The sequence below is a fragment of the Falco peregrinus genome, chromosome 5, assembly GCF_023634155.1.
Source record: "Falco peregrinus isolate bFalPer1 chromosome 5, bFalPer1.pri, whole genome shotgun sequence".
In the NCBI taxonomy this organism is placed as follows: Eukaryota; Metazoa; Chordata; class Aves; order Falconiformes; family Falconidae; genus Falco; species Falco peregrinus.
The window spans coordinates 90557951-90629631 of record NC_073725.1 but is presented as its reverse complement, the minus strand read 5'-3'; the positions used below and the strand labels follow the sequence as shown (position 1 = coordinate 90629631).

Sequence of the window (71681 nt, the reverse complement as noted above, 5' to 3'; positions counted from 1 at the left end):
CAATAGGAACAGCAGTCTTTCCATTTGTTTAGCAGTCCTGGTGCCGGTGGAAGGTCTTGAGTCTGACAGCTGTAGCCAGTATATAGGTGATCAATGCAGAGAGTCAGGACAGTTGTCTTCAGCCTCTCTTGAGCCTGAGGAGATACCTCCAGTCAGCTCTCCATATTAGAGGTGTGTTTGGAGCTGTAATTTTTCATGACATTTCATGCATTTCCTGTAGGCTGCCGAACAGTCATTAGGTAGTAACGACGTTGCTTGCTGCTGATCTGGGTTGGATTTCACCCTACAACTGAAAGGCGCTACACATCATTATCAGACCCTTGAGCCATGTAGTCCTTTATAAGCATATATTTCTGCTCTATGGTCAAGCTTATGTGCAGCAATAAAATCTATTTGCTAGGCAATGTGTATCTCCCTCAGCCATAGGTATATATAGTTACATACAGTTGGTTGGGTTCAGGAAGACTGAGTTGTAGCACTTCCTTATAATGGTTAATTGTTTCTGGAAACCAGATGTGAATCTCCACTAGGCTATAAAAACAAAATGCAGTGGAGCTGTTTCAAACATTCCTGTTCCTGTTGACATGGAGAGCTGTGGGACTGTGCATTGTAATGTGGATGTCATTGATTCGTTGTTACAAACATTAACAAGAAGGTTTTGAAAAGGTAAATGAACTTAAACTCATTTCCTGCTGGACAACAAATAATGATGACATATCTCCAGTGGTCTCACACAGGATCATGAGTTTCACAATCAGTTACAGATCAATGCAGCAGACCAGGTAATCAAGTACAGATTATGTCTATGGCTGTACCAGAAATAACCAACAAAATGAATAACATTAATGTAATAACTTAAGATAACTGCACGCTCTAGTTTTAGTTCTACCCTGGCTGGAAGCACAAGGGTTTTAAATTCCAGATCAAGGCATGGTACATGGTATGCAGCCCTTGTAGTATTGGTTTACATTTTGCAGCCTGATTTGTCCTGTGCATCTCCAAGTAGTCTGTACTGGAACAGTTTTGAAGTGGGTTTTGAACCTGGAATTACGAACAGGTGAGGCACGTTGCTCATATGTGGTTAGGTTTTCATCATCAGCATTAAGAGATGCAGAGGGCAATAGGCTCTGGGTTCCTAATGTGAACTCTGAGGGACGAGGTCTGCCCCCCAAAGAGGAGGTACTTTCCCACCAGGCAGAGATGCACTTTTATCACAGAAATGCCTTACACCACCACCACATCCCTTGTGAAGAGCCACCATAGAGTGAAAAGTAACATCTCTGAATATTCATGGACAGTAGATTTGTCAAGACAGGTAAATATACAGAAGTACTTTGATTGGAAGTATTTCAGTTGGTTGGGGGTGAGGCAAACAAGATGCAAACTGACAGCACTGGACAGCCTATGGTCACCTCCAGCCCCCAGCACCGCTTAACAGTTGAGTTAATTGTCCCCCTGCAGAAGAATATAACATAACAGCATTTACAGCAACAGGTTTCAGCAGCAATGAATCATTTCCCTTGTAACTTCTAGGAAGCCAGGAACAAGAAAGGGGGATAAATCCTCAAGTAGTGAGATGGATTAATATACCAGTCAATCATGAAAATGTTTGGAGAAAGAGATACAGTTCTTCTGCTGTCCCTTGTCTTTCTAGTCTATTTGCTGGCTTGGACACAGTTACAGTATCATTAAAAACAATCAGAAATAGGCCAAATCCAAGCAGCGTTTGGATCTAGAGACTTGACGTTCTGATATCTATCAGGACATGTATGTTAGTGATACAGGACGCCATTCTATGTATGTCTACATTTATGTGTATAGGAGGCAAGTGTATTTAAGTGTTGTATTTCTCCCTGTCTACTTGTATTTAAAAATCCATGTACCTGCTGTCTGCAGAAGCAGCTGCTACTCCCAGGAATGGAGCTATTGTGACGTTTTACACGGGACCTGTGCAAACTATGCACAATGAAGACTTTAACTGCTTTCTCTCCAGCCCTTTGTGTTACTTGAAATGGAAGTATGCAATCTGAAATTATGTGCCAGCTCTTTGGGAGAAAACACATTGATTGCTGGGCCAAAGCAGATAACCATATCAGCATGGAAGCATCTAGAATCCATGCCTGAAGGAAGCAAAAAACCTCCCACTTCCAGTTTTGCATGGAGACCTGTTTAGTAGAGATCCTTCACTGGTCCTGGATCTCTAGCCCTAATTGCCAACAGACCTTCAGCATAACCATATAAACACTATCAAGTAACCAGCCTTAAAAAAAATAATTGGTGTCAGCTGGAAGTACCATTCCAGAATCAGACTCTTGAGGGTATTAAGAAAACATATCTATTAATCTGTTCTCCTTGTTTCTGTAGCCTGTAATTTTCACTTTACACTGAACTCCTCCCTAGAACTGTAAAATTTCACTTGGCTTTAAACATTGCCTTTTCCTCAGCACAGTACAGTTGAAGTGAAGTCTGTAAAAAAAATCAAGATTTACTAGCCTTTCTCAGTTGTCCCCAAGACTTGAGAGGGAAGATTTTTGGAGTTACCACATCAGATAGTCAATGTACTTGCAAAAGTCATAAAACTTATATGTGGTTGAGTAGGGGGCCTGGCGGCAGACAGTTTCTTCTAGTGCTGTAGTAAAATCTGAAGATACTGGTTTCCTTTACGGTGTTTTGTTTCCAACCGTGTGAGATAAAACTATAGAGCTAAAGCAAATATTGGTGTGTGTGTGGGGGTGGAGTGGGGTTGGGGGGTGCGGGGGAGAAGAAAAAAGAAGAAATATTGATGACAGAGCTTCTCATGTAGCAAAACACTGAACACAAGTGTTTAGCCTGGGACAGTGAACGTTCCTGTCACAGTGAAGGGGCTGCAGAGCAGGGTAATAGGACAGGCCTCCAGCTGTGCTCACTGCTGGACAAAAAAGGATTCTCTTGCACATGAGATTCATGGAAAAGGTTTTGAGAGTTCTTTTCTAGATGCAGAAGTCAAGGCAGACATGATGACAGATGTATGTGATGTGAGCATGATCCTTATGTCTTGCCCATGCTGTAAATTAATTTATATTGAGCCAAATTAAAGCATTGTAAACAAGTAGAACCTCCTTCCACATGGGTGGATCTGCAGCTGCTTTCCACTGGTCAGCATTTGATCAGCCAATAAGACCTAACACTCAGCACCACCATTTTCTTGGGTGTCTGCTCAGGATTGCACTTATCCTAACCTTTCAAACACCATTGAGAAGGAGTGGAGAAATAGCTAATCATTAAAGGGCAGGCTGAGCCATAGCTGGATTTAGAACAGCTCCAAGTGGGAGTCAGACCACAAATGGTCCAAAAAGGAAATTCCTGCAATGCATGGTTTGATGAAGAGTGGTTTCTAGCTTTAGCTAACAACAGCCATAAGGCCATTCAGACTTAGGGGACTAGAGAACAAAGTCTTTTGATTTTGGTGTGGAGTGTCTCAGTGAATGCAGAGCTACTGGACAGTAATGTCCACACCAGTGGAAAAAAAACTTTGGTTGAGGACCTGGCAACTGTGAATGCTTTGGACCATGCAAACTAGTGGCACGGTCATATAAGACCAGGCAATGTAGATACCTTGTGATACTTTAAAAGACCATAGTAAAGATAGAGCAGAATGCTCTGCCTGCTTCTTCAGAGATACCATGCAGCCATAAACTCAGCTTAACTAGCCAGGTCAATGGATTTTGTCATTATGCTTGATAGTAAAAGAACAGCATACAGCAAAAGGAGTATCGCTGAGTTTGAAACTCAAGTCAGGAGAAGCTAGAACCCTTTCTTCTAAACCCAACCATCTCTTACAAACATGTTGCTGTAGCATTACCTTGACAAACTGATGAGTTTGTGCAGATGTATGATTGTATACCTGTATCCACAGACACTCTGCAATCATTCATGTACTGCTACTGAGGGACCTCTTCTAGGGTATAGATGGTCTTTGACTAGAATACAGCCGAACTGTATTCTAGAATAGCCACAGTATTTGTCACTTCCCTGAAGTTTCAGGATGTTGCTTACAGTGCAGTACAAGTCACAGGTATTTTTTGTTGTGCCCCATGTCACTACAGGATAGCAGGTGCAGATGTAATCCCAGGTAGTTGCCATTAACAAAGCTGAAGACTCCGGGGAAAGTGCGGTAAAGTTTTGTATGGTTATACTGGTGAGGTTGATTGGGGTGGAGTTGACATGCACTCTGAGTCAGGAACTGACTCATCTCACTCATCACTCTGTTACTAAAACAAGAACTGAAAAAAGCCCAGCTGCTCTAGCATTGACCAAGATGACCAGCATCCATCCAGCAGCCTCATCAGCTCTCTTCCTTCTTTCTTGGGGAGGTTCTACCTCATCCATGGCATTGGGACTCCTGCTTTCTCCTCCAGTGTGTTTTTCCCATCTTCTTGCACCACACCATTTTAAAATGGACCAGAGAAAGTATTTAAGAGGGACTATGACATATGGTGCCATTGCTGAATCTTGAGATTGCTTCCTGGCCTCATCTCTGCAGCTGTTCTCTGCTCCAGACATTTCAGATGAAGACTGCATCTTGCACCACTGAGTATGGAAAAGGCTTCCAGAAATACCTCCTATTTTAGCATATTCTAGGGTTTTTGTGGCTGTATTTAAAATCTATGTAACACTGGGACAATAGCTCATTCTTTTCCTTTGTCAGCATTTAGTTGATAATACCTCTTGGAAACTGTTTTGGGGCCTATGAACTACATTATTAATAGGTATACAGGTACCTCTATAGATGAGGGGAGATGACCTTGTTGCTCCAAATCTGAGCCAAGGCTTGTCACTAAGAGTCATATCTATACAATGATGAAGGCACTGTTGGTGCAACGGCTAGTTTCTGAAGTTGCGTCCATCTTCCAGTTCTCCTAGCACAAGCCTACCATGGGCTTATTGATCCTTCCGTATCTCCCATTTCTTCATGCAGCAGCAGCCACCTTCTCCACCCCCCTTCTCCCCGCAGTGACGGGCCTGGCTCCTCTGGCTGCCCAGTAGCCTCGAGACCTTCATCCCAGACCTATCCCCATTCCCTGGCAATCCTGGTCCTTACCCTTCTGTGGAAAAAAATGCCTCTTGCCTGTGCTAGAGCCACCTTTTGCTGAATCACTTTTGCTATTCTCATTTTGTAAGCAATGACAAAACCTCATTTTTCCACTATTCCTGGAAAACACTAATGCTAAATAAGAAAAAGGCACAAAGCTGAGATAGAAATCACAACAGGAAAACAAAACTTAATCAATGCCACCAAGAAAGCCTCCTTAATTAGATATTTCATAATTTGAAAATGCTGCTTTCATTCTGACAGCAAGAAGCAGTCAGACCTCTTGCAACTCCTCGGATACCTTGCAATAATCCAGAGGAAATGACTGCTGAAATCCCAGATCCTGCTGTATGAAGCTAGCAGGAGCTTTTCCAGTGTTTGCTTTGTTGGAAGGAAAAACAAAATGAATGTTTCCATAATAAAGAAAAACAGGTAACATTTTTAACATAATGTGATAATCATTGTTTACTCCTCTGGTATATTCATTACACCTGATGAAGTCCTGTCATCATAATGTAGGTGCCAGGAGTTGATCTATTAGATTTACACTGTAATTCAGTGTTCATTAGCAGCATCATTACTTTCAAGTGTTTATAGAAATGGGGTGTCAGATTTACATTCTATTTTTTCAGGTTTGCCCACCCCCCTTTTTTTTTTTCTTTTAAAGCAACACTGTCAATTTACAAGCTGTGTAACAAATATCTTTCTGTGTTTAGCCAACTGCACAATTTTTGAAATCTAATTTTGTATGCACAGTCAGTGTGTGCTGTTTTCTTTGCCTGCCTCTGCAAAGGGAAAGCAAGACAGCCAGCTTCATTTTGTTTTATAGCCCATTTCACTTTCAGGTTCATGATGCTGAAAAAATGTGGAGTAAGTGGAGTGGGAGGATGATAAAAAGCTGTTTCAAAGCAACTGTTTTGGTTTAAATGAAAACAAACAAAAAAATGCTGCTCAATGGTTCTGATGCATTACATGTATAGGCTTACTTATTGAGTATTAGAAAATTCCATGTGTGTTGAGAATTCCTAAATTACCTTCCCTGGCATGAATACAGTATTTTCACCATTCTTGGCTTATGGCTGATTTCTTTTGATAGCATACTTTAGAAATTCCTTTACGTGCTGATTCACTGAAAGATTTGTAAACAACACAGAGTTTAGATAATTTTATTCCAGCTGTGAGAGAGTAGGTAGGCAACACCAGAACCAACATTAAAGCTGTTCAGAATATGTTGTTTCAGGCTGGCGCAGCATATTGGCTAGGTGACTGTAGTGGTTGTCATCCAGCTCTTTGAAGTGGGAGGGGTCTAAAATGGTTTACTGTATGGTCACATTGGGACTTGGGATGACATTGGCAGGACAGTGTCTGCAGTTTACATGTATACCCTTTAAACCTGCCAGTTTGGGACCTAGGTCTGGCTCATGTTTAACAGACTAGTTGAGGGTGGTAAGTGCAATCCTGTTGCACTTGCTGCCCCTTCTGCCCTTACCCATGTGTCTCCACTCTTCTCCTTGGTATCTGCCTCTCAAAGTGAAATGGTGGTTTCATCTCCATGGTCTGGTTGGTCTTTTGCATCTTACCCAAAGTGCATGCTCCTAATCACAACAATGGCCTTTGGGGTAACATAATGATCTATAAATTCTTACAGATAGCATGCTATATGGCTGCTGAGAGAACCATGTCTCTGTGATTAATGAATCTTCTTTAACTGCCCACTCCCCAGCCTTATTACAGCCAGTAAATCTGGATGCATATTTTTAATCCAGGTTCCCATTTTTTGACTAGTGCTATCTTAGCATATATAAGTAAATCTGCTTTTCCCTTTTCCATCAATTTTCCCCTTCTTTTTCACTGGCTATCTGATTCTTCAAACCAAGAAAAGTTTTGCTAGATATCACCATCCTCCTGGATCAGTGTCTCAGGTCTGGCTCAGATCATCACATCATCAACTAGGTATCATTGTCCTTGAATTATTGTGTTACTTCCTTTCTCTCTACAGTATACCCGAATGGCTTTGGTCAGTCCTCTCTAAGATGTTACTTTGTTCTACATGCTAATTCGATCTTAAACTCCATGTGTAAGCCTCTTAACAGCAATGCATACAGCAGTCCCTTAACAGAGTTTTCCTAGCTGTGCAGGATTTTGGCCTGTACATTACCCTGTGACTCGTCACTTTGGCCCTAAAAGCTGTTATTGGTGGTTTCCTGGCGTGGCCATCATGTTGTGGTAGCAACTGATGAGATTTTGTTGGCTCACCTGGGGCAGTGAGCAAGCACCCCAGTGGCAGGACAGGGGCAGATCTGAGACCTGAGCTGTAGTGAGGTTGGGAAGACCTGTGCCTTGCTTGGGCTAAGGCGGTCTGCACAAGGCAGGCTGCTTTTGAATGTGCATCAGGGCATTCTCCAGTGGGACACAGGTATATGTAGTGCATCATAACATAGACACTATCCCAAAGGTGCAAGGGCTGAGAAGGACACGAGCCCTAGCTATCTCTGGGTCCTTTAGAGTAGACTAGAAGATCATAAGGGAAGTAAGAAGAGCGAGCATGGGCTCAGAATAGGAGCTGTTCAGAGCTTTGCCCCCTTGCCTGGCACCTGGGGCAAAGCCTTCTCTCCTGTGTCTCCAGGTGGGCTGGATCAGAAGGTACTTTCCTCCACAGAAGGGAGAGAGGTGCTTTTCATTCCCACAGTGCCTCTCATTGGCAGCCTTCAGTACCCAGAAAAACTGTTGACCGTGTTGGCAGCTGCTCTCATCCTGTCCCTTTTGAAAGAGACTGGTAAGAGCGGCTGAGGGTCATGTCAGTGGAGGGTCTGTTCCTGTATCCATGTACTTCAGAACTCTATGCAGGCGCTATTTATGCCTGCAGCTCTGCAGCTGTTCCTTAGTTGTCATAATTGCATGTTGGTTTGCCATGAGCACAGATGTGAAAGATCAGGCTTAGCTCTCATGGATCGTCATCTTTCACTGTAATCAGTAGATCCTGCTGGCCTAAGTTCTCCCACTTTGACAGGCCATAGACTAAGCTCTTTAAAAGATACTGACTTTCACATCATGATACTAAATGGAAGCTTAAATGTGTTTTACACCAAAATTTTTCAGGATAAATAATCCATGCTGCCTGCAGAACATATGGTCCTGAAGTGTTCCAGATGGGTTTGAGCTGCTGAGGTTGTAAATTACATTTTCACAGCTGGAATTGGGTCCCATTATGCGAATGTGTTCCTGACTCCCAAATTGTCAGCCTGTCTCTGTTACATGAAAGTGATGAAGGTATCTCCATTGCAGCTGCTGTGTCCATTTCCTCAAGGCAGCATCCCATGACAGGCCTAAGAAAACCCTTGTTTTGGTCCATGGGATGCAGGACACTATTAGCAGCCTCTACAGAGGCAGAGGTGACTTTTCTTGACAGGAGAGCTGATTCTACAGAACAGTATTGCTGGTGCAAAAACTGCTTTTACTTTAGTTCTCATGCTTGGAAGCAAGTCCAGTCCTAGTTGGAGTGTCCTCCAGCTAGAGGAGAATGAAGAAGGCAAGCCAAAAGAGTGAGGATTACATGGCAATGACCTGTTTACCAAGGGCTTTTCCTTGCCCTCCAGTGCATTAGAGGACACCTTGCCCTCTGTGACTGGGCCAGCCATGGTGGGTTGTTGGGGCCACGGAGAGGCACAAAATGCCTGTAGCCTGTATCTGGCCAGATGTTCCCACGGCGAAGGACCATGCTGGTTATTGTTGTCTGTGACCTTGCAGGACCATCCTGCTTGGTGTATGCCACTCTTCTGGAGTCTCTCAGGATTTTCATCCAGTGCCTAAGGAGGTAAGTGCAGCCATGCAGGTCAGACCAAAAGTCTGCCCAATCCAGCATTCTGTATCCTGGAGCAGCAAATACAGATGCCCTAATAGTGTAAGTAGGTAATGATCACTCTCCAGGCTAATTTCCCATTCTCCAGACCTCTATGGCTCCAGGATTTCCTAGAGTCAGAGGAGTTTTCTTTCTATTTAGACTTCTATTCCAATTTGAGATTTGCTTAAACTACCGGCATCCACCCACCTGGTGGCAAGGAGCTCCATGATTTCATTATGCAAGCTGCACAGAACCACCTCCTTTCGGCTGCTTGGACTTTGCAAAGAGAACTGATAATAGTTAACTCTCAGGACACTAAATCTTTGATAAATCCTTGTGCTATGGTGCTTATGTCTGAGGCAGAGTCCTTTTTTTCCACCACTGCAGAACTGTACTCCATCACAGGAGTTGTATCTATTTGCACCCTCACAGATGATGTCTGGCTTCAGGCCTATTAATTTTACAGTCAATGCTTTAACAAGGTTAGGTCTTAGGGCAGTATAACAGAAATCCAACATTTTGCATGCAATGAGGGGAGAGAGGGAGATGCCTTTGTATTGCCCACTGCAATTGCAGTGCCTGGCTCCCATGGGAAGGGAGATGTTCTTAGGAAATGAAAATGGATTGTCCTCTCCTGATCTTAGAAGTCCGTGAGGATCTCTTCCTGTTTTCTCTTTCTCTCCCATTCTTCTCCTCCCACCCTGCAGGTTTATATAGTTGAGCAAAATCATGCAGCATCTCTTAGATAATGAAAATGAGCCTGCATGGGGAATAGCTAGACCTCCACACCAATAAAATGTTGGTTTAATGATGGCATTTTTCTGGCCCGTATTAATTTATCACACTCTCCAGAGAGCACTTTGTTAAAAAGACACCCTGTCAAATGCTTTGCCAGCTTTACTGAATGGTAAAGAGCAAAAAAGCTCCCAGATCTGGCAAAAAATGTCATCATTGTCCTCAGAATCTGTGTGACTTGCTGTCTTTATTGAGCATGTACATTATACATAGTATAGTTTTCTTTTATATTGCAGTTTCTCTCTGAGAATCTCTGCATCCCCAGAACTTTTGGAATTTAATAGAATAAATATTCTATATGAAAAATCATTAAAGATCATCCTTAGAAGCATCAAAAGGATTAATTTAGTCCATGGAAAAAGGCTCGCAAAATCATTTATTCTGTGACCTTTAGCTTCCTAAAAGGGCTCAGGAGCTAAGCAAGCTGAAGAAGAGAACTTTGCCCACTGTCATTCTCTCCATTTGCAAACTTGGACCTCACTGATGTAATTCTTCTCCCTGAAAGCATGTCCCCGATCCTGTCCCTGCCATGTCCACCTCTCATGCTCTGGCTGCAGGACCTTGATGATGTGTTTCTCAGTGCATGTTGGAACCAAGGTCCCACATGACTAGCCTGAGAGAAACGGGAATGAAACCCTTGTGGAAATAAGAGTGATGTAGCTCCACAGTGCTTAAGTATTTTCCTGTGCAGGTAACACAGCCCTGTAATGATGGTGCTAGACGCCCGGTACAGAAGCTAATCTTTGCCGGCATCCTTGCCACCCATACAGTGAAAGACTAGTACTGCTACCCATCTCAGTCTGCTGGTCTCCCTTTCAATGTGCACAAGCTCTAAGTGTGATGAACTACATAACTTTAGCTCAAAGCCATTTAAGGCACACTCCTTTGGGTGAAAAATATGTATTTTTTAAGATCTAGTTAAAAGTCCATTAAGATAGGCACTTACAGTGCAAATATATGCAGTGTTTCCCTGGATAACCTTCTTCTCCTTGAGCAAAATGGTTGTCAGACCCCTGGCAGAGCCAACTTACTAGAAACCTGCTCTCCAGTTCTTGATGCAGTGCGAGGCATTCTCAGATAAGGGCAGGGCACATTTAATTAGTCACAGCTGACTCTGAAGCCTATACATGTCTCAGTTGGAGTCATAACTCAGCAGGCAAGTGTCACAAGCAGAGACATGAAATGGTGAGACAAACTGACCACAGCACATCCTGACCTACAACAAACTGCAAGCCTCGCTGAGTGACTGCCTTTGCTTGTGGCCAGTGAATTCTTTATGATGAGTTCCTCTGTCATCATCTGCACCTGGTTCATGAGACCATGCACTGCAAAGGTGACACTGCTCTGTCAGATTTCTCTTTTGTGTGTCTAGGGGCCTGTCTGAGGACTTGCGGAAAAAAACCAACAGCTGATTGCACTGCTGCTATCACTCAGGCCTGAGGTCTTAACCCAACTGTGAAAGGGAGGGAAAAGAAAGTGGTAGAGGAAGTCGTCACGCCAGGTCAGTATGCTTTCCCAAAACATCACCACTGAGCAGGAGCCAGGTTTGGAGACTGCCTTTGACCTTGGTGATATCTTAACCGATGCATTACTTAGTTCCTCTAGCTGTGAAATGGGGTTAATAATTTGTCTCAACTGCACTATAGTACTGCAAAATACTATACATTAAAAAATAGTTTTTTGCAATCAGGCAGGCCTCACAGCCCTGCTACTCATCATGCAGTGCTGATGGCAAATCAACATTTAAAAGGTCAGCACTTTAAATCCACAATTTCTAGCACTACAGCTTGTGCTGCACTGTGCCATTTCAACAAGCATGTTTCTCATGGCAGGTATTTATTGGTGTGCCCTTCATTCTATTTAAAGATTCCTGGTTTACTCCGTAAGGAGCAAAAAGAAATAAAAAAGGGAGAGGTAGGGAAAAAAATAATAAAGGGATAAAAGTCACAGCCTATTTTAGACAATTGCTTATTACATTGCAATCCCTTGACCATCTGCATTCTCACTCCCCACAGGACATATGGAGCAGCTGGATAATAATTGAGAATTATAGCTTGGAAGGCAACTTATAATCTGATGGATAGTTTATGGCACTGATTTTTTTCCTTGAAAATTCTTACAAAACATGACAGGGAAAATAATCAGATGAAGCCAAGAATAAAATCAGCACAACGAGCTGCCAGCAGGAGCCTCTCCTCAGCCCTATGCCCTCCTTCAGTTACTAAAACATAGAGGTGTTCCCTATAAACACTAGGACAGGCCTCATGCTGCAAAATGCTGAGTGTTTCCCAAGAAGTCCTGAGCATTCAAAGTTTTCCTTGGGCTACTGTGGATGTTCAGCACCTTTATGGAGGAGTTGAGTATCCCCAAGGATGGGGCTTTTGCAGGGGTGTGCGCATTAGCCATTTACTCTCTGCACAACATACATTTGCTCTTTAAAAATGCACTTATACCCACTCCCTGGCATTCACTTTTTTTGATGACCTTTAAATGCGCAAATTAAAAGGATACTGTCAGTGCAGAAATAACAACATGATGGGGTGTAATATGAGACAAATTCCGAACCTATAGATTGAAATGAACAAAACAAAAAAACCCCAAACTTGGTGCCTTTTCTCCAATTATGGTGTTTTCCTTCCTTTTCCTTCCTTTTAGACTTCATGTAATTTGGAACCAGAAACAAAATATATCAATTTAGTTTCCCATTTACAGTTAGTTTCACTGTCCTGTATCCCAGATGTCCTAAGACAATGTTGTTTTCCCTTGAATCACAACATTATTAGGGAATGATTACATGAAACAGGAATATTCTTCCTCAGCAGACTGAGTTGCTGACACTAAATTAGGTCATGTTGTCTAATATTTACAGTGGGTTTTTTAAAGATTCCTGAGGTGTCGTAGGCAAGGCTGGTTAATACATATTGGGGCAGGTGTGTGTGTGTGTGTGTTCAAAAATCAGTGTCCCTTTAAATAATGTGCTGAGCCTTAACCATTTCCTCCTCCATCCAAAGATAATGTTAAATAAAAATACCTCAGTTCAATGTATGTTTTATGCCAACATTAGTCTGATGCTGCAACTGAAACCAGCAAACTTGCTCACTCATCCCATGCTTGCACCATCCCTCACATCTATGCTGCCCTTTGTGTAGCTGTGTGGTGAAATGGAGTGGGAACTCATCTGAGTAGACAATTTAACTGGCAACCCCCTCCCCCTCACATTAAACCCCCCTTTAGTGTCAGCTGTATCCATGTCCAGGTCAGCCAAAAATATACTATGTGAAAAAACTACCTGGCTCAAAACAAAGCTGATGGACCAGCTACTATCAATAGCTGAGAGACATCTGTGGTTCAGATGCCAGGGGTGTGTTTGGGGAGCCATGTGTCATATTTTAGCCTCAGTTTCCCATTTGAGGCCAACTGACTCTGTAGTAATGCCAGCTACTATAAGCCTGGGCTGTCCCTGCACCTGAACCCAGATCTTGAAGTTGTGCTTTTTTAAAAAATTGTTTTGTCACTCAATAGTTAAGGTGGTTGAGGATTTTCTCTGCTCCTCCTTTCTCAAACAGCCACTACAAAGTTCCTTTCCAGGGCTGGTGATGGCTGACTTGTAGCCTTCCACACTGAAAAAAATTTTTAAAAATAAAGACATCTTATCTGGCTTCATCCAGCCTTCAACCATCAAAGTAAACTGTGCTCTTTCACTTCTTGACTGACTCCATTTAAAAGCAGCCGCCAAAAGTATGCCATGAAAAGGAAGAAAATTATAATTTTGCTGGAAGAGAAATGGAGAATGTCAGCTCTTCCAGACAGCCATGAGAAAGAAACTTCCATCAAAATGTTTTTGATGCCCTAGGAAACACTTACTCCTCCACGCCCAGAGAAATGGATAGTGCATGGGATCCTCCAAGGGGCACTCAGCTGGAGAGGGAAAACCTTAATGTCAACAACTGGTGATGATCCATTACTAGGGTGAGTCCAGGGGGTGGAAGAGATAGATTAAGCCCCATAGGAATATACATTAACTTGAAAAGGGCATGACTTATAATAAAGCCAGCTGCTGAAGGCTAGGGATGCAGACTGTGTGTGGAGGAGTTAATGGAAACGCTGGCATTTTACTACTGCTGGCAGTATATAGAGATATTTCTAACAAGTGTGTAAAGCTGAAATTCAGTCAGCAGGGCTCAGAATTTGTCTCTTGGAGGCTGCTGCATCTTCAGAAACTGGAGTCTGTCAAAGTGTACTAGTTGCACTCCTGTCACCCTGTACTGCAGTTACTAATGATTCAGAGCCAATGTCACTGGGCAGCTACTCTTTAAAACTGTTTTGAGTCTTGTATGCAGCTTCTATAAATAAGCAACCAAGCAAGCATCTATCTCTGCACTTCAAGAGGCGAGACCAAGTGTCACTGTAAAGAAAAAAAGGACAGATTTTTGCTGAGTAGAAACCATAAGCCAAAAAAAACCCCAAACCAAAACCAAACCCACGACCCACAATCCCCCCTTTTCTTGAAGGTCTTGAGTTATCTTGTTCCCACCAAAACCCCATATTTTCTTTGAAATTGAATGGCACTTGTTCTGCATGTCTAGAGTTATGTCACATCTCTGAGCAACAGCTATGCTCTCTGAAGAGGACACTTCCATAATTTAAAACAAAGCCAGGCCTTAGTTGCTTCATCCTCTAGGCAGGAACTGCAATCTGTTCCTCCTCCTAGATGAGGCTACATCCTGCCAGAAGTTCTCAGGAGCCTGTGATGAAGGAGCCAGAGTTCAGCAAGGAGAACACAACATGGATGCTATTCAAGCTATGCCAGTGACTCATCACGGTATCTTAAGTGAGCCCTTCTCGTAAAATGGATAAAATGGTGTTTATCTATTCCTGTGATGCCCTGTGAGATCTATGTTGATAAAGAATTAGAAGGAACTTACAGTTTATTATTGTAGGACAACTAAACAATGGCTAGGACTTCAGTGAGACAGGCTACTGGTAACAGTGCAAGGTTTTAAGGCTCTGTTTGAGCAGTGCTTATGGAGAAGAAAACAAGATGTGGAGGAGAATACATGAGAACAATACAGAGGATGGGAGAGGAGAGAGGATCAACACAAACTGATGTTTGCTGGGCACAATAATTTCCTTTTTCAGATGTATGATCTTGAGTAGTTCTTTACACCCTTACTTGTCTCAAGACAGTTATACAATCAGCCTAATTTCTAAAAGTTTTCTAAAGGGTGAAGTTAGAAATGAAACTTCGTAAAACTAATGCAGGCTGATAGTTTTGGCTGATGAAGTGATAAACAAGAGTCCATTAAAGCGGTACTACTTTGCTGGTAGACAAGGAACACAATTGTAAATATTCTAAGAGTTGATTCAGATGTTTTCCTTCTTCTCTTCAGTCTTTTTCAACTTTCATTCCTTGCTAAAATCTTGTTATTTTCACATTTCCAGCAGACACACACTGTTACTAATGTAAAGCCGTTCTTGAAAGAGGCCACCAGGATCAATGATGGGCCCAGCCTGATTTCTGTAAGTGTTTGCTGATTACAGCTGCATTTCTTTTTCGTGTGTAGTGAAGCCTCTGCAAGCTAGATGCTTTTTGGACTGTATTACATCTTGACCCAGTAGGTGGAACATTATTAACTGGGCCCTGTGGCATTAGTGGATATGACACCATTTTCTTTGTATTTTTATCACATTGCTTTGTAGGACAGTTTGTGGAGGTTCAAGGCTTGCTGAAAGATATCTGATTTCACAGGCAGAAAGGCCTTAGGTTTTCTCTGTCATTCCTTGCTTTATTCTACTTATGATTGTCCTGATAAAACAAAATGAAATTTCTCTTGCAATGAGCCACAAAGGGAACTGTAGCTGTAGCAACAGAGATTTCTGCTATCAGGGGAGATCTGGACATCCAACTGGTGATGCTGTGCGATGAAGCTACTGCTTTTTCCATTTGAGAGTTAATGGCTTCAATTTCCAGCAATCCAGCCGTCCCTGTGGATACTTATTATATGCAATGTAATGAGATGCCTAGCTATAACAATTGTTGTCACCACAACTAAACTTATCCTTAGGTTAGTAGCTGCAAATGAAATTTTGAAGATACATTCTCAGGATCTGTGAGGGTTTTGCTGCCTTCCTGTAAAGCAAGGGTATACATTGGGCATATTCCATATTGCCATCACAAGGTAAATTTTTAATTTCCCAGCAGCAGTATAAGCTACTGGTGGTTGTATTACTGTTTATTACAGAAGTTTTATTGACATTAAGAGTAGGTGTTTCTTGCTAACAGCAAAACGTAAGCAATTACACTCTGAACTGGCATGACTCGAACAGGATTGTACTGATAAACAAAACCCAGTTAATTTATCAGTTAATTTGCATATACATCAGAAACCTAGTTATATCACTGCTGTTTAAGTATGGGACACAAGCTACCAAATAGAATCATAGAGATGCATTCTAGGCAATTTTTTCTCACAGGAACAATGAATGATCTTTGCCCGCTTTATTTTTCTATGTTATTCAAGTGATGGCCATCTTGTTTAGATGCTGGAGGTTGGAAATGACAGAAAGACAGGAGGGGATCTTCGTTCTCAGTGTTGCCACCAACTTGCCTTCTGGCCTTGGGAAAATCAGTACAATTGATTGGGTGGAAAAATATAACCTCCAGAAAAATGGAAATATAAAACTGAAATATTGCTGCTAAATCTGATCCAATATGTTTGGGAATGCCATTAGTGCACTTTCTGGGAGTTCTCATCCTCGTCACCATGTCAACAGTGCAGGCTCATGCTGCAGTACAGTTCTCCTATCAAACTGCAGTCTGCTCTTAACTAAGAGACGGAGCTTCAGAGGGGTTGTGGAAGATTAAATCCCTGCTTGATACCTAGAGGTGATGGGAGACACCTGTTTTTGCGATATGTTGATTTTCAACCAAATGTCTTCCAGATTTTCTTTTAATTAAAAGTTTCCCATAAAGAACCACATTTTCTGTCAAAACCTGATTTAGTAGAAAAATATTTACCAATCCTATTTAATAACACTGTTACATGTAATTTTCCCTGTAAAGAGGATGACTGCTCTGACAATTGCCGCAAAGAGCAAAGTAATCTGTACAGACAGGCTCCTCCTCCCTCCATTACTTGCTCTAGTTCAAAAGCATTTTAACTATTAGCAAAGTTCCAGCCTCTGTCACTATGCTCAATTATTCACAGCAATAGACAGAGACACTGACAGACTGCATAGGCATGAATGCAGCTTAGGGCTGGGGCTCCTGGCACTCTGGTAATGTATTGCAGCCAGATTTGTAGACTAGTAGAAACCCAGGGCCTTTACTTACAACAAGTGTGCAATGCATAATCTATCACTACCTGAAACATAAACGGGATAACCCAGTTCCTTAGTCCCAATGGAACTGAAGGCAGGTTGTTCATTGCATGAGACACATAGGGAAATGCCATTTTCTTTCATTTCAACAGCAGAAATACTGTTGCAGTATTAGTAAAGTTAAACCAAAAAATGAGATCATGAGTGCTTATACAGAACTAGGATACATCTTGAACCTAAGGCTCATTTTTCATTTTCTATGTCAAATGCATCCTATTAGACAAGCGATCTGCTAACTTTCTGGCTGCCACCCCATGCTGCTCACAATGACAGGAACAGAAAAGAAAATGTCTGCTGGGCTTTCATATTCCTGACTCACTGCCTGTCCCTGAGAATGTGGTTGGGATTTTGTATTTCTGAAATATCCCACACTAGCCTTGATCAGATAGGAGGACAGTAAGTGCTGCTCTGGCCTTGTTTACATCAAGATAGTCTTCCATATCTACATCATTATAATGATTCTGATCTTGTCCAATTGGGGCTGATTTGTGTCACCCATCTCTGCTTTGGCCATCCGACCAACAACTAAAATGTATCAATTTTGATACAGGTTTAAATAGGATCTCCAATCTCTCACCTTTCTTCACCACAAAACCTTGATTCAACACATCTTCATCACAAGGTGGATACAAATCTGTTCCCATCTCCCTCACACCCCTTGTTTGTTTACCAAATTTGCTGATTCTTTCACTATACAGCCTCTCCTTACCCGTCACTCCTCAATGAGAAAAGCTTTGTTTAGAGCTAGCCATGGCATCCCAAATCCATTGTGAAGACATTTAGAAGTTGATCCATCCTATGTGAACATTTTGGTTAAAAGTCTGTCCTGCAGGAGCTTAAAAGACTTAGTTTAACAGTATGGGCAGATACTGGTAATTCTTCAACGTTAAATTCATTAAGATACAAGAATTGGAACACTCAGACAAATTTCCCAGGCCATCTATTTTGTAATGCCTCCAACTACTGAGTGCTTTGGAAGAAAGTGAAAAACATCCTCTGGTATAACAATACTGGTGTAACTCATCCACCAGAAAAAGTATCCCCTTATCTCTGCTGTCCCTCCTCAGGAAAACATCCGCTGAAATCAAAACCAAAGGTTGCTTGAAGTAAGGAATGAGTAAACTATCTGGCCCAGAGCACTGTGCACATGGAAATGTCTGATGCTGAGAGAAAAGTGTACACATGAGCCAAGCACTGCAATTTCTTAAGCAGCTCCTGCCAGTGGTGCTGTTTCAAATACCATAGTTTGACAGAAACCTAAGTGTCCCTTCGGGCAAACTTGAGCTCCACAGTGAAAGTTTAACTTTCCTTACTATCAATCTAGCGCAAGGCCACAGGTTCCAGGCCACAGTGGTCTCCACATCCGGTCCAAAAGCAGCAAGCTTGATGTGTGGAAGAGGCAGCCCTTCTGCTATTGTGTGTGTGAACACTGAATGTCCTCACTCCAGCCTCACAGAGAATTATCAGCACAAAGAATACCAGAAAAATGAGTAACTGTTAAGTCACTGGTAGAGCAAAGTTCCTGTAAAAATGCAGAATGCTCATGCCATCACTAAAGGAGTAATATGTGCTGCAGGGTTAGGGCTTTTTGTTGTTACTAAGTGATTCCTATATACCGGCCCTGATTAACCCTTTAGGTGTCCTAAATGCACTTCATGGGACCAAAGAGTTTGCATTTGCTATCATGATGGGAAAGCATGTATGGAAACAGAGGATTCTCTTATATTGTCCTATTGCCTGGCAGCTACTGCTTTTCCAGAGAATTATTTTTTTTTTGGTGAATTTGAAGGGATTTCTTCATCTTTCATTTTGTTCAAGGTTTTCCAAAGTGCAGGATTCTGTTATGGACTCAGCCGGACTTCCATGTTTTCAGAGCATGCAGATTTCTATTGTGAGCATAGAGTAAGCATGGGAAGTCCAACACTTCCAGGAAGTCCCAGCTGCCCTCATAAGACTTAGCCACCCACTGGTCAACTAATCATTGGATCACGCTGCCTTTCCCTTACTGCTGCTGGTTTTACCTTTAATGCCTTGAGTCTGACCTGTCATTTAATGTACTGCTTTATCTTGGTTTTCTTTTGATGACTCGGCTCACACCCCTTGTGATTCAGCCACTGAATAAAGGGAAGATTCTTGAAGACTCAAAGATTTAGGTTCAGATTTAAACTCTGTTTTAGCTGTTGGAAACCATGTTCTAGCTACCCAAACAGCAGTTATACACACTGCTGGCCCCCAGAAGCACGAGCTCTCATTTCCTCTAAGGATCTTGTCCTTAAAACACACATGCTTTGGATACAAGGTATTGAAGATTATCAAAGCTGTACAAGCAAATGCAGAAATGTTGGAAAGCGTAACCATTCACAGACTGAGCCTGTCTCTATACAAAGCAAAGCCTCTAGGAGGTGTTCCTCATGCTTTGCCCACACCTAACCAGCACCTTGCAGTCACGTGAACTATGACAGACTGCAAATAAGGCTGTGTGTTAGTGGATTCAACAGCCTGCTCCAATGCATCCCAGTCTTGGGGAATGCTGGAATGCCCTCTCTGTAAGCTGCTCTGCAAATTGTCAACAAAATCCCAACCATATTTTTACCCTAATCTGAAATGTGGAGAAGCAGAGCGATGTTTGCCTGTCAGAGAGGCTTAGAGAAGGAAAAGCTTTCCATGGTAGATTGAGACCAGCAGCTACTATTTAATAGCTCAGCTCTTCTGAGTTTCAGTCTTGAGCTCCGATCAGCCTTGGAAAGTCTTCCTTGCAGATCCCTCAGATCAGCAACGGAAAGACCTCAGTGTGGTAAAGATCTTATGTTCGCCATTGACACCAAAGAAAGTAAAGGTTTCCAAGTAGTGCAGGCTTCAAGGGGATGGTTGCCCATGGTGTGGCTGAATCTATAAGGTGTGGTTGCAAACCTCAACCCAGAGTATGATCGAACCAGTGGGTTTTCCTGAGTGAATGGAAATGTCTTGGCTTCCCTTCAAATCCCCAGCACGTCCAGGAGGCTCCTAACCAGAACTCACTAGGTGAGGGTAGCTGACACCATTAAGTGCCCAAACAATCCTTACAGCTTGTCCTCCCTTTCTACGTTAAGTGTAGCACTTGATGTAAGGATCTCCCAAGAAGCTGAAATACATGAGGAAAAAAACTTTCACCAGATCCAATTTCTGCATGTGTTTGATTTCCCGTTTTCCCACTTACACTGTTTACTAACTGAAGAAGCTGGGTATGACTTCATCAATACGGCCTCTTGCTTTATCCTGGCCATGTCCATCTCCACCCACCCCCAGCTCCTCTCAGTCCAGAACCTGCTGCAAAGAGACCTCGGCATGAGACCGGCTTCCCTCCCCCTCAGTTCCTGCTCTACCTGACTTTGAAACCGCCCACCAGGCAGTGACCCATCTTACTGCAGGCGTGCCGATGCGCTCCGGCAGGGCCCTTCGGCTGCAGCCGTTTCCGCTGGAGGCACAGCCCCTGCAGAGCAGCTTCCTCTGCAGCGCACATCTGCTGACAAACAGTCGGGAAGCAGACGGGGGGGGGAGCGGGGAAGGGAAAAAAGAACCACTTCGCTCTGCGGTAGAAAAAAAAATACAAATGCAAAGGTTTCGACTAAACGTCCTCCCTTTCCTGTTTTGCTCAGGGCTCTTGGATCTGCTCTCCCGCAGCATCTACGCGCTGCCCCGACGGCCCCACGTTCTCCGCCGCAGCACGTTAGCACCCGCGCTGCCAGCCGGGGACCGGGGGCGGCGGCCGTGGCGTCCCAGAAGAGAGCCCGCGCCTGCCGTGTCGTGGGCACAGAGCCCCCCGCCACCTCTTCTGCGCCCCCTTCTCCACCGCAGCACGTTTCGGGCCACCCGGCTCCCGCGCTGTGCCCATCCCTCGCAGCGTCTTGCGGACGGGTACGGCCGCTGTCCCTGGTCGCCGGCCGCTCCGGTGGTCGCGCACCGGGCGGCGGCCGGCCGGCCTTGCCGGCCCAGCCCCCCCATCCCGCCGCCACCGCTCGCTGCCGCCGGGGCGCTGGGGGGTCGCGGCCTGCGCCGCCGCTGCCGCCCGACCGCCGGGCGCGAGCAGGGAGCAGGGCCCGCCGGCGACCGGCAGGGTGCGCCTCGCCGGCGCTGGGGCCGCCGCGCCCCCCCGCCCCCGGCTGGCCGCGGGCCTCGGGCGCTCCCTGCCCGCCGCGGCCGTCGGCACCGCGGGCGCGGGAGGCGAGGGGCTGCTCGGGCGGCCGCTCCCCAGCCAGGGCCGCTGCGTGCGCTCCCCCTCGGCGCCGTGGGGCGGGCGCCAGGCAGAGGCAGGGGCGGGAGCGGGGTTCGGCGCGGTGCCCCCGGGCCGCCCCGGCGGGAGGCGAGACTGCCCTGTGCGGGGGCCGGGCTGCGCGCCGGGGAGCTGCGAGCGCGGGCCGGAGCTGCGGGGCGCGGGGCCGCCGCGGAGGGCAGGGTGCAGGGCGGGGTGGTGGGGGGCTCCCGCGAGGGCGGGCGGGCGGCCTGGCCCGAGGGTCCGCGGGAGCGGCCCGCAGTCGTCGGCGTCTGCTGGAGGGGGGCGCCGTGTGGAGGCAGAGCCCTGGGCGGCTGCGAGGAGCTTCCTGCCATCTCGTTTTCGCTGCTGTAGTGAATCCTGAACCCAGCTAATAAAACTGAGCTCCCGTCTCTTGCATCAGGGAAGCTGCAGACCTTGGTAAATAACTGCAAACGGATTATATAAACTGCTCTGAATTAAGGAAATAGTCTCTGCTTATCATCACATGAATCCTTTGGGGATGGGTTGAAGACTCCCCACTAAAAGAAACACATCAGCTTGAAGTGTAAAAAAAAAAAAGGCTAAGGAAATTAGAGAGAGAAAAGGAGGAGAAGATCTGCTAAGTGAAGTGACTCCAGCCTTCCTAAGTAAACAGGGTATTAAAGAAAGGCTGCATAGATCCTGCCACCCACAGCACTCTGGAGCGGTAAAGAGAAGGAATCAGACTATTAAAAATAAACTCAGGAAGATAATGGGGCAATATCCAAAGCAATGGACTGAAAAACTACCAGCAATATTAGCAGCTTTAAGAAACAGCAACAACTCGTGCACCAGTTTACATTCGTGTCATGTTCATTTGGACAGCCCATGCCCCATACATAAGACCCTAAGGGTCCTGAAGGTGATCAGTGGGAATGGGAAAAACATTACAAGAGACTAAAGAAGAAATTCAGGCTTAGGTGGAAGAAGCACTAAAAGAAGCAAGAAAAAAAGAAAAATGAGAATCAAATTTATATAGATGTATGGTGATACTGAGGCCAAGTAATGTCTTTGAGCCTGGGTAAAAAGAAACACGTCTTAGAACCTAAATGGAGGGGCCCCTAATTTGTTACCAGTATAAGCGCAATAACACACCAATGGGATGAGGGTGATGGTACTTACAATTGGCTCCATGTTTCTCAGTTCTCCATCTACAGGGGTGCCAAAGTATGGGCTCAGCTGTGGATTGGCCAAGAAGGTGGACAGCTCCTGCATCAGCTTGAGAAGGTGGATTTTTAGACTGACTTCCTGTCCAGCTCACAGCAAGCCCAAAAGAAATCCCATCTCTAAAAATCAAAGGAGGGAGCTGTGGCTTGAGCTGGTCCCTTGCCTTGGCCCTAACATCAGGTGTCACAAACAGGAGCTAGCAGGGCTGTGAGATGTTGGAATTTCTTAGTTATATTCTATGCCAAATAGTAACATTTTTGGCAGCTGTATTGTATTATTCTATAAATGTTGTATTATAAAATTATAGACATCTAGTATTAGTAAGAGCAGGTGGATTAATAATGAACATAGACAGAAGGCCTCTGCCTTTGAATGAACATTTTATTGTTATGTGCCTGCCCCAACTCAAGCCCTGAGCAGGCAAAAGTGAATTTGCAGCTGTGTAAGTGCAGAAAGGCTGAATGCTGCTTAGTAGGAGGCTGCAGTTGCTGGCTTTGTCCTTTCACTCCAGCATCTGCCTCTGGAGGATGAACAGTCATGATCAACAGAACAGCTTCATCTCACCCAGACACTGGGGAAGGGGCTAGGGAAGGAGGGTTGGGGAAGCCGAGAATTTCAGAACGTCATTCATTTTAACCCTTCAACGGTCTGTCTGCATGTGTATGACTGAGATACATCTGTACAGGTAGTCGTTCACACACAGGTCATTCATTCATAACTGTTGAGTTGAAGCAGTGCTTGGGACCTTATAAGAGAATGTCAGCTGGAATAGCTGACATTATAGTTGGCATTCAAAAAGTTTCCAGCTTCTGAGGGAAACAAAGAGCTTAGGAAACCTTTAACACAGGGCTTCTGATTTTGTCTTCAGTTTATACAGTTCTGAGGCTTATGTGTACAATTTCATGCCTGTTTAACGTGTGCCATTTATTATTAGCCTTTCCAGTATACAAGTGATCACAGAACTACATGTATTTGGAAATGTGCATTTCAAAAGCTGGTTAGGGGGCAGGGAATCGATCAAGAAATCCTGTAAGACAGATCTCAAATCTGGTTAATTTAATTTTGATTTTCTTGCTTTCTTTGCTTCCTCATACAGTGTCTCTCAACTGCCAAATAAACAACATGAAGCACAAGATCCACACAAAAGAATTGTTAGCCAGTAAAGCTAAGAATACACTAGATATGTGGTACATCATAGGCGTTTGTTTGAAGTTCTACATTCAAATAGCTACTTGGACATTGCAAGCCTGGTATTTACTAGATATCTGATTTCTTTGTGTGGTATGGAAGACACTGTACAGCTGCAGGTCTCTATAATCTCTGATTAGCGAGAATGGTGTACTTCAGCTCACAACTGGAAGATGGCTCTTCATATCCAGTTTCAGAATTATGTCCTGCTTTGCCATGCTGTTTTGACATTACTTCATAGTATGAATGCCAGCAGTGTAACTGCAGTGGTTGAACACCAGAAATCTATAGGTCAGGGCAGTTGTGCTTTCTTGAATATGCATGTCATTCTTGCAACTTAAATAGGCAGTAAATCTAGAATGTCTGGATAGCTGAATTCCAAATGGCCTGTAACCTCACACTTGTCTTCAATGTATACTTTTCTTTCAAGATAGGGATGCTGCCTGGATGTGTAGAGATGGGATCAGGAAAGTCAAGGCACAGCTGGAGCTGAATTTGGCAAAGGATTCAAAGAATAAGAAGGGCTTCTACAAGTGTGTTGGGCAGAAAAGGAAGATGAAGGAAAATGCACACCCCACACCCACCCCACCCCAATAATTAAGACAGGAGAACTAGTGGCAGCCATCATGGAGAAGGCTGAGGTAATATTTTTGCCTCAGTTTTTAATGGCAATCTCTCTTCCCACATCTCTCAAGCCTCTGAACCTCCACACAGGGACTGGGGGAATGAAGTCCCTCCCATCGCAAGTGAAGATCAGGTTTGGGACCACCTGAGGAACCTGAACATACTCAAGTCCATGGGACCTAATGAGATGCTTTCCAGGATCCTGAGAGAATTGGCTGATGTAGTTGCCAAGCCACTCCCCATCATATTTGAAAAGTCATGGGAGTCAGCCAAAGACCCTAATGACTGGAAAAAGGGAAACATCACACCCATTTATAAAAAGCATGAAAAGGAGGACCCTGTGATCTACTGACCAGCCATCCTCACCTTTGTGCCTGGTAAGATCATGGAACAGATCCTCCTGGAAGACGTGGCAAAACCTATGGAAGACAGGTGATTAGAGGAAGCCAACATGGCTTCACCAAGGGCAAATCATGCCTGACTAATCTAGTGGCCTTCTATGATGGAGTGACTGCATCAGTGAACAACAGAAGAGCTGTGGATGCCATCTACCTGGACTTCTGTAAGGCCTTTGATACGGTCCCCCACAACATTCTTGCTGCTAAATGGGAGAGAGATGGGTTTGATGGATGGACTGTTAGCTGCATAAGAAATTGGCTGATTGCTTGCATCCAAAGACTTACAGTCAATGTCTCGATGTCCAAGCGGAAGCCAGGAATGAGTGGTGTCCCTCAAGGGTATGTGCTGGGACCAGTACTATTTAATGTCTTCTTCAGTGACACAGGTAGTGGGATCGAGTGCACCTTCAGCAAGTTTGCAGACGACACCAAGCTGCGTGGTGCAGTCGATTCTCTAGAGGGGAGGGATGCCACCCAGCAGGACCTTCACAGGCTTGTGGAGTGGGCCCATGTGAACCTCATGAAGTTCAACAGGCCAAGTGCAAGGTCCTGCACCTGGGTCAGGGCAATCACCAGTATCAATACAGGCTGGAGGATGAATGGATTGAGAGCAGCCCTGTGGGATACTAGCAGATGAAAAACCTGATGTGAGCCAGCAATGTGCTCTTGCAGCCCAGAAAGCCAACCATATCCTGGGCTGAATCAAAAGAAGCGTGGCCAGCAGGTTGAGGGAGGTGATTCTCCCCTTCTACTCCACTCCCACGAGAGCCCATCTGGAGTACTGCATCCAGCTCTGGGGTCCCCAATACAAGAGAGACATGGACCTGCTGGAGCAGGTCCAGAGGAGGGCCACAAATATGATCAGAGGGCTGGAGCACCTCTCCTGTGAGGACAGGCTGAGAAACTTGGGGTTGTTCAGCTGGGAGAAGAGAAGGCTTCAGGAAGACTTTATGGCAGCCTTTCAATTTCTATATTGAAAGGGGGCTTATAAGAAAAGACAGGGAGAGACTTTACCAGGGTCTATAGTGACAGGACAAAAGGCAACAGCTCTGAACTATAGGGAGGGTATAATTAGGTTGGATGCAAACAAAGAAATTTTTTACAATGGGAGTGGTGAGACACTGGAACAGGCTGCCCAGAGAAGCTGTGGGTGCCCCATCACTGGAAGTGTCCAAGGTCAGGTTGGACAGGCTTTGAGCAACCTCATCCAGTGAAAGGTGTTCCTGACATAAGAGGGTGGTTGGTCTAGATGATCTTTGGCCTCTTCCAACCCAAACTATTCTTTGATTCTATGATTCATTCTTACTCCAGACTTATGCCCCCAAATCAGGTTTACTGTGATGCACTGTATTTCATAGGCAGTGATATATTGAGTAAAAACATGAGAATTCATGTTCTGGAAACGGGCTTCACAGTCAACGAGTACATGATCCATTCCCTGGGCTGGCAAGTTCAAGCCTTGTGCAAAGTATGATTTCTGGATATATTTGCTATTTGCTATATATGGCTATTTGCAATCTTCTTCTTAAGTAGTTTCCTAAATGTATTGGCAATGCTTCTGGTAAATGCTGTAGTTTCCTAGATGTTTCACTGTTTCTTTGCTGGTATTAGATGTCATTATAGCAGGGAGAGGCAGCCTGCTTACATACAGGCAGTAGTGTGACACAAAGAAGATATGCTTTTGGGCAATCCAGACTAATTTAGACAGATTTACATAGGCGTTTTGTTTTGGTGTGGGTTGTTTTGTTGTGTTTGGTGTGTGTATGCGGTTGTCTAAAGATTGTGTCTTGAGTGCTGTGCACATCACATGTCTCTTTTCCTATTCTTTGAACAAGATTATCTGTGTCTTTCTTTTGTGTCTTTTCTTGGAGAGGAGAACAGGACAGGACTGGCTATTTTTTTGTTCGTTTTGTTTTAAAACTGAAAAAGCTTATAGACCCAAAGGTAATTAGATGCCCTATTTCCTTTGGTGCTAAGATGAAGTAATACCTAAACACCTTTGTGACTGTATGAAAAGGTCTGTGGTTTCTGTGCAAATCCAGTTTGTCCTAATCTTGCAATGCGTTTAGGTTTTTTATTTCTGTTTTTCTTTAGTTTTTAATGTCTACCTTTTAAATCCCATCTGTAGTATGCTTGCAGGAGTTTCTGGGGAGGGCCTAGCTAGTATAATGTGAAAAAGACATCTCTGACTATGTCCAGTGGAAGTACCAAGGACCAAAGGTTTGAAGTCAATAACTGCTTGTCTAGATTCGTTACCTAATGGCACCTTTTCATAGCTTTTTGTGTGTGGGCATACCTGAGATCGAGTGCAAAAATTGTATGTTCTGATGCTTTAAAACAGGTCCTACATGGCACCAGGTTAGTGTGTATAATAAAGGTTAAATCCAGTAATACCTCATTTTGATGTCTGTCTTTTGTGTGAAAACATTTAAAGCAAATTACAACAGGATACTAAGGAACCTGCCATGAATGGGATAGAGTAGTTCGTTCCCTTAGAGAAAGTGTTTTACCACTTAACATTAGAAAATAGTGAAGCACAGTTTTGTCTTTAAATCCTGGGGGAGCAGGAGGTTCGGCCTTGAAGGCAAAATGTTTCTTGCGGCTCATTTTGAAGAAGCTGGCAACATATCAAAAGTAAAGGCAATTCTGTGGAACCACAAAAAGTTTTTAAAGTCAGTATTTGCCCTGTGCAAAAGGCTGGGTGCTTTCAATAATAGTAACTGTAGTAATCACGCACAGTAAATGGATGGATGGATGGATGGATGGATGATCAGGCTATTGCTCTTTAACAGCCTTCAGGCAGTGATCAGACGGAGAAGGGTCTTGGTGTGTCCCAACTGAACATCCTTTTCCAGCTCGGTGCTGGCACATCGGCAGCCGGCGGCAGCGCGCGGTTTTGCTGCCACCCGGCGGCCAACAGTCGGTACTGCAACGCTGGCGCCGCGCATGCGTGGTGGCGCATCCCCACGGCGCTGCCGGCCGTCGTTAACGGCACCGCGATCCCTCGCGTCCTGCGGGGCGGTGCTGCGGCGCCCGCTGCTCCCTCCCGGTACGGCGCCGCCGCTGCCGCCCCCCGAGCGCGGTGCCGACAGGCGCTCGGCGCGCAGAACTGCATCCCGGCGCTCGCGGCCAGCGCTGGCCCCCGCGCCGCGGCGTGCGTGCCCGGCGCACGCGCGCTGCAGGAGCAGCATGGCGGCGCGCCGGGTGCGGGCCGTGGCGCGCCAGGGGCGCGGAGGAGGCGAGCTCCTGCCCGCCGGCCGCCTGGGGGAGGGCGGCAGGGGAAGCTTCAGCCGCCCGCTGCGTTAGGCTCCCGATCCGCTGGCGGCGAGCCATGGCCGGGGGCTGAGGGGACGGAGGAGAGGAAGCAGGAAGCCGCCCCCCGGGCGCGGGTGCCGGCGCCGGGCGCCTCCCCAGCTCGCCAGACCCGCCGAGCCTGCCGCTGCCCCCGCCGCAGCATCGCCCCCGCAGCCGGGCCCCAGCCCCAGGTGCCCCCGGCGCTGCCGTGGCGGCGGCCAGCCGGCCCCCCGCTGCCGCTTGGGAAGGTCCTGCGGCAGGAGCGGCTCCGGACAGGGCCGAGCGGCGACGGTCACGGTCACTTGTGCTTCTGTCCCTCTGCCGGGGGCCGCGCTGAGGCCGCCGCGGGCTGCGCCGCCTGGGGCTGGCGGGGGGTTGCCCTTGCTCGGCCTCGCCCCCCGCGGCGCGGGTGCGGGAGGGGACCGGGGGGCACGGCCCGGCTGTGGGCAGGAGCTGGGCCGGCCGGGGAAAGGCGGAGAAGGAATCCGAGGGCAGGCGGGCAGCGGCTGCCTCCTGCTGCGGGCACAGAGAGCCTGGCCCTGCGGGGGGGGGGGGACCAGCCCCGCAGCCCGCAGCAGCCGGGTGCCAGCGTGCACAGCGGGGTCCGTGTGTCACCCACAGCCTGGGGCGGCCCCCGGTGCGCGAGGGAGCGACGCGCCGTGTCCGGGAGGCCGCGTCTTGCGAGGAAGAGCTGTGAGACACCCGGGGGTGGCCGGGGGTGGGGGAGCCGAGCGGCCGGCGCTCTGCGGGAGGGAGGGCGGAGAGAGGGGGAAAGGCGCGTCTGAACTGTCACATTTTCACAGCGGTACTAAAAGCGAGAGCTGTGGTGAGTCCTGGGTCCGCGGGACCCTGTCTCCCCTCTTGTGCGTCCCAGCCCCCCCCCCGCCCTTCCTCTGGCCCCACCTTTTTCCTGTGCTGCTGTGATACTGTGTGTATGTGATGGGGTGACCTGGGCTGGACCGAAGCTGCTCTTACTGCTCCCCCTTCTCTACTGGACAGGGCAGAGAAAATGTAACAAAAAGCTTGCAAGTCGGCATAAGGATGGGGAGATCATTCTGCCATTACCTTCATAGGCAAAACAGGCTGAACTTGGGGAAATGAGTGCAATTTATCAGAAGTCAAATCAGAGCAGGAAAATGAGCAGCAAATCTTCAAAACACCTTCCCTCCAGCTCTCACTTCTACCGGGCTTAATTTACTCCCAATTTCCCACTCTCCTCTGCGCAGGGGGACCGGGAACGGCAGCTGCGGTCAGTTGATCACACATTGTTTCTTCCTCTTTTTCCTCCACCTCCTCCCCAAACCTTGCCATACAAACCCATGTTTTGATTCCCTGTAGCTCTCCATCCTGTTCTTCTGTCCTGCTCCCTCTTCCCTTCTGCCTTTCTCTCTCATTCTGCAGCTCCCTTTTCTTTTACTCTCTCCTCCATTGTCCTACTCCCTCTCCTTCTCCCCTTCTTTTCATTCTCCATCTCTGTCCTGCAGCCCAGGGCTGGTTTTCCCTTTACGTCTCTGTCCTTATGTGTATCCATCTCTTTTAAGGTTTTCTCACTGCCCCCGCTCGCCTGTCTCCCCCTAGTTTCTCTGGTCTATTCCCTGTCATTCTTTTCCTCCCTGCACCTGTACGCCTTTTCCTCTCTGCACCTGTATGTGCTGCTCAGGGTCCAGGGAGATGTCTGGAGGCAGGGGGCACCTCAGGAAGGTCTGTGTCCAGACAGGCACTTACTACTGTAGAATTCCTGACTTCCCCCAGGCACGGGAATCTCCCAAGGCAACACCACAACTGACCTTTTCTTGGTGTTTTTTAAAGGTGACACTGTGAAAGGATGGGGTAAGAAAACCTAGTGCCCTGAGCACATCATGTCCAGGGAAACATGTTGCCTATACACCTTCATTTAGGAGGAGGACAGGTGAGTACGTTAGGTGTTGTTTCAGTGCAGCTGTGCTTTTATTAAGAGGATTAATTTTCTCTTTGTTGTTGAGAGTTAGGGGTTGCTTTTTTCTGAGAATTCTGCCTGTCTGTTCAACAATCATTGATCTGGTGCGTGCTTTTCCCTTGAAGAAAAAGGACCACGTCTCGATCTGATTTATTCACTGTAGCTCTCTCCGTTGTAGAATAAATTTCTCACCATAAGGCTCTGGTGCTTCCCAACGGCGGCTTGGTTGTCTACATAATGTATCTGTAGTCCCGTCTCAAGGAACATGTTAATGGTGTTAGGAATTATAAATAAGGTAGCTTCCTGCAGTATGAAGACAGTGTGTGGGCTTTGAAACCTTTGGGTAGGACAGGAGGAGGTTGCCACCCTGGGTCAGTCACGAGTGTTGGCATGTATTGTCTGACCTAGGGTTGATGTCTGTCACCACTTTAGCTCTGGAATTACTCTGAGACCCAGGGAACTCCAGTTCCCTTAAGCTGCAACCTTGGAGCTTTTCCAAGCAGTGGGATGAAATTCCTGCCACAAGCTCTAAGGCACCTTAAGGAGAAGGGGGCACAGTTTGAGTTTTCCTCCATGTAGGCGTCAGGGAGGTACAGTTCTGAGCTTAGTGCTGGCCGCTACTGGGAGATGCTTTCAAGTGATCTGAGTGCAGCTCTGGCGACCCAAAGCTGGACAGGGTTGGCAAATGCTGATGTAGAGTTTTGGTGGTAAACTTGACCAGCCTGTCTTAACGAGCAGGCATGTTCTTTGTTCACAAGCACTGTTTAGTCCCACGTAGGCTTCCTGAAAGTTTGAAGGGCCGTGGTCACATCATCCCTTGGTCACACACAAGGAACGGTTGCCTGTGCATATTTGCTTTTTAAGGAGTGTGCTGTGGTTGTATTTTCTCTCTTTGGCTTTGCATTTGGGAAATAATGTAACAGTTACAGCTCAGCTGAAGGAGCGCAATACCTGATGTGGCAGAGAAGGAGACGTGCTCTACTAATTTTTTGATGTGCATCAGTTTGACCCCAAAATGACATTGTGTCAAAGCTTGTGGCCAGGTTCCGCTGTAGATGTTGACTTGGGGTATGAATGACTCCAGGTGTGCTTTAGGAGAGCTCTGTTGGTGTAGGTGTGCTGAGCAATTGTTCCGCTGTGTGTGCAGCTGTTCTGGTTTAGCTTCCAGGTGTGAGCACGCAAAAGAAAACTCACAAGTGTGGTCAGCCTTGCTGTAAAATCAGAACAGTTTCTGGTCGCCTGGATATCCGAGAGCCTCCTGAACATTTCAGGCAGGCCAAGCATTGTGCCCCAGTGTGTCTGAGAGTCCACAGCTCTGCAGTTCCCTAGAGGGGCAGTACAGGTAAGGTTGTAAGATCCCAGAGCTCTTTGCAAGTTACACTAATGGAGCTTCTTTGGGTATATATTTGGATACATGTGCCAGCTGAAAAGGTATTGTTTGCTTTCCTGATCAGTAAGCACAGATCACTTGGGTGGTCATGTAAACTTGTCATTTACTGAGGAAGTTTCCACCCATTGGATGGAAAGGAAAACAGTTCAGAGGCACTGTTTAGGGTTTGGGGGTTTTTTTGTTTGTTCTAAGACCTGGAGTTTTAGCATTTTGTTCCATATTGTCTGTTAAATGTATTTTGAATTAATAAATGTAAAGTGCTGAAGCAACTAAGTGGCAGAACCAGGCCTCGTCCCTAGTGTAGCCCTAATCAAAGGCTGGTTTAAAACCCAGTCCAGTTAGTCAGTGGGAGAACAGAGAAACAACAGATGATCAATTTGTGCACACAGGTGCTCTCAGAAACACAGCTGTTCTTGGAAAAAAATTGTCTACAAGAATAGGAATTGCTTGTTCAAAGACTAAGCACGCTTGAAGGAGCATGTGAGTTAAAGCAGGCAGAAAGAAGATCAAGATCCAAGGAGGAGCCTGGAACCGAGGAGATGAATAACCTGGGACAGAGTCAGGTGATGGATTTGCAGAACTGACAGGGCCAAAAGAAACTCCTAAAAACTTCAGACATTTGACTAATAATCTGATAAGCGTATATAAGCTGTGCTGTGTCCCTTGGTTCTCTGCCACTCAGTGGGATGGTGGCCTAGCTCTGAGTTGTGACTAAAGCAAGCCCAGTGGTACCCACATCTGTGTGAATTTCTCCTTTAACACCACCAATCGCTGGGGCTTATCCGCAGGACCCCACCATCCAGCCCCCGCCCCTGCACCTTGTGCCATGGGTTCCCCATGCTGCTGTCTCTCCCTAAGTAATGGGGTGGGGGCACAGACAAAAAGAAGCACCCGACTGTTAAAGCTGACAGATGCAAAGGATTTAACCGTTTGAGCCACGTGGGTGCTTTATGGTACGGAGGCAATAAGTATTAATGCCCGGGCTGCGAGTGGGCAAAGGGCAGAGCGAAGCGAACTCTGCAGCCGCAGCGAGCAGTTCCCGCGGCCGGGCGGTGTGAACCGGGCCGAGATCCCGGGCAGCGCTCGCCCGGCCAGTGTTCAGCACAGGGTCGGTGGAGCGCTGCCGCCACCTGGCGGCCACGTGTCGGTGCTGCAGCCCTGGCGCCGCGCATGCGCGGTGGCGCCTCCCCACTCGGCGCTGCCGGCCGTTATTAACGGCACCGCGATCCCGCACTGCCTGTAGGGTGGTGCTGCGGCGCCCGCTGCTGCCGTACCCCGAGCACGTTGCCAGCACGCGCTCGACACGGGAGTACAGAACTGCAGCGCCGCTGCAGCCCCGGGACAAACGCAGCCCGCGGGTCCTCGCTGCTGCAACGGCCCCGCCCCTAGCGAGAACCGCCCCCCCCCCCCACACACCTGGAGACCGCGGGGGTGCGGGGTGGCTGCGCCCCTCCACGGTTTCAATTCCACTTCGCTCGGCAACGCCGCGGTTCTGCCCTTGCGGGCCTCGAAGCTGCACGCCTCTGCGCTGAGCTGCTTTGCGCATGCGGGGCTAGAGCCCCCTCCGCGCATGCGCTGCCCTTAGGGTGCCAGTAACGCCACTGTGCACGTGCGAATCTCGAATGCGTCACGCACGCACCCAACCAGCAGCCGCACCCCGAGCCGTCAGGCCAGTTCTACGCACACGCTGCCCTGAGCCTTGCCAGTAGCGCCACTGCGCGTGCGCCAACACCGGCTGCTTCCTGCAGGAGGGCTGGACTAGGGCACCTTTAAAGGTCCCTTCCAGCACAAACCATTCTATGATTCTGGAAACTACCACTGTCATTCCAGCCACTGTGTATTTATATATACTTGAGGAAGTTGAAGTCCTTCACAACTGAAATTTTACTCTGAAAGTTCTGAATTGCCTTGAAATTCTCAAGAGCTTTTCTCCAAAACTTCCCTTCCAGAGATACTGATATTCAGGTCCTGGACCGAACACCGTACCTGAGGTTGTTTTACAGCAGGGAAGCAAAGTTTTGTAGAACAAGTGAGGCTGAGAGACTGCCCAGACACATTCTCCTCCATGCTCTCCCACACCCATGTGGCAGCACCTTCAGGAAACACTTTTCTATTTGTTCCCAGTAGTTCTAAACATCTCTAACAAAATTTCACCAGTGTCCTCCCTGCTGAAGCAGTGCTGCTGTTACCACAGATAGCAATGCAAAGATGTTCAAATGAAATGGTCTGAAACACTTGGAAGCTAAAGGTCACAATAAGCAGGAAAATACAATACTTTACCATGTACATGAGACTGTTGGAAACTTTTTGCTGGTGCAAAGTGGAAATTTCCGGCTACCTGCAGGAGACAGTAAACTTTCATTAAAAGGCCTGAATCTATATAAACAAAGCAGTCATACTGGCGGTTGGATTTTCAGATTTTTGTTTGAATAAGATAGATAATAAGCAACTCATTGTCATGGGTGACAATACCAGCAAATATTGTCCTAAAAGAGATTTGAATTTCCCCTCTTCCTCACAGGCAGTCATGTGGAAAGCCATAATCACATACCAATGTTGACAACAAATGTTCTATGCAGAGTATTTTAGTGGACATAAAAATGAGAAGAAGGAATCAAGTCTACTGGGAGGGAACTAACTGCTGCTGTAGGAAATAAAAACATATCAAAGAAACGGAGTGGAGAAAGTAACAGGGAGGGTGAGCAGGCAGGGTAAGAAAACCCTTAATATAACAAACAACAGTGGTCCTATGTATGCATCCATGAAAACAAGCTGTGTTCAAAAATAAAGTACTAAACCTACCACCTAAAAAACCCCCACAAAAAAACCCACACTCCAAAATCCCCCAAAAGACAAAGGTTATTAAAATTTTAACCTTGAATACGAAAAGGATATGGATATTAGGTGTCAGTCCTCCCTGACACTTGCTAGCAATCATACACACCCTCCCCTGGAAGATTTCAATGCATCAAGCTCACATGCTACATTACACCTTTGAATGTCCGTGCAAACCTATCGCATGTTAACTGCGGACCCAATGAGAATGGAGATGCACAAAAGCCCAAGTGCCTAACAAGGGCCTCCAGAAATTTCCCTAGTGACACCCACCCTTGGACCCTTGCTACCCACAGCACTCCCCTTTGAATCTTTCACTGGGGTGGTAGCCCAGCTCTGAGTCATGACTAAAGCAAGCCCATTGGTAACCACATCTGCGTGCATTTTTTCTTTACCAGTCAATACTGGTATAGTTGCCATTTAAATAACTAACTGAACATCAAGTGTTACTAACAGAAACTGATAATCATAGAGTTTCACGAAGAGGGGTGTACTCTTCCAATCTAACTTGCCATAATTGTGGTGGAAATCAAACTAGCCATATACTTTTTCCAGACAGCAGAAGAAATTGCTTGCTGCATGCAATACAGTTTGATCGCTTTCAAAACGCCTCTCCTGGATGAGACTGTTTGCTCCCTGCAAGTTCCTCTTCCTCTCCTTGATAATATAAGGAGCGAGAGCAACCAGTTCAGACCGAGTAATCCCAGTGGAGGCTGTCAACACAAGTACAGCAGGAGGCCTACATGCGTTAACAGAGAATTAGATACAGAAAAGTGGGGTTTGACCCCAGACAGTACATTCGTCACATCACAGCCTCTGAATACAAAAAGGCTGCTAAGTGACACAACAGTAAGAAGGCTATCACCACACTTCTGTGACAACAGGAGAAGCTCTTGTACCTACCCGCTGTTCAGCTCTTAGCTTAGTTTAGCCTTTCAGCTTTTAAGAACAGAAAAGTTAAATCTGAGTTACAACAAATCAGCAAATTTAGTTCATGCCAATACACAGAACTACACTATCTCCCAGAACAGATAATAAGGACCTCACGTTTTAGAAAGACAAAGTCGGGAAAGTATTACCATTATATTGCAACACTACCAGAATCGTTCCCGGTTTGTACTGAAGTACAACAGTAAGTCATAACATGTAAAAAAACGCAGAGGAGAGGTTTATATAGCCAAGGACCACTTACTCCAACTTGTAACTGTAAATCAACTGAAATCTATTAATCGGGTATGCATTAACACACACAAAGCAAACATAGTAAGATGCAAGTTTAGGCTTAAGGGTCACGTCAGCGGAGCCTTCCCTGGAGAGAGGCTCTTTCCTCTAACCAGCTCGTCCCATTTGTCAGCCTCCTAGGACTTAAAGATGCAACCAAAGTCAAGTTTTGCCAAAGCAGCTGCTTGATTTCTAGTAGGAAAAGCCTGTTCACTCAGCAGCTTTGCTCCTGAAATGCATCAATGAGTCCTTGTCCCAGTTTCGGAGGGACTAGGCAAAGACTTGCCTCGCAGAAGTACCAAGTATAATATATATACACACACAGAGGAGCTTGTCTGATCTGCCAGTGTAATAGATTTGTGTCCTATAAACTCTTCAAGAGTTTGTGGTGTTTAAAATGCTGTGAATTCAGCCGTCCCTTGCTCCCACAAATCTCATAGCAGGCATACGGTGATGGAAAGACTGTGAGAGCATCCATCCAAGAATGGCAGAATAGCATCTTACTGTGTCTCTCGGCTTCTGGAGTCACATGATTGGCAGCTTTATCCAAGCATTGTTTAAACGGCTCGTGCTCTACATCCTGCTGCTGCTCTCCTGTTACATCCATGGCATCGATGCTCAAATCTGAAAGCAGTGATCAAGCAACGCAGTTTATCAACACACACCTGTTATGGCCTGTAGCAAGCTGAGGAAGTGAAAAGACAGAATCTTTTGGCCAGCAGGGTAAGAACGTGCCAAACCGGGAGAGCATGTACGGCTAGGGTCAAGTGACTGACAGGGAATAAAACGCATGGTGCAGCACGCTAAATGGTCCTCCCAGGTACGGGGTTTGGTTTGGTGTTCAAGAAGGACCGTTTCCAACTTCCAAGAAAGCGTTACCCTGAAAGGTAGATGTGCTTAAGGCAAAAAGCCAAAAGCAAACCCCTCAAAGACCAGAACCATTTTTAGGAACACAGGAGTTAAGCCTAAAATTGGTTGAAAGCTGCCTCCTACCTCTTCCCCCACCACCTTTCCCCCTTCAACATCAGCACATTTCCTTGTGATCCGTTTTCACAAAAAAAGAGATCGAGGCCTGTGGTATCAGCTTGGTATCGAAGCACCACGATGCGCTTGCTGGCTACACGCTCTCTTAGAAGGCTGACAGCTTCTCCGCACACAACAGCCGAGGCTTCCAGTCTCTCTGGCCTTCCCACGCCCTGTTAAACATGAGGAAGGCGAAGACCGATAAAATCTCAGCGGGTCGGGAGAAAGTCAAGATGCACTACATCTAGAGCCCAACGCATTACCCAAAGGAATTACCACAACAGAACAAGAGGCAGGAACGATCGGTAGACAGGCAGATAACGTGCACGGCAGTAATACCCAGTCAGACTTGCAGGACTTCCAGTCACTTCATCCCTCAACTTTGTTTTGAATTTAGTTAAATGTAATCAGATTCTTAATGCTCGTTCTGCTTTTATAACTGCTGGAGAAAGGCTAACACATGGCATTGGCATTACAGTCAGAATTCAAATACAAAAATCACAGCAAAGCTGTGCCTTGTCAAGTAACTTCCAAAGCAGGCTCTCGAGCCTTTCAACAAGACAGTCAAATCTGGAGTCCCAAGGGAACTCTGCCAGCTCGACTGAGCTCTCTGACAAAGTATACTGCCATACAGAAATGTAAATGGGTTTATGCCTCAGGCTCATTTATAATCTAGAAAAATAATACTGCCCGACTGGACGCACTGTGTCCACAGCAGGCCTGGCTGTGTAACCACAAGGGACCACCAATTCCTCCCCGGCTGTTGCCCAAGCAGCAGCGCAGCACTCGGAAGCAGCGGGCACATGGAGCTTCGTGGGCCCTCGGCAAGTACAAAAGTTATCCCTCCGTAGTCAGCAGCCTGACTCATAAGCACAAGGCTTATGTGGAAAAGTAACATCTAGACTAACCTTCAGTTTAGTTCCCCTTTATTTGTCAACATACAACTCCTGATGAACCTAGGTACAAAGAAAAACAAAAGAGCCCCGTTTCACCGGGAAGCAAATCAAAAGGCCTCTTCCCCTCGGCTGCTCTGGCCCAGAAGCTGACTGTCAAGACACAGGATCAGCGAGACACCTGAGCTGCTCCCTCCCAACCCTCCCCGGTAGCTCAACGCTTGCCCTTTGTAATACTTTTTAGAGAAATCAGCAACCGCGGGCAAGGGGTGGGGACGCCGCCGCCGGCTTTCGTTCCTTTCCCTTGCCCACTCGCAGGGGCGGGAAGAGGCTCCTGAGCCACCCCCCTGCGACAGCGTTACCGCAGGCCCCAAGGCAGCCTCTGCGGCCCCAGCCCGCTGCCACGGCCCGGCCAGCTGCTGGGGGAAAGACAAAGCCCCGCGCAGAGCTGCGGCGGCTGCCCGGGCAGCCCGGAGGCGGCGGGGGGGGCGGCAGGGCGCCGCGGGCCGACCCCCCTCCCGGGCCCCGCCGCCACAAGGGAGCACCGGGGCCACCCCGCCACCGCTCCTCGCCTCCTCGCTGAGGTAGCAGCGTAGCTCCGACAAAAAAAAAAGGCAGCACCGTGAGGAGCCCGCTGACCACCGTCACTGCCCGGGAGACGCGAACCGCCGGCAGCCCAACCGGCCCCAGGCCAGGCCGCCCGCCTCAGCCCGCCCGCCGCCGCCACCAGGCGCTCCCTGCCGCGGCCGAGCGCTTGCCCGTTGCCCGCCACGTACCCCCCGCCGGCCGCTGCCCGCTGGCCGCCGCCCGCCGGCCACGCCCGGGTCGCCCGCCGGCCCCCGCCCGGGTCGCCCGCCGGCCCCCGCCCGCCCTCAGCCCGCCCGCTCACCCAGCGCGCCGCCGCCGCACGTCCCGGCCCGAAAGGCTTCCAGGCTCCCGAGGAAGCCCCGCACCGCCACCGCCACCCCAGGGTGCCGCGCGGGCCGGAAATGAACCCACCTTCCGGGGCCGGCCCCGCCCGCCGGCCCCGCCCGCCGGCCCCGCCCGCCGGCCCCGCCCGCCGGCCCCGCCCGCCGGCCCCGCCCGCCGGCCCCGCCCGCCGGCCCCGCCCGCCGGCCCCGCCCGCCGGCCCCGCCCGCCGGCCCCGCCGGGCAGCGCGGCCCGGAGCCAGCCGAGGAGCGGCGGCGGCTGCCGTTCTGCGCCGGGGCGGGCAGGGGCTCGGTGCCGCCGCGGGCTCCTCTGAGCCTGCCGGCCCGCGGGTCTCTGCAGGGGCCTCCCGCGGGGTGCGGGCTGTGCCGAGAGCGGCTTCCTGGGGGAGGGGGAGAGGCAGGCGGAGGAAAGACCCGCTCCCTTGTCCCACCTTCTGGCCCTGCCGCGGACTCTGCACCCCTTTATTCCGGTAACACCTCACTTTCCCGTCACAGGGAACGGCTATGAGCTCAAGAGGTTAAACCGTGCAACAGCTCGTAATGGCTTACTTGTGCAGGGGAAAACTTGTGTGAGCTTTTCCTAAGCCACACATTCACACCACTCGCTTTTTCCTACTCAAAAAGTGCACTCCGGCGAAATCTCATCTATTAAAAAAAATGTGTATTTAAAATTGCTGTTTCTAACGTGCTTCCAAATGCAAACACAGCAAATGCACCCCTATTTCCCACAGCAAAATGGAATGCGTCATACAGAAAGAATTTAACAGCTTGAACCACGGGGATGCTTTTGCATAGAGAGCCAACAAGTATTAGTGCCTGGGCTGCGAGTGGGAAAAGGGCAGAGCAATGTGAACCCTGCAGCCGCAGCGAGCAGATCTTGTGGTAAGATCTTGGCCCGTGCGCACCATGATAGTACTCAGCACAGGGTTGGTGGAGCGCTGCTGCCGTCTAGCGAAAAAAGTTGGGTAATGCAGCCGCCTGGTTAGTGGAGCGCTGCTGCCATCTAGCGAAAAGATTTGGGTACTGCAGCAGCGCGATTGGTGGAGCGCTGCTGCCATCTAGCGAAAAATATTTGGGTACTGCAGCCGCCCGGTTGGTGGAGCGCTGCTGCCATCTCGCGACCAAAAGTTGGTACCAGACCACGGGGCTCGAACACGTGTCCTCCGCGCGGGAAAGGTCCTGCCGACGGCGTGACGCGAAGCCGGGTCGTTGCAATCGAGCCACTTCTACGCATGCGCCGCCCTTAGTTCGCCGGAAACGTTAGGGTTAGGGTTAAAGTTAGGGTTAGGGCTAGGGTCATGGTCAGGGTTAGGGTCACGGTTAGGTACGTGCAGTTCGACCAGAGAAGGTGCCAGGGAGGATTTCTGTTGGCAGTTCTCACGCTGCCCCGGTAGCCAGGTGAAGCGCACCGCAGGAGTTGGGCTACCTGCTCTCCGGGGTGAGGTGGGGAACCGCTGAGGTTTGACTCGGCAGGAGCCAAAGTGCGCCGCGGCGCACCCCGCGCACAGCTCCTCCGGGGAAGTTAAGGGTCAGGGTTAGGGTTAGGGTTAGGGTCAGGGTTAGGGGTCAGGGTTAGGGGTCAGGGTTAGGGGTCAGGGTCAGGGTTAGGGGTCAGGGTTAGGGGTCAGGGTCAGGGTTAGGGTTAGGGGTTAGGGTAGGGTTAGGTTAGGGTTAGGGATAGTTAGGGTTGCGGTTAGGATTAGGGTTAAGGTTAGGGTTAGGGTTAGATTTAGGGTTAGGGTTAGGGGTTGGTGTCTTGGTTAGGATTAAGGTTAGGATTAAGGTTAGGTAAGGGTTAGGGTTAGGGTTAGGTTAGGGTTAGGGTCTTGGTTAGGGTTAGTGTTAGGGTTTGTTAGAGTTAGGGTTAGGGTTAGGGGTTGGTGTCTTGGTTAGGGTTAGGGTTAGGGACAGTGTTAGTGTTAGGGATAGGGTTAGGGTTAGGGTTAGGGTTGGGGATAGGGTTAGTGTGGGGTCAAGTGGGGGAGTGGGTTCGAGTCTGGGAATGGGGTCGAGCAGGGGGGGGTCGAGTTGGGGGGTGGGGTCTAATGGGGGGTTGGGTCGATTCGGGAGGTGGGGTCGAGTCGGGGGGTGGGGTCGAGTCAGGGGATGGAGTCAAATCGGAGGGTGAGGTCGAGTGGGGCGATGGTGTCAAGTCCGGGGGTGGGGTCGACTGGGGGGGTCCGGTCAAGGTGGAGGTTTGGGTCGAGTGGGGGGGTGGGGTCGAGTGTTGGGGTTAGGTCGAGTCGGGGGGTGGGGTCGAGTCAGAGGGAGAGGTCGAGTAGGGTGGTGGGGTCGAGTGGGGGGTGGGGTCGAGTCGAGGCGTGGGGTCAACTTGGGGTGTGCAGTCGAGTGAGGGGGTGGAGTCCATTGGGGGAGTGGGGTTGAGTGGGGTGGTGGGTTCCAGGTGGAGGTGGGGTCAAGAAGGGGAGGGGTCGATTTGGAGGGTGGGGACGAGTGGGGAGGTGAGGTCGAGTAGGGGGGGAGTCGAGTAGGAGGGTGGGGTCGAGACGGGGGCTGGTGTCGAGTGGGGGGTGGGGTCGAGTCGACGGATGGGGTCGAGTGTGGGTGTGGACTCGAGCCGGGGTGTGGGGTTGAGTCGGGGGGTGGGGTCGATTGGAGGTGTGGGGGTCGAGTGGGGGCTGGGGTGGAGTCTGGGGGTGGAGTCGAGTGGGGGCGTGGGGTCGAGTCGGGGGTTTGGCTCGAATCGGGGGTTAAGGTCGAGGGGGGGGTGGTGTCGAGTAGGGTGTGGAATTGAGCTGGGGGGTGGAATCGAGTCAGGGGGTGTTTTGGGGTCGGGGGTGAGTTCGAGTGAGGGTGTGGGGTCGAGTCGGGGTGTGGGGTCGATTAGGGGTTTGGAGTTGAGTCACGGAGTGGGGTGGAGTCGGGGGTGGGGTCGGGTGGGGCCGAGTCGGTGGGTTGGGTCAAGTCCAGAGGTGGGGTCGATTCCGGGGGTGGGGTCAAGTGGGGGTGTGGGGTCGAGTGGGGTCGAGTTGAAGGCTGGGGTCGAGTGGTGTCGAGTCATGTCGAGTCTAAGGGTCGGGTCGGGTCGAGTGGGGAGAAGGTGTAGAGTCGAGGGGTGATGTTGGGGGGGGGGGTTGTCGAGTGGGGAATTGGGTCAAGTTGGGGGATGGAGTTGATTTGGGGTGTGGGATCGATTGGGGGTGTGGGATCGAGCGAGGTCACGGACTGTGGATTACAGGATTAAACTGTTTAGAACCTAAGAGTTTTCAGGCACCATATTAATAACATGCTGTTTCAGGTTATTTTAGAATATGGGTGTTGATCTGGGCATTAAGTTTGATTACTTGTAATCTTGGTTCTGTATTTCTAAAGAAACAATAGGTGATATTCCTTTCTGTGGCCTTACCTGTTCACAGACTGTATTATTGGCCATGTTAGAAGAAATGTGCTTGATTTATCAAGTAGTAAAAATTTGGCTTTTGTTTAGTAAAGTGTTATTTTGGCTTTAACAAAAGGTATTTATTTTTCTGTTAAAGTCATAATATTATGTTTATAGTATATCTTTATGCTTAATTTCTGGTGTTTAGGAGGCTGGGGGTTGCGGGGTTGTGATTTGTGGGTTTTTTTCTAATTGAAAGTCTGTACTTAAATGCATGGAATTAGCATTTTTATAGATACAATAAGGATGCACACTAAAAAACTCACACACTTTAATTGTTGGGAAGATACTGCAATTTGTAAATCTGTTACAACTGATGTGATTGCATTCACATTCAGACCTTTGGTCACTGTTGTATAAAAACTTAGGTCACAATACAGTGTGGGATATGAGCAGCTGAGCAGTGGTTCACTGTAACCAAATGTTATGGGATGCTGTTCCGTTTGCTTCCAGGTAAAGTATAATAACTGTTCTTTTAACCCTGCTGTATCAGTAGGTGTAACTTGGAGAAAGCATCAGTTGAAGATTCTGGAGGGAAGAAGTTGTGCACCTGAAGCCGTGAATCTAAATGATAGCTGGTATATAAGTAATGAAACAACTGTGCTCTTTCCCTTTTCAGTGCTTTTAAAAGTTTGTAATAGAAAGTAATACTTCTAAGCCAAGCAAATAAATGTATTTGCTCAGTTCTAGTAGCAGCTTTGGGTATAAGAAATGAGAAGTATATTGTCCTTACTCTGACTCTACGATAATGACAAGTACAGTGGAGAATAATTTATGTGTATTGAGTAGAAGAGTTGGCAGTAGCATAAAGTGATATTATGGGACTGCCAAAATTTCGTGTCACAGCCTCTGTTTAGTTGGGAAAGATGAGCATTCATGCACACACAACATGCTTGTGATGAATACATGTATTTAATGTACGTAGCTAACTGTGAGTTGTCTTTGGGTGCACTAGGAGAGCCTTCCAGGATCTTACAGTTGTAGCTTACCCAATGGTTCTGTCTAAGCAGGACAGTAGCACTATAAAAAAAAATCTTAAAACTTCCATCACCACCTTTCATTAGCCTTTAATTGTACTTTTGTCACTACAAAACATGTCACATCATCCAGTGTAAATTGAGTTGTTGAAAAGAAGAGATGGTCCCATGAACTTGTAAACCAGACATGTTAATTATTTGGTCCTAGGCCTCTGTTTCCTTTGTAGTTAAAGGAAATCATAGAATCATATGATGGTTTGGGTTGGAAGTGACCTTAAAGATCAACAGAATATGGAACATTAAAATTTTCTAGTAACTTGCAAAGTCAAACCAGTCATTTTGGACAGTTAAATATGTATCATAATGTTCTACTATGATTTTTACAGGGTGGTTATGTTATGATGGATAAGAAAAGAACAGAAAAGAAAAGAGAATATTGTAGATGAACTCTTAAGAACTTAGGTGAATCAAATACAGAACACGTGGTAAACAGCTGCTGCTTAATATGTACAGAAAGTTGATCTTCATCTTTTTATTTAATCTGTCACCTAATTTTTTTGGTTTGTCCATTAGTGGATTACATTTTACAAGTTTTAGTTCCAGAAGTTAAGAGCAACAAGTTGACTGGTTTCCATGGGAACTAATTCAAGTTATTGTTTGCATTGTTAATATCTGAAAGTAGCTTTGTTGGTACAAGTCAATATGCAGCAAAAGGTTTGTGAAAGGGAGATGTTCTGAGTTGTCTGAAGGTATTGAGCAGGGACTGCTTAAGTGAGTGTCATCTGTATGTGTGCACTGAGTTCCGGTTCAGACATAATCATTTTGATATTTGCAAGACCTCCTAATTGAAGTTGCTAGTAATCCCTAATTATGCTACATTATTTTGAATTACTGTCTAGTGTTAATTTTGTTGCTGAGTGTGAATTGTAAGTTAAATGCTGTCCTATAGAAGTTGATTTATTTTTTTTTTTAAGTCAAATATCGGTCTTTGGTACATCAAATATTGTAACAATAAAATTTTTGTAATATCCATAACAGTATAGAAATAAAAAAAAGCAAAGTATATCTTTTTCAAGAAATAATTTCTAGAAATGGTTGTGTAATGCTTGGTCATGCTTACTAAGGAAAGTAGAAAGTAGCATGTTCAACTGGAAACAGTACTGCAGTTCCTTCCTCTTTGACTTGAATCCTAATGCTTTCCTTGCTTTGTTCAATTCAAGGGCTTGGTTTACAGGGACTAAAATAAACAGAATAGCACCTGCAGCTTAGTCACAAATGGGAACATCTTGAAGTAGCTATGCAAACAAATGAAATCATGGAGTAATTTAACCTTTTCTGAAATGCCTTAGATGCTCTATCAACATTCTTTTTTAAGATTGATCAGCATTTTGGCTATCAAAGGACCTAAAGGAATTGTTAAAAGATTATGATCCACTTTATTGATACAAATAACTAATTAATTATTTTCTGAACTGTCAGAGCACACCTCTTGTGCAAAGCTCTGTATATTTTCTCTTTCTTTTTTAAAATAAATGCCCATTTTAAGGGCACTAAAACGTTTAGCAAATGTATGATGTGTTAGTATAAATTTGACCCTTACTCCAGACTTGAGCTATGAAGCACTTTATAATAGCAAAATGAACACTTGTGTTTTGATTTAATTTTTGTTGTATGTTGTCAACTTCAATTACATAAATAGATTCTGCTGGCTACGCTGTTTGTATTTGCTGGCCACAGAAAATCATGGACCACATGTTAGCTTACCAGTTCCTTCCACAAAGTTCTGTCATACAGCAGAACAACTGAACTTGCTTTTTGCCAGGTAAGTCTGAGTTGATCTTGCACTTACTTGAACACTGCTGCTAAGCACTTCTTAATAAAACTGGTATTAAGAACTTTTGAATTTTTTTTAATTGGAATTAAATTGCTTCTGAAATGATATGTCACATGTTTTATTGAAAAAAGAGATCTTATTTAAATGTGTAGATATGCACAAGGATGAGAAACTAGAAGCATAATTTGTAAACAGCAATGCACATGGTTGGTTTTTTGTTGGTGGTTTTTTTATTATTGGTTGGTGGGGGTTTTTTTTGTTTTGTTACTTTGTCCTGCTAAATTTACATATTATAAAACTGACTTTGTGTTGTTTTCCAAGATGAGTCTAAATTTATTTGCTGCCAGTGTTAATACAGGCATTTAAAATTTTAGTATAGTACTAAAGCAAATAGAAAATTTTGACAATCAGCATCATAGATTGAAAAAATAGGAATGTCATGTTTAGATTTTTCTGAGGATTTGCAAATGGCATATTTCCATGCATAGCATAAGCGTGTGTGTAGCATCCAAACAAGATTCTTCATGTTTTACCTTTCTAGTTTAAAGTATTTTTATGAAGCTGTTTATTTTAATAGAAGTAGTGAGAATATGCACTGTAATAGATCAAATAATAAGTTAATCCCACTGAATGACTTAGTGTTGCCTCAATATGAGCATTATTGACTAAGAAAAGATGAGATTAAATCAAATTATGTCTGCTCATGAGATGATTAAAAGTAAAAAATTGTTGAAGACTGTATCTGGAAGTCCTTCACTTCTACCAAATTGTAGGACAATGCTTATCTATTACACTTTCAAGTATTGTTGCCATAATTGTGCTACTGAGTGCTCAGGTAGCAGCTTTTAGGAAGGACAGACTTACTAGTTGTAGATGAAATAACATGTCCTCTTACTGTGATTCAGAATTTTCAACATGACTCGAGTCTTTATGAACTTTCTGCTATGAACAGTACTGGACTGTAATTAAAGTGTAACATAGTTTCTACTTACAAAGTATAGTGTCGGTAAAAGGTATATTAAAAGATGTGTTCCGTGTTATCTGGAGGGATTAATAGATGCTAGCTTCAATGCTTGGTTATAAATACCTTGCACAGCTACCTAGGTGACCACGTCTCTCTTTCACATGATAGAATAGCAAAGCAGTTCACACGCTTCTTTAAAGAAGGTTGTTGACAGTGTATTATCTTTAAAAGGTGGTTAATCCTAGACTGCTTTTTCCTTTGCTCCATCAGATTGTTTCTGTATGCTGCAAAGTGATGAAAGTAGCTGTTTCTTAAAGGAAAGTAGTAGATGTGAGAAATTTTATATAATCAGTAGTAGACAATTTAAACATTAATTCCATCATAAAGGATTGATTTCATTTTAGTGACCTGAATAGTATGTGTATTGAAACTTGGCTTGCTTAACTTTAAAATATTTGTAAGAAGTCTAGCATCTTGGATAAAGTCTATTATTAATTAGCATTTTAAAGCCTCCAAAGTATGAACACAGAAGATAATTGTAATATATTTACTTAAAACATTTTTATGAGACCATGCAAGTATTTATAAACACTAAGCTTTACAATATTCCTATGAGTTATATCCTTTTCACTGATGGGTAATATGAAGCCCAAAAGATTTTACCAAATGTTATTTGAATATGTTAGTTTTGAGAAGGCAGTAACGTGAAAAAACAGTAGGTAAATCATCTGTATGGCCCTGCACAGTGACCAGGGTAAGCTTTAGCTTCCTGGCGCTCTTAAGGGAGCTGTGGGAGGCAACCTTTGTTCATCACAGACCCACACTCTCTGCCTGGTAATTAATTTGCACTTAGCAGGCCACATCTCCCGTTACAAATGAGGTACCTTTTTTTTTTTTTTTTTTTCCCCTGGAGATGGTACAGGAAGGAATGTATCATCTGTTGACTCATCCTCTGCCCCTGTGCAGATATAAGAATTTTCTTTACTTTTGTTAGTTTATGTGTGTATTTGCTAGTGTAGCTTTCTTTTCAGACTTTAATCAGTCCAAAGACTTAAGATTAAGATCTCCTTCCAAGAATTAGTAATGAGAATCTCAGTGTAACTATGATTTCTCTTTCAATATAGTAATTTGATGTCAGTTTTACTTTCAAAGTTCTTATACTGTATCCAAAATACTTTTAATGAGAGAGGCTACGTAAGAAGCAAAATATGCAAAAGTGTTAAATGAGTTTCTGGAAGTCTTCTAGTGTCTGCTCAGTGGTATTAATTTAATTAGGAGTAGACAGTTACAAAAAATTTAATCTCAGTAATTTTATTGAATAAAAGAGGAAATTTATCTGAAGTACACGTCAGTCCAGCCTTAACTCTATGTGCCTTTAAGAAGCATGTCATTCCAATGCTGATACGGTGAGAAGCATGACAGGACTGCAGTTCTATCTTATGTATATACTTATGTACACTGTTTTTTAAAAGAAGCTAACAGTAAGATTTTGGTAATGCATAATCCAAGGTGATTACTCATAGTTAGTCAGCTGTGATGTTTCTCATCTTTTTCTGCTTTGTCTAATTACCTTTGTAAAAATAGCTATATATGATTTAAATCATTATTGCTGTGTTTTTTTACCACAGAAATTATGTTCGTTAATTAATATATCAACACTGTATTGTAACTGTATGATTTCTCCTTCGATCTAATAATTTGATGTCAGTTTTACTTTCAAAGTTCATATACTGTATCCGAAATACTTTTAATGAGAGAGGCTATGTAAGAAACCAGCTGCACAAGTTGCAAGAAACATGGAGTTGTCAGCAGTGTTGACACTGCGTCTCTTTGGGAAAAGGAACAGGATTATACTGTGTGATGTAGTAGAATACTAAAATGGTTGAACACTTTCAAGACTTTTTTTCAGGAAAATTGTCTTTTGGTCTTTTAATCCACTGTGGAATACATGAAATGAGGGGCCTGAATCTCAACAGAATAAGCATTGTTCTTGCAACAGAGGCAAACGTAATTTGAGACATTTTCTACAACCAGTGAAATTATGAATGTCAAAAATGAATTGGATGAACATATTCGGTTAATTTACTGATAATCTGGATGTTTATTAATAGCAAGTACTTTCCAAGTCTGTGTCCTTTTTGTGCTCGGTCACATACTCATCTTTACGGGTTCTAGATGCTATTTCAGTAAGTGGATTTGAAACCTACTAAGAAAATGAAAAAAAAAACCAACAACCAAACAAAAGAACTTTTCTGGAACAGTTTATTGTTAAAATTGCAGTACCAAATGCAAAAGGTTATTTTTTGGTTTTCACATCTTTACTATTTTACAAACACCGATGTATGAGACTTCGTGTAAAAGCCAGATTAGTGATTTGGAGGAAGAGCTTTAAGTGACTTTTAAATATTCTGTAAGCATTTCCAAAGCTGCTGCTGCTGCTATTATTATTATTATTTATCTCTCTTTCAGTTTTGTAATTGAATACAAGTTGGAGTACAAACTTTGGAGTTTGGGGGAAAATGGTGTATGGACGTGCAGAAAAAGGTATTCAGAACAATTATAAAGGGAACCCCAGTAGCTTTTCATGTAGGAATTTAATAAGATCTCAGATGTTTAATAGGATGCAAGAACAGCTGAAATGAAATTGGGCATATACAATATGTGCTACTGTCTACCAAACAGAACGTGCTGCATTTTCGAGGGCACAGAGAAACTGTTAGGTACTGGACTGCAGAGCATTACTGTTTTTGTAGCACACACCTGGATTTGGTATTGCTGCAGAAACTGACTTGAGATGGATTTCCTGCAGCCAACCTTACCATTTGTTTCTTAATTTTCTTCTTACCCCTTGCTGATCGGCTGCATGCCAAGAGGAGTCATCATTTAAAAACACTGCATCTTTTCCTGTCTTTGAAGCAGGTATTTCATCCCCAGTTCTTGTCTCTGGGAAGTGACTCTCTTAGCTTACAGTTACCATATTGTTCAGTGAACTAAATGTTCCTGTGTATTTTGAATCTTTATGTCTGACTCCTGCTTGTATTGATCCTGCAGAAAAAAGGAGGTACTGGGCATTCCAAGGGTCTGACCACTGGGACTCAGCCAATTTGAGGATTAGAAAGGAATTTTGCTGTAGGTGTATCTACGCACTTTATAGGGCCAGCCTGCATTCTGAAAGCGTAGTTCTTGCCCTTCTGTTATGAGATGGAGGGAGGGATTGCCAAGTTAGTCTGACATTGGGACTTAACACGTTATCTCAGATGCAAGTCATCAATGCTCACTGTTCAGACTGAAGTAATATTTGAGACTGTAACAGTCGCCTAAATGCTTATTACCACTCTGTTATTAGAGATCATAGTCCCCACTGTACAGATTTTTCAAGTCTTTCTAGGCGTTGACGAGGAGATCCAAAAGCTTTGTGCAAGTGACCTTCATTGGCAACTGTTAAGCTAACATGCTGGATGAGGTGCTTAAGCTTTTTTAGTGTTTCTTGACACTGAAGAAAACAAAGACAAAAAAATCACCCAACAAAACCAAACCCAACATTTGCAATTCTAGTATTCTTCCCAGTAAAGATTCTGTTGTATTACAAACTGCTAGCTATATATATCACTTAAAATCTTACTGAGTTTTATACATGGAGAAACTTAAACCTAGGTGATTTGACTGTTGACGTTCACACCGTGATTCTGTAATAAATTCTCTACTGGAGCCTGGTACTGCTAATATTTAATCTGGTGTGACTATTAATAATTTGATAACTGTATGGTGTATAGTGACCTAGGTGTGTGTGTGAATGCGTGAGTAATGTTAAGGTTAGCCATTTGACTTGGCCAGAGTTTGAATGCACTGTGATTCTTGAACTGGTTTTGCCAGCAGACTTGTAAAGTAACAGCAGATTTACTACCCAAGTGTCGTCTGGATTTCACAGTTTTGGCCAAATAAAATAGCAGTTCTAGTGTCTCAGGTGGCAGGGAAGTATGTATTTCCCCCCCTTCTAAGATTTTTCTAGGGAAATATACTTTGGTTTTTGAAGATAAAATGTTTAAAAATAAAAGAAGTGTTTGTCTTCAGCAGTAAAGAAAGATAGCAACCACCTACAATCTATGAGAACACTTACATAAGGCTCATACATGGTACAGGAGTTCTCTTTTGCCAGTGCTGGAACACCGTTCCTATGCAGTTGTCAAGTAAATGTGAACCAAAGCCTTACTTGCAGTGCTGGTGCATATTCTATTTTGACCATCTATTCTGAAGGTTAAATAGGAAAATTTTGTTCTAGTTTTCTCTTTACTACTCTTAAACATTTTGCTGACTTCAGTGTTTTAAAAAAAACAAACAAAAAACCAACCAAACAAAAAAGAACCAAACTGAAATCCTTTGGGACTATTGAAAGAATAGAGTAGTTTTGTTTTAGTTGCTACAGATAAGATGGTATTATACTTTCCGACACTTTATAAGTGGAAATGTTTTTTGCATCAAAGGTAATGATGATTCATGCAACTTAAACCTTTAGATGTCTTAGTTTCAAGGAAGGGAGTGGAAACCCCTGAAATGACAAGTGATTTCTGTCTGTCAGATTAGCCTTGTATACAATGGAGCTTTCTTGGATTATGCAGGGTAAAATATTGAGACTTTAATAGTACAGTTTCCTTTTGTAAATTGATTTTTCCTGTATGTTTTTACTGTTGCATTTCAGTTATGTTATTAATACATTTTTGTGTATAGGTCTGCTTAAAGTCAGGGGTTAATAAATAATGATTGCCATCTGTAAATGCAGATAAAGAATATGAAATAATTCTTCAAGATGGAGGAGGCTTCAAATAAACAAGAAAAGGGAGGCAAATGTGTTGTCTTTAATATAAAATATGATAGTATCATGGTACATTAAATTCTAAATCAGGTTAAGTTTCTCACTTTTGCATGTAATGACTGGACAAAGTATTTATTGTACAGGGTTTGACTTTAATCAGGGTGAACTAATGTTTTCTCCTGCTGTTTTATGTGTTTGAATTGCTGATGTCCAAGCGATCAGTTCCATTAGAAATGTTAGAATGAAATATGGCTTTTGAAAACTGAAGATAAATGGGAGATGTTCTGCATATCTTGAGTCTAGTTTCATGTGAAGTAAATGCTGCTGGCTGTAACCTCCAGCTGATGATAAAGCAATTGTATACACCTTCTCTAGCAGTTAAAATCAGCGTGCTAAAAAAAAAAGAGTAGTTGTTTATTCTCATACATAAAACAGTGTAAAAAGATGTTGCTTACATAGTGATGCCTTTTCTTTTTCTTGTGTCTTGTTTGTTTTGAAAGGTATTCATCAAAATTTTTTTATTTAAGTTTCAGAATTACTTTATCAATTAATAAGGAAAACCTTATGCCTAAAACAAACTAGTAATTATGTGGATGCAAAGTTTAGAAATTGTCTTTAGAAAGTTGAACAGCTGAATTCTCCTTTTAGATTCTAGTGGAACAAGAGAGAAGAATCAAAGTAATTTTTTGTTTCCTTATTGTAAGTCCTAAATTTGTCATCTTTATAATATGGCTTATATGTCCTGTTCATTGATTCATTAAGGAGCTGTCTTGATGATGTAGGTCACAGACTTCCCCCCCCACCCCCCCAACCCCCCCACCCCCACCCCCCGCAAGAAAAACTTATAAATGTTGGTAGAGGTGTGTGTGTTTTCATGTGGGGGTTTTTTGGTTTTTTGTTTGTTTTTTCAGGAACATCAAGAGAATTCATTGCTCTAAGCTTAAAAAATATTTCCATAGTGTGATATGATAACAGTTCATCAGTACAAATGAAAAGACATGAGAGATTTGTGATTTGAGATATGACTGAGGAATTTAGACTTTCTGGGAATTCTAGAGTGTCTTTCCTTCAAAGGTGATATAGCGACAGGGTTGTTCTAGTGTTAAAAGGATCATTTAAGTAAATACCTGGATTTTTAACAGCCTATAGGTGAAGGGGCTTGCATCACCCTTGCAGCAAAAAATTGGAGGTCCTTCTGCATGTAACAGTGTGTAGTGACCTCATCCTGCTCTGTCAATTGGTGTAGACAACTGCTTGAAGAAACAAAAAAGGCATCAGTTGTGGTATTTCAGTGAGGATGCTACATGTTTTGGTTTTGCTTCCTAGAGTCCTGTGCCTGTGAAATTCTGTAATGGTAAAGGCTGGTGAACTGATAAATAGTGGATGCTTAGGCTTGCTGCAAGGTGGGGTTTTTTTCATGAACTGCTTTCTTTTCAGTGGTTAAAATTGTTTATCCAAAAAGATTTAAGAGAAGGAATTTGCAATACCTGAGACTTTACTGTGAATTGGAAACTTTCAAATTAGGGTTGGAGTTCTGCATTGAAGAAAGTGGTTTTAGAGGTTTTCTGGTGATCAAGTTCATGTACTGTATGAAACCCTAGTAAAAACTGGGATCTGAGCGTCACTATCAGCAGTATCATCTGTGTTAGAGCAAAACAGCAAGAGGCAACAGTCACAGCTTGCAGTAGAGGAAATTCTGTTTGAAGGGCGTGGGCGAGGCATTCACAATGAGGTTACCCAGAGTTGCTGGAATCACCAGCTTTGGAGATTTTCAGAACCTGACCAGACAAATTCCTGAACAGCTGGTAGACCTACTCAGGATTGGGGATGGACTAGATGGCTTCCAGAAGGTTGCCTTCTAACCCGATTTTGTCAGGTTCAAACCACAGATTCAGCATGTTTTGTGTGAAAAGTCAACTTGTTGTGAGTTCCAGTGCAATGCTGCAAGCAGTATCATTTAATATCTTGCATATAATTCTTGTGTGCCTTGTTCCTAGTTGAATCTGGACATTAAAACCATGTTTATGTACATTCCCAAAATGAAAAATAAGAAATGGACATGAAACTGATGTAGCAGTGTGTTGTAGAAGTGAAAAAAGTGAAACTGGTTTAATTTAAAGCAAGATATCTAGTTGTCTGTCATGGGAAAAGTTAGTCAAAGCTAACATGCAACATAGTAAGTATTAAACCTTTAGTACAAGAAGGTGTTTATATTAATTTCATACTAATTTAATGGCCTGAATACAGCTAATGTGGTTTAATCTCTTTGAAGATTGACTCCAAGACTTAACTCATAGCTCATAAATTGTACATAAAATGCTGTGAATATGAGCAGATAAGCAGCTAAATTTTCACTTAAATTCTTCTCTGAAGAGACTTGCTTGGTTAATAATGTACTTATTTTGTATGGAAGAGTGGGAGTTTGAGGAGAGTGTAATGTCAGGAAATCGAATGAGAGCTGGGTAAATTATGATTCCAAAAGCTAAGAACAAAGAAAAAAAACTTGCATAACACTAAGTTACTGTGTCTTCATTTAATATGAAAGCACCAGCTGGTAACTGGATAATAATGAATACGTGCTTTACCATCATAATTGTTCTACTGAGGTTTATTATCAAGCAGTACTTGCTTATATTTCTTATTTTTAAATTGGCACTTTCAGTAACATGATTCTTTACCCCTTTTTGTAGTGTAGGCCATTCGTTGGTGGTCATGAGCATTTTTTGTCATCTTGATGTTTTTTAATTGAAATATTTTGCATATGGTCACTGAAACACATGTTGCATTGTAAAAAACTTTCAATACACACCCCAACATGTGTGGTATTTGTATTCAGCATCTCTGAAGTTTGAATTTAAAGTCTGAGTATGGGCAAGCAGTAGTGTTTCTTAAGAAAAATAACTACAAATAAACAAACAATGTAATAATAAGACATTTCTTCATTTTTATGGTTCTTAATGAATTGTTAATATTTCCTATTGTTCAATTTTCCAAGAATCCAGGGATGGACCTTTTAATTAAACCCATAATGATTTATTGAAATTTTAGAGTTCTGTGAGCTATAAAAAGCCTGTACCAGTAATTCATGCTTCTGTCTCTCCTCACTGTAGATTAAGTACCACATTAATGATGGAAAGGAAAGAAATAATAAATTGAGACTTCTATTCCACTCTGTAAACTATTTTACAATAAGTAGCTAGTATGCAATATAATTAATTTGAAAATATTCGTGGCAAAAAGCCTTCCTTGCTGGAGTGACTGAAGATTAACTAGTTCTAATAATAAAATTCTGTGGTGGTGTGAAGTCCTGTATTAATACCAGTTGATTTTTGATCCATATGAAATTTGTGCAGTGCTTCAAAATATTAAAAGTCATTTATATGTTACCATACATTAATTCAGTGTTCTCTAGTATCAGCTACTGAAAAAAAATAATAAAAGTTTTGCTGATAACCGGGCTATGTCCATTGCTCTAAGGGTAGGGCACAGGAACCTCCGGGCATTCATAGGGGCATTTAAGACTGTGCAATTTTTCTGCCAAAGAGACTGGAGAAACTGTCCTGCTTCTCAAAACCAAACAACTGTTTAATTGCTTGTAAATACATTGCTTAACTATATTTTTGTAAACACTTAATATCTGTGGGAAATTAGTAGGTAATGTACATAATTTTAAAGTTGAATTTTGTGTGCAAAGGAACTGACAGAACCAAAAACTGAACAAAAAAACAAGTAATGTGTCTCCATGATTTTTTTTTTTTCTTTATTAGTGTTATCAGCTATAGTGGGATTAAGAGACTGCTTGCTTTCCCTGTCTCCAGACAGTTTAACACAATGGATCACTTGGGGACGGCAGATGCTGAGGATGACTCCGGATCACTAACACGGCTTGCTCCTAGTCCTCATAGCGAAGCAGTTGCACATGAGTTTAAGTAGCTCTCGTTGCAGTCCAATCAGTACTTACCTCCTCTCAATGAACAGAAGAATGGTGAGTGCAAAAGTGATTGTTCTTCTTTTCTCTGCATTGCTTAGTTTTTTTCTGTGGGAATAATGTTTGATTTCTTCAAATAACATTAATTGACTCTATTCACCTGCTCTTCCCAAACCACATTATGTAGTGCTGCAGTGTTTGTTGTGAAATCTGTCCTGATCAGCTTTACCTGTCATGGTAACTTGTAAGTCTGACTTCAAAACACCAACTGGAAGGGTCTGTTGAGGCATATAGAATGGAGTTGTTTATATTTTTTAATAGTTTTAAAACCACAGCTAGTGTATAATAGTTTATTTTTGAGGGTTGTATTATTATCATTATCAAGAACAGGGGTTTTTATGCAAAAATAGTACAGAATTGAAGTTTCACTTTGTATCCCTGAAAGTTTAATTCACAAGGTTGAAAAATGAAAGAAAAATAAGATCTACATGTTGAAATCTTTCCAGTATCTTTTCTCATTGTTGATGTTGGCATGGCAACTTAGAAAAAAAGTGTTTCCACTGTTGCAGTAAGCATCAGGAGGAATTAGATCCGAATCCATATGTAGGCTCATTTTTATTAGGCAGAAGGCAGGACCTTTTTTTTGATGGTTTTTTTTTCTCACACTGGTATCTTCTAATAATGAAGATTTGTTTTCCAGTATTTGTAGTAAATAGTAGGAACACTGAAATTATTATGTTAATTATTTGATTCTTTAAGCATTTTTTAAAATCAGTTTAGCTACAGTTATCGATTAATTCAGCTGTAATAGTATAAGCAATATTAAATAAGACAAGAACTATCTGAAAATTCTGGCTTTAAAGCAAACAACAACAACTATCTGAATACCCTGGCTTTAAAGCAGAAAAAACAGGGATATATGTTACTAGGCTATATATATATATATCAAATACCTGGGGACAGGTCCAAGTCATGGTATCCTGTGTTCCGGAAAGACATGGAATATTGTCTATAACGAAGATGCTTCTGTTTACACAAAGAGGGACTATGTGGTGCCTTGTGTACGCATCCTCAGTATTATATAGTACTCCCAAGAATGAAAAACATAATAAAGTGAAAGTACGGTAGCGGAGAGACTTAGGCTTAGTATTACATAAATGTGGAATAACCACCTCTTCGAACACTTGAGCTTGTCTTGTACGATTACTTCCTTGTTTGTTTTCTGTGTGTGCATATCTTGAAACACAGACTACTATGATAATTGATACAATATATTCAAAGTATTTTAAACTAAGGGACCTGCAGCTGTTTTATTAATATTTTGGCTCTGCACCCATAAGAATTATTTTTTGTATGGCAGAAGAAAAACCTGTAACTTGGGACGCATTGGTTTCTGCTTGCTACCATTTGATGTTAAATTGATAATAGTATGTCTATACCAGAAGTTTGTTGTAAGATAGCTTATATCATTTTACCTTTTTATCCAGAAAGCAACAGAAACATGTATTTATAGAAAGCTATTTCATAATAGACCTAAAAATTCCAACACATAACTAACTCGTAAATCTCATCGAAAAGAGAATGTAGTGGGTTTTTTATGCATCCTGTGTGTAACTATACCTCTGGGAAATCTGCTGCTTTTTTTTTTTTTTCAATTGACTGAAAAAACAAAATGGATGACACAAGTATCTACGTTGAGTCTAAGTCAAACTTCCCATTTCTGAAGGCTACTGCCACACGAATGCACTAAATGAAACAGGAAAGATCCCTTAGGAGATGGATGGCAAGCTTGTTAGTTTCTCTTTTGCCAAACCTCGCTATGACTGTGTTAAGTACATATTTATTTCCTTCACTTAATTTCATTGTTTTGTTATCTTCCTGCTTTTACTAATAAAGATAAATAGTCAAACAAGCCGTAAAATTTGGTACATAGTTAAACTTAGTCATGTTTGCTCTTTAGTCTTTCTTTTTTAGTTTTTCTGTATTGGACAGTTGTTGCTTTTCTTAGGCATTCTTCCCATAACTTGAAAATATTTTTGTGCTTTCATGAATTAGTGAACTAATTTATAGGTAGGTTTTGTATTGTCTTCATATATAATCTGCTTCTTGTTTATTTTCCAAAGAAGAGGCAGCAGGGAGAGATTTTAATGCTTAAGGGCTCTGGCTTGTTGAAGTAACAGAGGAGATTTTCGTAAGTAAAGTGGTGGTGGGAAAATGAATTATTTGAGAAGCTGCCTCACTCCTCTGTGCTAGTTGACTCAGGAACTGTTACCCTGTTACTCTTTGTTATTTATTATAATTCCTTTTATGACTTAGGATACTTTTAAGCATCTCTCCATAGTATCAGGCCTCCCACAAAGATTTTAATGTCATCTTTGAGAAAGAGATTTTATGAAGTTCACATAATGAACAATGGCCTCATGTCATCTGTGTCTTCTGTGACAAGACCAAGTCATGTGGCTGAGCTTGGCCAAAAGGTTAGGTATTATTTTCAAGGCCATTAGCACAACTTTGTTGCTTTTGAAAAGGAAAAGGCTCAACAATCTGCAAGGCAGACTGAGAAACCATGTAGTTGAGGAATTTTTGGAGGAGCACAGTCTGACAGACATGATAAAGAAGTGTTTGATGGACACGGATTCCTATCCTTTTCAGTTTTATAGATCTTTCTAATGTTGTTTAAGCATCCTGCCACTGAGAGAATGCTGCTTTAGTAGTATTTAAATAATTGCTAAATTAACTTAAGGGGAGCCTCTTAGTTTTTTTCCTGTCCTTACGGGAAATACCTGACAGTATTTGACTTTATTCTGGCTGGCAGCTTTTTTTCCTGGAAGAAATGGATGTTTGTGTTCAAATTGCTTTCTTAAAACAACAGAAAGAGGTTTGGGCACTGTCATCCTCCAGAGCACCCAAACTTGCTCAGCCGTAATTTCAGATGTAGTGATTTTGGATAATTTGGTTTAAAACAAATTTTTGATAGAAATTATGAAAGAGGAAAATTTGTAAAAGTAAAATTTGAACTTGATGAATTCATACTAAAAGTAGCTTTACTACTCTTTGTTTTTACTTTTTACCAAAATTGCATTTCTTTAGGAGTATTTTAACCTGTCACTATTTTATAGAGACTGTCTGCATAAGTGATATCAGTATACAGAAATACAGTGGCACTTCATAAAAAAATTCTGAAATGTTTAAAGGGTTTTTGTTAAATATTTTTATGCAGGAAGCACTGTGCTTACTATATGCTCTGATAGTGATCCTTCAAACCTTTTGTTTACTTGAATGAGTATTTTGGCAGTAGTCCAGTAGAAGGCTGAATTATTCTTCTGTTGTTCTGCATACCGTTGTTAAGCTGGCTTGCACAGGTTAGTATAGAAATTGCATTTCAGGCTTTTCCAATGACAGTAGAAGTGTGGGAGGCTTATTGCTTTGCTTTGGTTTTGTTTACCATGGAGGTAATCACAGCAGCTAAGAGAAACCTACAATGACATTGCAGGCTCGTGCCTGGTGAGCCAACAGTCATTTGAGATGTTACCACCTTGTCTTTTTTGTACGCTTTACTCCTCTTCCCCTGCCTTGTCTGCCCCCAGAGATCATAGTCATACAGTAAAGCTGGCATAAGAGTTCAAGTGAGCATAGCTCAGTACTTTTTGCTGCAAAATCTCATGGTTTAGACGTAAGCTCCAGTGGAACTGTTGTCCCTTGAGTTGGCAAATGAACACCTAAATGCTTTGCCAACGCTGTTGAAGAGGCTGTACCTTCCAGTAGAGGGATCAATAACAAACAGTTGAAGGCAACAGCATCTTCACCTTCTCCAGCCATTTACTACACACAGATGTTTACTCCCTGAATAAAGACAAACTAATAATTCCATGGGGGTGGGGGTAGGGTAGCAACATATTCTTGTCTTCTCGAATGTCATTTTTCAGACAGATGTCTCCTGTCATAAAAAGTCAGTGAAACACAAATACTAACCAATTTATGTTTCATATTTCAATAGGAGGGCAAATAATGGGAGTTTTCAGGCTGATTTGCTAGATAAAGGTTTTATTGCAGGGCTGAAATACTTCAACTGAACCATCTGTAAAGCAAACACTGTAATTGTTTGGGGTTAGAACAACAAACTGTTGGTAGAAGGTAACATTGTGTATGTATTTGGGTGTAAAAACAAAGAATCATCTTTCCAGGATGTTTTATGTTGGTCTTCTGGACTGTCACAGTTTTAAGATTCCCCTTTTTCTTTTGAGCTCTTTTCAAATTAATGGCCATGGGCAATACTGGATTACTAATGAAATTAATTTCAGCTTCTCATTAGTCTACATCTTTCTGGATAATTAGGCAACACATACAATGTATTGAGCATGTAAATTTGTGCCACTTATTGCAGCATATTGCTGTGCCTGTTCTCTGGAGGCCAACTCTTGTTCTACTTGCCAAAACCAGCAAGTTACCTCTTCATTGATTCTGCTTTTCACACTTGCCACCTACTGACTGGACACTGAAGACACACCTTCCACAGTCTAATGGCAACCACTGGTGTATAGTCGATGTCTGCCATGTGAGGACTTTGGCTCCTCACATGAATGGAGTTTGAGAAACAGAACGTTTTGGCATTAAGAGGCTCTTAAGTTTGTATCTCTGCCTGAAGGATGCCAGGTTGTGTGCACTGCATTTGCTTTCTTGGACAAGATGCTGTGTCTTTCGGAAGGGCAGTGGTTGGTGGCGAGGAAAAGTGACAGAGATGAGGCTCTCCTTTGGGAGCAGGAGGGAGAAAATTGATGACTAGGTGTTGTTTAGTTGGACTGCAGTAGAGGAAGAATGACACAGTAGCAGGCATCATGGCACAGCTGAAGTACTAGTCAGAACAATGTGCTACCCACACACTGTACCACAGTTTCACAGGCTTCTGACTGAGAGCCAGGAGGTGGCAAGGGAGGGAAGGACAGGCTGTCTGCTGCTGACAGCAGGAGGGTGGATGGGCAATGATGCTGCTTGCAGCCTTCCAACCTGCTGTTTCAGAGGGAAAGGGTGGGAAGGGATTGCACATGCAGATACCATCAAAAAAAGGAAGCACTGCATAAAGCAGAGCTTTTTGCATGCTGAATTAGTGCTTGCCCAGAGTTGGTGAGTATGCCACTTTGGCTGGTGGAGGTAGGTGTGAAGGTCTGGGTATCAGCAGCTGTGCAACCACAGTTGTTTCAAGGGATACGTAAAATGAAAAGGTCCTAGCTTCAATGCTTTACAGCAGCCTCTTGGCTTTGCAGTGGCTTCCTTGACTATTCCACTGTGCCAGAAGCTCCTTGTGACTGCGGCTGCTAGTTTTTGAAAAGGAGGCACACGAGTTACTCTTGTGCAGTCGTCATTCACAGATGAGAGCCTGGTTATATTCTTGTAAAATGGGTGAGAACTGGTTGGCTCCTATCTGGGCCGTTGACTGTCCTTCAGCTCTCTGTAGGCCTGCTTCAGCACTTTGCCTTAGCAATAAATCATTTCAGATTGTGCGTGTGCCTGCTCTGTCCTCTGCATTGTGTGGAGAAGCAGTTTTGTTCCAGCTAATGGGTGTCTAGTGCTTCTCTAAACTCAGAATCAGACTAGATACAGGATTGCATCGTGGTTCTGTTTGGGGTTGTACTGGAGGGGGGTAGAAAAGGTTGTGATGTGTGTACCGTGGCTTTGCTAGGTCTTGCTTTTTGATGGCTAGCAGCTAATATTCTACAGCAGAATTGAGCTAATTGAGAAGAAAGCTGAGAGTCTTGAATGTTTTGCCAGGAAAAAAAAAAACTTGGGATGCAAACACATTAAAGTAAGACTAGTAAAATCTCTATAAGAAGAAATTGCCCAAGGAAATGAGGGCCTCTGGTTGTGTAAAACAGTGACGCTCAGGAACAAAGATCTTGAGACACTGAAGGTCAGATGAGAATGACAGCTTCCTATGGGGCCACTAGAGCTTGTGGGGGTGGAACTGTAGTGAATTAAGATGAAGATGCAACACACACCCCCACACCCACACCCCAAACAAAAACCCAAACCAAACCAAAAAAACTCCAAACGATATATATATTGAGTCTTCCTAAGGGACCAGCTGAGCTGGCTGGGAGACAGGACAGTTCTCAAAATAACTGAATGAAATCTACATCACACTTAACCTAATGATATTGCTTAAATAAATTTGATGAACCGAGAACTTTTCTGGCATCCAAAAGAGTTGTGGGTATATTAGTTTGCCTGTTACCTCTTATCTTCCACTCCCTCATTATGTAGCACTGATAGCATGCATTCTTGGCGTAGCTTTATGACTTCTGAACAAATTCTTAATCCTTTGTGCAGTTAATAGATTTGAAGCTGCAAATTTGATAGGGGAATCGGGTGAAATTTGGGATGTTCTCCTTGAATCTGTGTACAACAGGCTTTTTCCACTCGTAAGATCTGCATTTAGACATACATTTTCTTGTCTTAATGGTACATGGGTAGCTTACTGTGCTTAGAAGGTGTTTTCTCCAGAGAGTTGGGAGAGATGAAGTGGAGAAAAGACAGCTAGTGGGAAGACTAGAGAAAAACAAATGGAAAACTTAGTTCTGATTAAAGTAATAGATTAGCACATCTTAAATTCAACAGTTTCATAGTCACTAAGCTGAAAGCAATGGAACCTGGAAAACAACATCCAGATATTCTGAATAACACCACCACCCCCAGAACAACAACTAAGCAAACAAAACAACCCCTCCCAAAACAAAACACCCCAAAACCTTAAAGTATATTCTAAAAGACATATCTAGGTATAGAAGTAGTATACAATTTATATAAGTTTACAACAGAAGGGGTGGGGGTTGTATTTGTATATAATACAGTGTATATATAATGTACATGTGTAGAATAGTTGCCCAGAGAAGTTGTGGACTTCATCCATGGAGATATTAAAAATCTGACTGGGCACAGTCCTGGGCAGCTTGTTCCAACTGACCCTGCTTGAGCAGGCACTTGGGTGAAGTGATCTCAAGAGGTTGCTTCCAACTTCAGCAGTTATGTGATTTGTCTTTCCTTTAATGTTTTAATAGCCCATGGAACATCCAGTGTAAATATTCTAGGAAAACATACTTTCCATATCTCCTGTAATCACTCAAATGCCAAGCCCTCCAACAGGATCTTTTCATATATACCAGATGCCTTAAATTGAGTCAGTCACAGGTCATGTCTCCCATGTTAATCTCGTCACAATAAGCAGATAATTAAAAAAAAATAAATGTATAAATCAAACTAAAATGATGGAATGTTTGTTTAGAAGTTTACCAAACGGAATGGCCCTGCTGGAATTCTTTCACGTAGCCTGTGAAAATGTCAGAATATATCTGTTTCCAAAACATTTTGTTAACTCCATCTAGTATGACCTTACTGCTGTCTATTCTTTCCTTTCTTCCTCTCTTTTTTCTTAATTTTTTTTCACATTTAGATTTTTTTTTTTTTTGTGCCTTCTGAACCAAGTTCTTTGGTATCCCCGCGTTCTTTCACTTTTTTCTGAACTTGCAGGGAACAGCCCTGTCATATGAAGTATATATTCAGTTGCTGTCTGCTGGGGATGTGCTGGTTTTCTACAGTGTGTAAGTAAACACACGCTGCAGTTATCTATCTGAAATGAAACAGCCCTGAAATGACCCCCAAAAAAGTTTTCTTTTAACTCGGGGCATTTCAGCTGGTTCACAGCACAACCCCACGGGCAGCTGTATCAACATGATCAAGGGGACATATGAAAACAGTGGGATGAGCAAGGGGCTCAGTGAGTTTTTAGGTGAGATAACTCCTTAGGAAAGGAGTGCAAATTTCTGAAACAGGCCTGGCCATGGGAAACAAGTAGCAACAGTCCCTTTCCCCCTCTGTCGCAGTATTTAATTTACGTGAAAGGACAAATTCTGCTGTGCCACGGTGATGTTAATGCCAAGTACCACCAGGCAGTTCACTGGAGTGAGTTACACTGGCAGAATCCAGAAGAGCTTAACTCAGCGACACTATTTCATCAGTCTAATTCAGAGCACATCCTTGGCCCGTGAGCTGAACCCAAATATCCCCTACATCTGAAGTTCTTGAACAGAGGAGGAACTTCTTCCCAGCAGATCTGATCTCTGTGAACAGGCACTGTGGTGCAGGGGTGCAGGCAAGGCACAAAACTCATTTTCACATCCGGCCCCCTCGTCTGCTTTCCTTAGCTTTATGTTGGTACTTGTCCCAAGCCAAAACACCTGCACAAGCATAAACCACCTCATGCTGTTCCCACGCTACGAGCAGGAATGAAGTTGCTGGACAACCTGGCATCCCATCTTTCTAGCCATGAGGCTGTCCAGCCAAAGGGGTGGTCTAGGAGAAAATATCAGGGTTCAGATGGGCTGTGGAGGCCCACGTCCAGGTGGTGTTCACATCACTGGGACTCCTAAACCACTGGGTGCATTGAGGAAAATGTATTTATGGCTTACGGATACCCTAGTCGCTGGTATATTTCCTAGATTATGCAAGCTCCATATCTGCACATGGAAAATTATTTGAAGAACTTAAAACATGTTCTGGAAATGAAGAACCAGCAGATTGACTGGCAGGAAAAGATTATCATGGAGCTAGAAACAAATGTGAGTTGTCATTTTCCCTCCAGAGGAGGCATCACAGAGGTAATAAAGTAAAGTTTGGTTACAGCAGATGAACTAAAAAGAGGTGAGAAAACACAAGAGGCTGGGGCGAGACACAGTCAAAGAAGTTCATAAATGCCCACATATTGTGGTGTTCCACTGCCAGCCTACAGAGTTGCTTCTACTATACCATGTCTCAGGTTTTCACTCAGAAATTGGGGTCTCTTCCTATCCCTTCACCCACCCATGACACCCTTGCCTTCTCCCACACATCCATTGATCTGTGTTGCTTCCCCATGCAATACCTGCTCAGCCTATGATGTTAGACAGTGATGCGAGTGGTGTAGGAAGAATGGAGGAAGGGGAGCTTTGTGGTAGTCCAGGGCTTCATCTTGTACGCCAGCCTGCACCGTATGTCCCTACAGGAGTCAGGTAGCCATTCAGGGCTGGAGAGGGCAACTGGAGGAAGGCTGAGCCATGTGTGTCTTGCTGCTGCTTGTGCAGGCATTTAGGGCGCTCCCAGCTGCAAGTGTGAGTTAGCAATATTCAGCAATCAGCCCCTAGCAAGGCTTGTGCTAGGAAAGGTCTCTCTAACCCTAAAGTAATGCTTTGCTGCAGCCTACACTGTTTTCCCATTCTTTGCGTGTGGGGGTCCATATCAAAGAACTCCCCAGTTCACCACCAATTACATTTTTTGTCGGAAAGGGGATTCATTTTGTAAGCCATTAACTACAGTGACAGCACATGCATAGTGTGGGGACAGGATGAGGCAATACCGCAGCTGGGGAGCCAGGGCAGCTGGTTCAGCACAGCATTCAGCAAGATTTGTTTCCATTTACGGGGAAATTTGAGAACTCTGATGATTATTTTGCTGAACAGATGCTTGAGTAGAGAAAAGTGCCTGTTTACAACTGAGGCTTGTTAACTGTGCTCCTTGCAGCATGCCGCTCCTGGAGCTAAGCCAGCTTCTGGAAACGTGCATCGTAGTGTTAGACTGGAAAAACCCCACCCAAACAACAGCCTACATAGTTCCTGGTCATTTAGCTGCTTTTGCTAATCAGCCACATACGAGCACACAGTCATGCTCCTGCCCTTTATGGCAGTCAAACACTGAATTTACTGTGGTCCAAAGGCACAACAGCTTTCTGTTTAAAGATCTACCGTCATAAGTGCCAGAACAACTACGGGGCATCTCCACATGCTCTGAAAGATGGAGTGCCTCATGAGGGAGGAGGAGGGCATTTCAAACACAGGGTCAGGCTTGGCTCCTTGTCTGCTGAAAGGGCGGCTGGAAATGCAGGTGGCAGGAGAGGAGTGGTATAGGGTGAGGGTTGCATCAGGGAGGGAAGGAGATGCACAGGTCTTCTCCCATGCTTCATGCTGTCATAGCTACTACTTGCTAAAACTGTTAGGGAAGCAGGTGCCCATGACAGTGATTCCTCTCTCAGAGCATTTCAAAACAGGGCCAGAGTCCTTGCTCTGCTCTAACATATTATACGGGGTTAGGCTAGAATGTCTGAGAATCGGGAGTATCCCTTATGGTTACATGCATGGACTGGAAGCCACTGCATAAAACTGATGCCTCTGCTGTAAGGTGTGAGTTGTTGCTAACTCCAATGCACAATTTTTTGGTTCTTTATAAAAGATAGGGAAATTCAATAACCAAGCTCACACAGAGATAAGGGTACCCTGTGGTATCTTGTTTTCTTCCAAGTGTTGAATTCAGCAAAATTCAAACTGCTGGAAAACGAAGAACTAAGGTGATTAAGTATGTCAAATTCAAAACTGGGAAAAACAGGGCATCTGAGGCTGTGGTACCTGCCTATAAACATCTTACTGATGTTTTACTACGCTGCTATTGACATCCTCAAACTCTGTCCTTGAACTGTCCTGAGTAAAAGCTACCTACAGTTGGGATAGGATTCATTGCACTTAATTGTAGCTTATAGTTAAATGTCTAGTTTAAGCCTGTCATTTAAGCTGACACTGTCAGCAGTGGAGAGGAGTGTCTCCAAAGCGCAGACCACCTCATGTGAGTGCAGCACCAGGCTAAGGCTGCTGCTGGGTGTAATCTGCCCTGTTGGGTAATGCTTTCCTCCCCATAACTGGGGAATCACAGTCCTAGAGGATTTGTGTCTGGTGAGGTTAGTTGAGCTGGATGATGCACATCATACTGCCTCGCGCTCCTCCTTCATTGCTAGCTAGACTGACCACTCACACCACAGTGCCCTTTCCATACTGGGCATCCCCATGGTCCCCAAGTGCCACTAGCTTCCTGTCCAAGAACAATGGCTGGTCCTGCTGGCTCCTGGGGGATAAAAGTTGTGGGGGCACCACCGAGGAAGATGTTTTATTTGCGCTGGACAAGACCAAGACCCTCCTGTTCCTCCATTATAAGTAAGGGATAGTTCAGCTCTGCCCCTACTCAAGGCTCTGCTGATGACCCCACTTACTTCACCAGTATGATGTGGTGTGAGTCAGACCTCTAAGCGTCAGCTGCAGTCAAGATGACCGTCTCCATATATTCTCAAATTGGTCTCAAGTTGGTCTAGGGACAAACGAGATAAAGAACAAATTGCCTTGGGTCAAGTGTTGGGCTTTCTTCAGACTTAACCAACCTTCCTTTTATGCAGGCCAAAAAAATTAGAAAACTGGTAGAAGAAATCACCATGCCGCAACAGCAGAATGAAGAACTTGGAGCCAGGATTGAGCTAAATACTGTCATCATAAGGTTTGTGCCGATATTTGCAACCTATCTGAGCTTGAAAGGAGACTGCAGATCTTAATTGCCCGAGGCTGACACTTATTTCAGAAGGGGAAAAGCTTATTTCCTCTTGAAAATGTATTGGCGTCCTGATCTGCTTGTTTTGTTAAAAAATCCTTTTAATGTTGGGATTTGCTTACTTTATCATAAGGAAGGCCGCATGTCTGTCTGCGTATGTCCATGATTTTGACATGCTGCTGAGGGCCAAGTTGCCAGTGGCTTCTGATCTCAGTGTCAGTGCCCTGAGACCCATTAGTCAGTGGGTAACAAGGATGGGAAATGGGGCAAGTTCAGGAGAGACATCCTAACGATGCCACTGTCACCCAGGCGGGGTTATTCATTGGTGGGTTTTTTTCATCTGCACTGTCTGTTAGCACCCTTGTCACAACTTGGTGACAAGTTCCTTGTGTTAGGCAGTATAGAAATAGAGAAGGGTAGGATGGTCCCTGCCCTGGAGAGTTTATAGTCTGCTGTTGGGCAAAGGACCACAGCTGGAGCCAGGCAGCAGGGGTACCAGGTGGAGATGCTAGAGCTGAACTTGTCCCAGCAGACCCGCTGCCTAGCTGATGTTGCCAGAGATTATGCCATCGGCCTAAAATGCAATTTAATATTTAGCAGTCTTTTTAAAGCTTCAGCATCTCATCTCTGATTTAATTTTAGTTTTTGTCTTTCTGGTGTCTCTGGGATTAATGGCTCATTGTCTCCTGCATGTAGATATTTTCAAAAGGCAGCATTGTTTGTACTAAGAGATGTAGATTGGGGTGAGGATTGTTTCCTCTCACCTGAGTGTAAAAGCCTGTAACACACATGTCACTGTCTGAGGTGGGTGTCTACAGCCTTTCTGTGCTTGGGGAGGGAAAACCAGGAATTTGTAAGGCCTGGTTCACCAGACCAGTTTGAGACACCTGCTTTCGGGCTGGATGAATTGTGCCCTGGAAGGGGCAGTCTCTCTCCACACCTGTGACAGCAGCCAGGGTGCCTGGTTCAGTGCCTGGCATCTCTGTGTCACAGCTACCTGTTCCTGGCTGCATCCTGCCAGCGTCCAGCTGCAGCACTTTGCTTCTTGCTTGTAACTATGCAAGCACTGGTTTTAAAGAACATCTTTTGGGAGAAATTCTGAATTTGATGTCATCCTAGAAAGTCTGCTTGGAGGACAGTTATTTTCAACTGTTACAGTTTGGGGACAGCTCTAGGGACAGTGTCAGGCAGGGTTTTAAAGTCAGTCATTACAAGATGCAGTTTCCTGGCAGCAGTAGCCACCTCGACTGCTTATTTCTGTTGTACTGGCACTGCCTGGGAAGAGGCATGAACAAGCTTAGGGAGCTGTCCTTGCTGGGGAACAGTGCAAGTTAGGGCTATTCCTGCTGATTCGGATTCACAATTTGGGTGCCCAGGCGGCTGTGGCAGACCAGCAGCAGCAGGAGGAGGGAGGGCAGCAGCAGGGCTGGGAACCAGAGCAAAGGGAGCCTTTGCAGCATGGTCAGGAAGGGGGTCCCAGAAGCAGCAGACACCGAGGGACGCACCACAGAGATATCTGCAATCATAGCCAAGGGCAGGTGCAGAGGAAGCGAGATGAGCCTTGCAGGTGGGTCATGCACCAGCTTTGGACACAGGAGCTCCACAGAGCCTCTGCTTGGACTTCCCCAAGCACTAGAATAAATCATATGATTTCCCACCGTCTGAGATTCTTCCTCTAGATCCGTCATCATGGGTTTGGTCCTTTGGCCTAAGGATGTTTGAGGAATGGTATTTTTCAGCACCCTAGAAATGAAGAGACCAGGAGGGTGTCTGGTCTCTGTCAGCATAGCCCAGGCACCCGCTGACCTGAGCCGTTTAGGCTTTTACATGAGTTGAGGGCATGACTCAAGCACCTTCCCCTGCTTCTTATCATGTCGGTGTGCCCTTGCAGACCTGCGTGCCCCTGCGACAAGCCTGTTCCTAATACCCAGATGAGCTTTACCAGCCAGTCACACACTAACAGCTACACAAAGGCAGGGAAGGCATGTGTGCTTTTTTGTCTTTTGTTCTCCCCTCAGCGAATGCTGGCTGGAAAAGGATCTAGTAGCACTTTGTGTATAACTTTTATGGCCTGTCTTGTTAGACACTGCAGAAAAAGAAGTAATTGCCTGTGTGGCAAGACTTTTTCTATGGAGTTATGTCTTTAGGGTGAGCTCCCATGTGGAATTTCTCGTGCCTCTTAGACCATGAGTTCATGCCACAGCTGGTTCCACAATGGGACTATGAATAGGATATTCATACTCTACCAGGCAAGCAGCTTTCTGAAAACTTCTGCCAGTTTGTGTCTTTCAGTCCTTCTACTCTGCTAGCCACTGTTTCATGGCTGAAAACTTTCAGGGAGTGGTAGAACAGACATACTCTTGATCACCTGAGCTCCATTTCCATAGGAACTGAGGCTAAAAAAGCAGACATTCTTATAAAATGGTTTTTAAACAAAATCAGAAATGCCAGCCCCACCATTTCAGAAACTTTTGATGACACAAAGAGAGTGGACCAGCAGTCCATGACATCTTCCTTGGGCGTCAGCCTATAGCCAGAAAAGGAGTTGTCCAGAATTTCATGTGTGCATCCAAAATCCATACCCAGCTGCTGCTGAACCCTGGAAATACTTAGTGGGGGAGGATAGGCGCCTCCCTCTTTATTTCTGTAAAATCCTACATTTCCCCTAAAACAGGTTAGGTACATGCAAGAACCCTGTGCAGAGATCTGCTATGAAATGTGTATTTTGTGGTCCACAGCGACAGCTTGTGACTTTGCGTGGTAACACGAACTGACCGCGTACGTTTCATACCCCCGGCGCTGCCCGCTACCCCGCACGTACCGTTTCATACCCTCGGCTGCGGCTGCCCGTGGTGCGGGGGGAGGGGCACGGTGTCACTGCGGAGCAAGTGCGGAGTCCCGATCTGCGTGTCCATGCTCCCCGCGAGGGGCCGGCCAGAGACTGGCGTGCGATTGAAAAGTCAGCATACGACGTGGTGGAATAAATTGGAAAATATTTTGAGATGAGAACTAGAGTTTTGTAAGAAACTCATTCAGCTGGAGGATACTGACTGGAGTCCAGCACAATTAGAATTAGAGCAGGAGATTCAATACTGAGAATTGCTTGTAGAATTAGAGTGTTGAAAAGTTGATTTAATCTGAGGTATTAGAATTAACAGCATTTGGGGAAAATGCACAAACTACCCTCTGCACTTAAGTGTCATATGTGCTGTCTGTATACTTGAGCAAAGGGTGGCAAGTGTCTAAAATTTATTATCTCCTCCCAAAAAGGACCAAAAAATAAGGCTAAATAGAGGTCTTGAGCTGTGATGTATGCTCTAAGTACAGTGCTGCCAGTAGTAAATAATACATTGTAGATAGATATACCAGAATTAGAGTGATGGGGAGCAGACCAAGCCAAGAAATAAATACCAGAACACCCCTGGGATGTATTTTGAATCATTGGGAAGAATTAGGTGGACTTCCCAGAGGAAATTTGAACAAAAAGACATTTTTTAAATACTGTCAGAATTGGTGGCCTCTGTATGCATTAGGTGAGGGTGAAAAATGGCCGCCCAAAGGAAGTCTTAATTATAACACAATTTTACATAACACAATTTTACAGCTTATGCTGTTTCTCCACAGAGAACAAAAGTGGGATGAAGTAAAGGTATTGACGTGCGGAATTAGACTCTATAACTCGAAAGTTATAAAGTAGGTATGTTTATTGCACGCAGATGCACGGGGGATCGCTCCTCCACAAGCGTGCATACCCGAAGTGACGAACCATCTCACATTTATACAATGAAACAAATGAATATTCAATTAGCGCCTATACATATTCGTTACCTAAACCCCGCTTCGTATGTTAATTAGCTTATCAGTCCTTAATTAGCTTATCAGTCTGTTTCCTGGAATGTGGTGGTCTTGCAGGTTTGTAGGTGATTCATGTCCTTGTGACCATCCAATCTTCTCCAGCAAGGAGACTTAGCACTCCCTCCCTCTAGACAGCATTTGAATATCTCTCATCCTTTTCTCATTCTCTTTTAAATAGCCCCTTTGTTAGAGAAAGAAGGGCGGGCATCTCCCCGTCTCCCCTTTGTTAGAGGAAGAGGGGCAGGCGTCTCCTCAAAACTGTAGTTGTCTCCTCAGAGCTGTGTGCCTACGTGACCAGACACTGCCCCCATGACCAGTCACCATACCCGCATTCCTCGAGCAGACACATACAATCACAATCGATGTCCATTGTCCCCATTTCACACTATTTCTCCATATCAGTCCCCCCTTTTCTATTAAATTATGTAAATTCTTTTACTTAAGCAGCCTTCCCGAATGATATAAAGCATCATACATAAGCGTTACCCTTTTAAACATTCTCCAAACCCACAAATATAACATAATGGTTAGTATTAAGGAAATTCCTAAACTGATCAATAAGATCACAATGGGGTGTACCATAGTGTTAAGAATTCCTGTTGCAGAAGGTGACCAGCCAAAGAGAGTATCCCACCAATTATGGTTTCCATCCTGTTCTACCTTTTTTAAAACTTTCTTGATCCCCTCTACGTCATGATGGATCATAAGAAGGGTTTTGTGTCCCTTTTTTTTGGTTTCTTCCAGTATACGTTGTAAATCTGCATGTTTTAATAGTTCTTTTATACTATTTATATTTAGTCCTATGGGGGTAGGAATTATCATCTGTGATAGGGTAAAGTTGGATTTTAAGAATTGATGAGACACTACTGGGGCTGAGTAACTAAAATCGCATCCTGTGATAGTAGTAAAATTACAAATACAGTAATTTGAATATTGTGCAGTTTCCTTTACCTCCCCATCTATGGTTATTGTGTTACACTTAGTTCTCAAACACGCACATCCCTTCCCTGCATATATAATTACTGTTTTCAAGTTTGCATTTGGTCGGGCCTCGAAATGACATATTTTCTGATCTGTATCTAAACAAGTATCCTGAGCCATTATAGTATTGCTTTCACAGAGGAAGCCCTGCTCTTCTCGCATAATACAAGATTCTAAATCTACTGTTTGCCACTTGTCGCCTATCTTTCTGGCCCATGTTCTACGTTCAAAAGGGTATAGGAGCACCCCATTATGGTTAATTCCAAGGGCTACAATGGGGTGTATGGTAATTATTACTGCATTATGTATGGTTAACACAAAAGCTGTGATGGTGTGTGTGTTGGGGTTGTAGGTAAAGTTCACCATATTCCACCATGACTGTAGTTTTCTTTCTACCTCCGTAGCATTGTCCCAAACCATCTTTCGAATTTCCGTAGGAAATATGCCTTCCTCTCCTTCTCTTATTATGGATGCAGCTATTGATTGCATGTACATTTGGGCTTGGATACAACTTAGAGCCAGGGCGACGTCGTCCTGTAAACCACCTAACGCCTTAGTGATGAGTTGATGATCTTCCATGTTTATTTGTTCCCACCTGGGGAGTACCTTCGATATCAACCATTGGTGTGCCCCTAATGCCAATAATGAAGATTTTAGTGGTTGTTGTAGTTTTGATAGATCGGCCGTGGTGGCGGCTAGTTTATTCATTATCACCTCTGAGTCTATGGAATTTAATACTCTGAGTCCTGTTCCCAACATTCCAGTTACATCTCTCACTATTCTGTTTTGATAAATATTTCCCCTTTTTCTTAACCAAGTTGTCCATCCCTCATAAGAGGTTCGTAAGAAGGGGGAACAGGATGGCTTAGCATCAGAAACATTGACTTGTATTTGTAACTCTATTCTTTTCAGAGACCATTCTGGGTTAAACAACATTTGTTGCTGACCTGTATTTCTGATTACATATGGTCCAATTGTATAAATTTTTGGATCTGGTTTAGTTAATTTAAGATCAAGCGTTAATGGGGTTGTTGTAACTGTGGTGATGGTAGGAACAGTGGTTAGCATGATTGTTATTTTGATCTTATAAGTCAGAGCTGTTCTTGGGGATTCCTTTCCTAGGCATATTATAAAGATGGGCTCGGTTAAGGTAAAATTGTGCCAACATTCCCGTGAATTAAAGCACATGGTTGTATTTAGAAGGGTAAATTCCTTATCTACCTTTCTGACATTAATCAGGGTGTCTCCCGAAATCTTGGTGTTATCCTTTTCATTATATGTTTGACACC

General features: G+C 44.3%; 1 protein-coding gene, 1 long non-coding RNA gene and 1 other non-coding gene across 5 annotated transcripts; 2 read left to right on the top strand and 1 right to left on the bottom strand.

Moving 5' to 3' along the window:
* The first annotated feature begins 20643 nt into the window (after nucleotides 1-20643).
* On the top strand, nucleotides 20644-27132 carry LOC129784631 (translation initiation factor IF-2-like). The gene is made up of 2 exons (XM_055806754.1): nucleotides 20644-21756; nucleotides 24147-27132. Exon 1 carries the CDS (start codon nucleotides 20677-20679, stop codon nucleotides 21688-21690), a length of 1014 nt encoding a protein of 337 aa, XP_055662729.1. The 5' UTR covers nucleotides 20644-20676; the 3' UTR covers nucleotides 21691-21756; nucleotides 24147-27132.
* Nucleotides 27133-30334: 3202 nt separating this feature from the next.
* On the top strand, nucleotides 30335-30419 carry LOC114012908 (small nucleolar RNA SNORD45). The gene has a single exon (XR_003555671.1). It is a non-coding gene; the product is annotated as a small nucleolar RNA SNORD45 (small nucleolar RNA).
* A 4738-nt stretch (nucleotides 30420-35157) lies between these two features.
* LOC114012902 (uncharacterized) lies at nucleotides 35158-38320 on the bottom strand. Of its 3 annotated transcripts, XR_008747546.1 has the most exons (4): nucleotides 38216-38301; nucleotides 37342-37389; nucleotides 36404-36606; nucleotides 35158-36034 (listed from the first exon to the last, which is right to left on the bottom strand). It is a non-coding gene; the product is annotated as an uncharacterized LOC114012902 (long non-coding RNA). The 3 variants fall into 3 exon arrangements; XR_008747548.1 differs by lacking the exon at nucleotides 37342-37389 and having other exon boundaries at nucleotides 38216-38320; XR_008747547.1 differs by lacking the exons at nucleotides 37342-37389; nucleotides 38216-38301 and adding an exon at nucleotides 36710-37335.
* Nucleotides 38321-71681: the final 33361 nt, after the last annotated feature.

Coding starts and splice junctions, on each gene's coding strand:
- LOC129784631 (XM_055806754.1), top strand. CDS start 20,677: ATGCAAAGGTTTCGACTAAACGTCCTCCCTTTCCTGTTTTGCTCAGGG.